Here is a 72089-nt window from a genome sequence, read left to right as displayed (position 1 = left end):
CCCGAGGCCAGCAGGATGTAACCTAAGTAACAGCTCAGACTGATGAAAAACATACTTCTCTGGTTTTGCCAATAACTAGTGTTGGCGCAGTCGATCCAGGACTTCTTTGACGTACTGCTCATCCTGCAAAATTTTAGGATATCGTCCAGGTAGATGATCACTGTATGCAGCAAGAGATCAGCGAACATATGGTCCACGAATCGTTGAAGGCAAACTGGGCTCTAGCCAACTCAAATGGCATTACGCAATACTCATAATGGCCAAAAGGGGTCCAAAAAGCAGTCTTCCACTCATCACCTGCCCTTATACGAATGGGGTGTTACGCCCCCCTCAGCACCAACTTTGTGAAGATCTGAGACCCTTGAACAGCTTCCAGGATGTCCAAAATTGAGTGCAGGGGGCTGCTGCTTCACAGTCACCTTGTTGAGACCACTGTAGTCCAGACAGGGTCTCTGTTCCGCTGTGTCTTTCTTAGGATTGAAAAATAGCAATGCCAGACTCTGCAATCAATCCACTCCTAAGACCATTCGGGAGGTAGTTCTGGAGGGCCACTTTCTCAGGCAAGGAAAGGGATCTGACCGAAAGGGACTTGAGCCCCGGGAAAACAACTTGATGATACAAACCTTGGATCGATGAAGTGGTAACCCTTGATGGAGAACTTCTGAGAAAACTTTGCAGTAATCCTGATACTGAGGAGGCAATAAATGCACAAGATCCACAATTTAGAGGACAAGGCTACCGCATCAGGACTGGGAGAGCTTATAAGTGTGGTCGACCCCCCAAGAAGACAATGGGTTACAAGATATTCGGAGCCCATGAACAAGGATCCACTTGCCCAGTTCACATAGGGGTTGTTCCAGCGCAGCCAAGAAAGGCCAGGGATGAGGTGGAAATGCACGGTCTTGATGAGACTAAAGCTGATCCTGATGACTGGAGTTGTCTACCAGTACCACCTCAATTTGTTCAGAAATCGGGTCTGATACCAAAGTTCTCCCAACAACACCTGCGACGGGTAGGATGAAATCCTTCTTAACACATGGGATGTTTTGGACATAGCCCTAGCGTCATCCAAAATGTTGCCTGCGGCACCGCAATCCACCAAGACAGGGATGTTGGGATTCGACACCCCATCATGGGTCAGATTAACACAGAGGACATCTGCTCATCATTTTGAAGTGGAACCCTGTACTGAAGAATATGAAGGACTGGCTTGATGTAAAACATTCAAAACATTCAAAAAAGCTTCCCAGAGCGTCGTCCCTCTCCTTGCCCATTCTACAGGAGTAAGGTGCCCCCTTGCAGCCCAACTTGCATTGCTTCTGTGTCATCAGACTGTCCTCTGTTCTTCCTCTTTTCCTGAAGACGTTCCAGAAGTCGAAATTCCAGTTGGTAAACAATGCTAATCAGTTCAGAAAAATTGGTTTATCGAGGCATGCGTGACACGTCATCTTTCAATTCCTCATTAAGGGCCCTACTGAATAATGTAATAAGGGCTTCATCTGGCCTTGCTTTAGATCGAGCAGTGTTTCCTGGGCAGAGATCATTAGTTCTGTGCATCCAAACATGGCCTGGAGGCTCTTTATAAACCAAGGGAAATCATCAAGGACCTGAGTAGCAGTAGTACACAGAGGGTTTGCCCATGCCAAGGCACCCCCTGCGAGACTGGATATCATGTATCCTACTCTGGCCCGATCTGTTGTGAAGTAGGAGGCTTTAAAAATGTACTGTATGGTACACACATCAATTAACTCTTTGAGCTTTTTAGGCTTACCGTCAAATTTCCCTGAGGTCAGAGGACCAGGCGGTACATCAGGAGGCATGGGTGTTCTCACAGTCACCATCTGTCGGAGAGCTGTGTTCTCCATTTTCGGGTTTTGTACTTCCATAGTCAAAGACTGAACTGCAGCAACCAATTGTTGCATCCGCTCCATGATGATAGTTACTGGCGTTAAAACTGTCACAATCCGGGGTAATGCTGAGAACATATTATGAAGAGCCTCTCCAGGAGCAAAGCTGCCACAAAATGGAAATAGAGCAGACCGTGGACTGTGGAGCAAACACCAAGGGAAACCCTTCAGAGAATAAAACCCTTGAATGCTGGAGTCAGGAAGGAACTGCTGGAACCAGGATTGCAGGCACAGGGTTCGAAATTAATATCCGATGAGAAGGAGCTAAAACCAGCTCCTGTGTGTCAGGCATCCCACAGCAGGCAGGAGCTACCGCTGGGCAATCAGGAGCGAGTACTCGGAGCATTGCAAATCTAACTTCCACATGAGATGTACACTTTGATTGACTTTTTGTCCATTATGAATGATTCATTACGTTTAAATGTGTACTAGATTTGTCCTAATTCTTTGTTATTCGCATTCTCAAATACTCAAAGTTAATGACATGTATGCATGTTTGTAAGGCATCAGTTGGCCTGGGGAGCCAAAAGTAGATCCTGGCAGATGTTACTTTAAAGCTACCCAGGCTCTCCTAGGCTAGAAGCAGGTGCTAAATAGCTCCCAGCTCCCCTCAATTTTGAACCCTGCGGGCAGGATAAAGGAAGATGCTGGTAAGGATCAGGTCCAGCTGGTAGCAAGAAGTAAGAGTACTGGAGGTGGTTTAGGAGACAGCTAAGCAGGAAGGCAGAGCAACAAGGATTGAAGGTAGGAGTAAGAGCCAGAAGGAGATTAACAAGGAAGAGAACGCACAGGTGAGGAAAAAATAGTAGAATTCTAAGAGCTTCAAAAAGGCAGACTAACCTGAACGTTGTAACACAAAGTGGTGTTCCAGCAGCTCTATAATATAACAGCTCCTGTGCAGGCTCGCTGCATCAATCTCAGATGTTCTGACTTAGCTCGGTGTACCAAACTTGGTGGCCATCTTGAGTGATACAAGTTGTCTAAACGTTGTGGCCATCTTGTATGTGACAAAGCATCCATACATGGTGGCCATCTTGATAGGGGAAACACAGATCAAGTTGTGAAGGTCCTTGCCTGTATTGACGCCTCAGCTGCCAAGGTCCCATTTCAATCCCGACAGCTGGTGCCCTTTGATTGGGCGAGGCGAGGACTGTGCATGAATTACAGCCGCATCGCTGAAGCAGCGTTTCCGCAAGTGCGAAGTGTGCAAAGCGCTTCGCCATCAGACGTACAGGTGGAAGGTGACATGGTGCTCGCTGAGAGGACATACAATGGGAACCCTCTCATCTACAATACTGTCCGATGTCGACCCTCCCGTTGGAGATCTTGCACACAAAGTAAACCCTTCTAAAGTAACTGCCGCCTCTCATACAAACGTGTACTCCGACAGGATTCTGCTATCTGCGTGTTGTCCTAAGAAGGTAAAGGGACCTGACACCACTGACTTTAAGCGCGCACCTAAGATCACAAAATACCTTCGCCCGGAAAAGGACCTAGAACAAGACTTATCTAATTTCTCTGTTATTAGCCACGAGGAGCACCTGGTTACTTCCTTATCCAGTCTGGGCAGCAAAATGGCACAATCTATAGCTACTACCATTGAGAAGCATATTTTTGTTCCCAGCACATAAACTATCGCGGATACTGCTCCCACGAATGGAACTTACTTCCTCCTCCCTCTTTGTTCCCATTGACAATATAATGACAGCTTTTGACACATCTGAAAATGGGCTGTGCCCTGCTGGCGACATGATAGGATGTAATCACACCAGACTGGAGGATTTGACTGCTATCAACAGTGACTTGACCAAAACACCATTGACAACTAAGCCTACTCTAGCTGTCGAGGAGCAACCTTTCCTCGTGTGATTCAACAACCAATTATTAAATGAGGTTGCTGTTCAGCACACTAATGAGGAGATTGCTAATACTTGCTTACTAACCACACTGCAGTCTGCTATATTCAATTCTAGCACCGCTGCTGAGGATGATCTCGTGGAAAGCAACATTAGCGACATTGCTAGTCCTACTGATAATAATTACAGTGTTAAACTACCCCAGCTTTTGGTTCTAGATTATTTTCTTACCTTGCTTGTGAAGTTATGAGAGGACCTGTACAAAACATCTGCTGGCCACACAATATTGCTCAATATCATTATTGATTAACTCAGTCCCCCTAGACCTTTAACTAACGTGGCGTGCATGATAAATAATTCAACTGCATAGTTCAACCTATTGCATCTAGCAAAACTTCTCTGACCATTCTTGATTATTTAGTCGCTGATACAGGGAGTGTAGACGTTACTGTGGAGAATCCGCTAGGGGATAAGGAGAGTAACAACCGTGAATACAACACCAGGGAAGTTTCATCTACAAAAGGAAAGCAATCAATTGTTCATAAAACTAAAAGGCGTACTAAAAAGTCTGAGGCTGATAGGACTATGGGGCCTCGAGATTCGAAAAATAAGACTAGTTAATCATCCATCTATGCTTGTCAACACTAAAAGCTCAACTAAAATGATGTAATGCGTGTGCGAAAATGAGCTAAAACATGGCCCTGGTGCGTGGCCATTTTGGACATTCACTTCCAAACCGCTATTAAAGTCAACATTTCTGTGAGCTCAATTAGAAGGCAGACATGAATTCTGCAAAGATTGCAATATTATATCATGAAACGGAGGAGCTCACTATTAAGGATAGTTGTATTGTTCGCTCAAGGACGGGCTGTGAAGGGAGTCAGAGATGTGCAGGTGCATTGATAAGGGGTGCTGGGAACGAGCGTGCAGGAGACAAGCTGGGTTTTCAGCTACTGTCTTGACTTTTCCGCTCTTTGCCTCCCATGTTTGCTGTCTGTCCTTCGGCCGGGGACAGTTTGCAACCTAAGGGGCGGGGATTTGTCCCCTATAAGAAGAGAGGTATCCCGATGAGGAGACAGAAAATTGGAACCCCTGGTGAAGAAGTCTCGCTGAGAGGGAGGACGCTCCGCTCCAGACCGCGTTAGTACGTGTGATCGCTCTGCCTGCCTGCCCTTGGACTGGGTAGTGTCATTGTGGCTGAGATTAAGTTTTCTCCTACAAATGCACTAACCGTGATGTAGACTCTTTGTAACTGTCCTTGTTTATGTGTTTATGTATAACCAATTGCATTTATTCCAATAGTTATTTGTGTGTTTGTAATTTGTTTGAATGAAGAGCCTGTAAAGAGCCAATTATATTCCAACTGTTGGTTCGGGTGTGAATTATTGCCTTCCCGAGTCCAAGAACTTTTGGTCCGTGTAATAGGGTGAGTAATTCTAAGATTATTAGACGTGCCAGAAAAGCAAAACATAACAGTGCTGTGAGTAGGGTCCTTGTGCTGAAGTTGATGCCAGAGACCAAACAAATCTGAAGCTTGGACACAGAAAGGCAATTTCTTTACATTTGTGACATGTGCACGTGTGTGTAAGGTATTGTTGATAGGGACGTGAAACATCCATCGATACAATGAGTTCCTTATTTAGGAAAAAGGGAAGCTCCACCGGTGGAGGTTTTCCCAAAGCGATGATCCCAGAGTGGACAAAGAGTCTGTATGATAAACTGGCACAGACTTGGGCGTGTGGTGCCGTTTTGAGTGAGACCTGGAACCTCAGTATAGGAGAGGCGAGTTCGACCGAGCTGGCAGCTTGCTTGCAGCAGGTACTTGTAGAAAAGGGAACGAAGTACTCAGCTTTGTGTAGAGAAGGTTGGATTTTGTTGCATGCTTTCAGAAAGGAGTGTCAACAGAATGTGGTATTGCAAGCAAGTGTCATAATCCGAGAGGTGGTTTTGTGGATTTAACAACATTGGAGGATTATTCTCAACAAGAAATTGGGCAGATTAAAATAGAGAACTGGTGACCCTCTGTTAACATGGATGATCAGATTTTTTGACAGGGGCGCAGCGGGTCTTTTGGTAGATTCAACCGATTCTCTAAGGTTGTTGCCATTGTCCCATGAGACCCATATCCAAGAAGTATTGCGTGCAGGGCTGCCTTTGGATGGTCAAGGGCGAGATCCGCAAGTGTCTTTGTTACAGTTGGCTGCTCAAGGATGTAATCTCAAGTACCCAATTACATCGGACTGGCCTAGTGATGAGAAGAAGTGGTACACATTGAGAGAAGCCATCCAAAGGCTCAGGGAGCATGCTATGAAAGAAGCCATAAATATCGGTGATCCTGAACATATGGGGTGGTGACATTGTCGGTCTCAGCACGAAAAGCAATCATTCAGGACACCTTAGTCTGGCCGGTAAAGGTCTTGGCCCCCGGCACCAGAAGAATCAAATGGGTAAAGATCAGGTAGGCCAACCTGCATTTATCTATGATAGCAGAGAACACAGCCCTATTCTCAGGTATCCTGGATGAGTCTCTGCCGCCTGAGGAGATAGTGGAGCAATTTGTGGTACTCCTATGGGCATTCTCCAAGAGTTTCACGGCTCCCAGTAAGAGGAATGGGAAGGTTCCCACTATAGGGTGGTTTGATAAGGCTTATAAAATTGCCAAGAGAGGTCTGTTGAAGGCTCTCAAGGCTCCAGTGTGCTTTAGAAGCGAGATTGCTCTCGCCAGTGCTAAATATCGGGGGGTGCTCAAGAGAAGAAAAGGCGGTTGAAAGTCAAGCCTGGGAGTGTTTCTTGGATGCATCCAAACGCAACGATCAGAAGTCATTTTGGGAATTTGTGAAGGGGGGCAACTCACGGACCATAAGGGAAAGGTCCAGTGTTACCCATGTGGAGCAGGAAACGTGGCTAGATCATTTTTGGAACCTGTTTAGGGGAGGTAATGAAGGGGTTAGTTCAGGTTCATGTCATTCTTCCCTGAGGTTTAGGCTGGAGGATGTGGCCAGAGCAATAAGCCGACAGGCACTTCATCACGTGACAAGCCCTGATGTGATCCCCTCCGACCAATTTCAGAACCCCCTTGATTTGTGCACCACTCCTTACCATAATGTACAACGCCTGTATGGAGACGGGTAGTTACCCTTTGTCTTGTAAAAAAACCATCATTTACCCTGTTTATAAGAAAGGGGATGTAGCATGTCCAACTTCATATAGACCAATCTCCCTTTTGGACACATCTGTTAAGATCTTTGGGAGAGTTTTGTTGGGGCTAATTGAATCTTGGCTCTCTGAGGAGTCAGATCTGTCCGAAGTGCAGCTAGGTTTTCACCCCGGGGTTGGCACTATGGAGTAGTGTGTCAACTTGTACTTGTTGGTGGCAAATTCAGTCTTCTGTAAAGACGAGGGGGTTTAACTTGCGTACATGGACCTGAGCACAGCCTTTGACAAGGTGGATAGATCAAAACTTTGGTCTGTGCTCGGTTCATTGGGCTGTTTGGGTGACATCTGGAAGGTCTTGGTAGAAATCCATAGATATAATGAGGCCTGTGTTCGCAGTGGCCCGGGGGGATTACTGCACAGTCTGCTTTAATGTGGGTTGTGGTGTCCGGCAAGGGTGCGTTCTCGCACCCATCTGTTTCTGTCTGTACATCCATGGCCTCTCCAAGGATCTGATGGTCACAAAGGCGGACTGCCCTGCAGATCCTTATATCTGCATATGAAACCTTCATGGGAAACTTGGGGTTGAAGATAAACACCAAGAAGCTGGCCGTAATGGCCTGTGTAGGTAGCAAGCGCTCAGCAAAAATTAGGCCTATGCTCTACAACGGAGAAATCATCCCAAGGGTGAAGGATTTGATTACCTTGGGATTAGGTTCTCTGAATCTCTTACGGGGAAGGCACAAAACAATCAGCCAAATTTACCCAACAGGTGTGTCTTAGGGAGAATTGTCTCTTTAGCCTAAATTTCCTAACCTAGTGAGTCCCCCAGCAGCTTTGCTGGATTTCTGGAGTTTGTTTTTTTCTCCTGCCAAGAGTGAGACTCTTTTTCTCCCACTCTTGGACATGATTTATGGTGTTCCTTTGACTGTTAATGTGTGTTATGGGCTATGGGGTCCTTTACTCCATAGGGTCTCATGTGTTTTTACTATGTGTGTTACACAGCACCCTCCGTGCAGTAACACAGGGGTGTCATGGTGACACCCCACCGTAGACTCCATACCCTGGGACTGACTACTGTCTCCCAGGGCATGTAAAGTCACCATTGGCTTTACTAGTCCCAAATTATTAACAGAAACCAGTACAAACCATCATATTGTGGACGTACTGGTCGGGGCAATTCGATTGCCCCGGGGTCTGTTAGTCGAGGGGGCACGTCTCCGTCCCCCCTGATCGAGTTTTGGCTGGTGGCAGTGGAAACTACTTTTTATATTCGACTGCAAATATTTACATATGGGATTTTCCCATTGTTCGAGGCTACCAACTTTAATTATTTAATTCTCATAGCCTTGAACATACCGCCGGTTTATTTAATTAATATTAATTCGCCAGTTGGTATTTTTTGCCAAGACTCGATTCTAAAATGGCGTTTGTGGTCTCTTCTGTGACTCCATCCCAAGTCGAGCCCTTTGTTCCACTTTTTGGCGGGCTTCTCCACAGAAGCCTCCAAAAGTGGTGCCACTCTGTCAGGGTACCACAGGGGGTATGGGAGGGGGTTTAGGCACCCTGGACTGAGTTACCTTAGTAACTCAAGTCGCACTCTTGTGTGATTGGCCCAAGTAGTGAGCCGGCCGGCTCACCACTTAGCATGTTTGATTGACAGCTAGGCTGAGCGAATGGGGGTTATGCTGCATAAAAGCAGGGCTTTGGGGACTGGAACTTCAGAAGTCGCCACAGAACCTGAGAATCCGGAGAGGGAGAAGCTGAGCCGACCTACCACGACGACACCACCGGTGGAGCCCTGCAGAACCGACTCACCACTTCCCGACGACAGAGAAGATCTCCCGGCTGGAGAGGCTTCTTCCCCTGACTGGTGGGCACAACCAGTTTTACCTTTTTCTTCTCACCCCAGACCGGTTTGTGGTCGAACTGCCTGTGCCAAGCACCCCGGCGGCCGGATAGCCACTCACCACTGAACCGCGAATCAAAGGACCGCTCCTTGTACCTGAGAAACTCCGCGGCTGGTTTCTTCCCTGGCAGTGCAACGGAATCCTGTCTTCCTCCACAACAAGATCCTCTCTTCCCCCGGACGAAGCACCGACTTGCATCCGCTGACAGGAACAACTGCCCCCGCTGGAGTGTTCTCACCACTTTAAGGTACCGTGTCCGCCAGGCCTCCCTTTCTAAAGGTTGCTACAAGGTAATAATAATCCCTTAACCTTCTGGACTGGGCTGGCCGCCTTGACCATCTAACTGGCCCCTTTCTTTTGTTCCAACTCTTTCTGAACTGATTGCGAGAATTTTTGGCACTGTGAACCGTGTGACCTTGGACACATTTCGACCGGAGCCTCTTAAATTGAGTCCGGCCTTGTTAACTTTGACTTTACGGTTTTAACCTGCCTTCTTCTCCTACTGTGTTCTTCCGAAAGTGTTGGGATCTGTTTCTATCTTTGCTCTGCCTTTCTCTCCCTTTTAAACCGCTTGATTAGAGTGCCATTTTCGTTAAGCGCTCACCGCTGTCTGAAAATAAAATGTTGCTTTACTTAAGACTTTTCTAATTAATCGTTGAAGGGAGTGTATATCTTTTAGTGACCGTGTTTTTGAACTGCTTGATATTAGTGCCTGTGTGTTTTTCTAAGTGTGGTTTCAAATAAATAATTATATCTCTTTTACACCAAGCCCTGGTCAGTGTTTACTTGTTCTATTGTGTTCTCTTGACCTATTGTCAATACTCTGTATACTGCCTAACTCTTCTTGAGGGAAGTCTGACTGCTCAGCCACAGCTACCAAGTGAATCTGTGTGGTACAGACTGCTACCAAGTGGGTTTACTGCCAAACACTGTAGTCTTAAATCTTTTGCAGTGGTCCCAGAAGGAACTGCACAGGTTTCTGCCTAACACTGGTGGCAGCGGTGGGATTTGTATTGAGTATACACTTTAGAGTGTTTGTTGAACACTTTAGGACAACTAACCACAGAGCTTAGCACTAAAAAGCTGATTTTCTAACTATGGGCCTCATTACGACTCAGGCGGTAAGGGTTTTACGGTGGCGTAAACAGCGCCGACCCTTACCGCCTGAGTACGAGGTCCCTTAGCGCCATGGAGGTTTTAACACCTGCTTTTAGCAGGTGTTAAAATCCATGGCGCTAAGGGACCATGGAGTTAATTACGCCACCGTAATTTACGGTGGCGTAATTAACGCCTTCCCCACTCCCATTATGCCCTATGGGGCAAAATGGGAATGGGGAAGGGTAAATGGGAAAATGGGGATTTACCGCCCCGCCAAGGTTGGAATGGGGCGGTAAATCCGCCAACCACCATGGCGTAAACGTAGTTTACGCCATGGTGGTAAAGTCACGGCCCAGGCGGTAACTTACCGCCTGGGTCGTAATGAGGCCCTATGTCTGCTATGGAGAGTTATACCCTAGAATCATTGTCTGCCAAAACTGCTGATTGCTTAAAAGTATTGTGTAGACATAAGAATCTCTCTGAGAAGGGCAAGAAAATGGAACTTATAGAAAGATTGTTAGAAAACCAAAGTCTGGGTGGTACAGAGGAATCTACCCCCCCCCCCTCCCCCAGCAAATGTAGAAAACAGTGATGGTATTGATCTGAATCGAAGTCTTGATACTGAGTCAGAAGAGGAAAGTGAACCTAATGAAGTTAGCCACTCTGAGCCTCTGTCTACCTTACCTACTGTACCTACTGGGCCTACACCAGGTCCTACATATAACCCTGCTTATTTTGAACTTGAAAAAATGAAGCTTGAATTAGAGTACAAACGTTTTATTGCTCAATCTGAAAGAAACCAAGAGCTAGAGTTCAGAAGAATGAATGCCCAGGCTAAGCAGAAGCAAGCTGAGTTAAGACTCAGAGAAATAGAGCTTAATCATGAATTAGAAATAGAAAAGTTGTCAGTGGAAAATGCTTCTCTCTCCTCTGGTTCTTCTAGGAGTTCCAGTCCCAAAAGACCCCGGATGCCTAAGGAATTAGTGGGTATGTATGAACCTAGGTTGGATGTGTTGGATTGGTTGAAAATGTTTGAGTATAATCATGGGCTCCAGGACATCACAGGGAATGAGCTACTTCCCTGGTTGTTCTCTAGGCTTCCCCCTGTTGCAACTGATGTGGTAATGGAGTTGGGGGAGGTGGATAAGAAGGATTATGAATGTGTGAAACTAGCTTTGATAGCTAGATTTGGGAAGACCCCTTCCCAGTACCTTAAGAGTTTAGGACCCTCAAAAAGCATGATGGTACCCCTTGGGCTAACTGGGTGAGTGAAAGTTTGAAAAACTTAGAGGGATGGATTAAGGGTTACAGAGTTAACACTTATGAAGGAATGAAGAATCTTGTGATGTTGGAGTCAATTTATGATGCCTGCTCTCCTGAGCTCAGACAGCACTTGGCTGATTCAAAGGAATTAGATTCCAGGAAGTTTACAAAGGCTGCTGACTTGTGGGTTGCCAACAGGGCCACTCACAAGGATTCTGGGGCTACTCAGAAAAAGGATGATGGAAAACAGCCGAAAAAGGACTCCAAAGAGAATTCTAATAATTCCAATTCCAAAGAGGGCCCCAAACAGAACCAAAAGGGTAAGCCACCAGGGAAACCAAATCAGGCTAGTGTACCTCCTGGTGCCAAACCAGAAGGAGGCCAGAACAAGCCACCATTCTAGAAAGCATTTGGTAAATGCTTTGTTTGTGGCTCTACTGACCATATGAAAGGAGATCCCAGATGTAAGGGTAAACCTTCAGGGGTCCAGCTTGTCTCCTTAGCCTTCGCTCCAGAGGAGGAAGTACAACTGGCAAGAGGAAACTTTCTATTACTGGCTGATGAACCCATGGAAGTCTCAGCCAGTGTTTCTTTAGTGTCTCTGGGTCTGTGGGAACAACAGAACTTAGATGTCTATAATTCTATCCCAGATAATACTAAAGAGTATTATAAGGACAGTGTCCAGGCGAATGGTCAGGAGACTCCTGCCATTAGGGACACTGGGGCCAGCATAACTGTGGTGGACAAATCATTTTTTCAGGCTGGGGATGTTGCTAAGGCACCCAAACGCCTCACCAAATTAGCTGGAGGGCTTGTGCAGATGCTTCCCCAATTACCAGTGCTCATCCAGTGTAATGACATGACTGTGAAGATACCTGTCAGCATACAAAGTGAGGTGCCAGGAAGGGTTCTGCTGGGTAATGACCTGAAATCTCTTGGAGTAGTGTCACACCCCCCCAGACCTCCTAGTAAAAGGTTACAGGAGCTCACCAGACCTGCCAGGGAGAGAACCATGAGAGGTACTCCCAAGGAGATGATGCAGAAAGAGATCACTCCTGCTCCACTGGAGATGTCGGCTACTGTCTCTAAGAAAATAGAAGAAAAAGGGAAACCTAAAACTTCCCAAAAGAACCTCACAGCCAGCACTCCACTGCAGCCCACAAGGACTTCCCCTAGGTTGTCCAAAGTTACACCAGTAACTCCACCTCCAGCTGAGGCTGAGGGGGAGGTACAACTATGTGTGGTTGAACTAGACTCTGAAGAAGAGCTAGTGGAAGGTCAGGAACTCATTGGAGATCTGGATCCTGTTGACCATCCTGAGCTGCAGTCTTTACTGGCAGAAGGTGGACCCAACAGGGCAGACTTCAGTAAGGGACAGAAAGAATGTCCAACTCTGGAAGGTCTTCGCCACCAGGCAGGTGCTCAGGCTGAAGGGCAAGAGCCTGAGAAATATAGGTTACACTGGGAAGATGGTCTCTTCTACAGTGACCAACCGAGTCCGCACCTGGGGACAACAAACGACTTGTAGTACCTCAAGAGAACAGACCACAGTTCTTGCAGTTAGCTAATGAGATTCCTTTGGCTGGTCACTTGAGTTTCAAGAAGACTAAGGAAAGGCTCTCACTCTACTTTTACAGGCCAAAGATGGGGGCTGAAGTAGATAAATACTGCAGGAGCTGCAACACCTGCCAGACCTCTGGTAAGGTTGGCTCCAAGAATGTGGCACCTTTAGTGCCTCTCCCTGTAGTGGGAGTTCCATTTGAGAGAGTAGGGATTGACATTGTTGGTCCCCTTGATCCTCCAACTTCCTCAGGCAACAGGTTTATACTTGTTGTAGTAGACCATGCTACTAGATACCCTGAGGCAATTCCTATGAGGACTGTTACAGCTCCGGCTGTGGCTAAGGCCCTGCTTGGTATTTTTACCAGGGCTGGGTTTCCTAAGGAAGTAATCTCTGACAGGGGGTCAAATTTTATGTCCCACTACATGAAGGCCATGTGGAAAACCTGCAGAGTTACTTACAAGTTCTCAACCGCATACCACCCTCGGACAAATGGGTTGGTTGAAAGGTTCAACAGAACCATGAAGAGCATGATAGGTGCTTTAGAGGACCCCCTTAAAAATAGTGGGACCTTCTACTGCCATGCCTTCTCTTTGCTTATAGAGAAGTCCCTCAGGAGTTAGTAGGTTATTCTCCCTTTGAACTTCTTTATGGTCATCCGCTCAGAGGTCCATTGGCCCTGATCAAGGAGGGGTTGGAGAGTGCTCCTTCCCAGAAGCCAGTCAGAGTGATGTGATAGGTCTCCGGAGGAGGATGTCACAAATGATGGCAGAAGCAAGTGATAACTTGAAAGCTGGACAAGCATTGGTCAAGCACTGGCATGATCAAAAGGCTAACATGGTCGAGTTTACTCAGGACCAGCTAGTTCTCGTTATGATTCCAACAAAGCAGCGGGCCTTGCAATACAAATGGATGGGACCCTTCAAAGTTGTGGGTAAACTTGGAGAGGTCAACTATCTGGTGGACTTGGCCAACCCCAAAGAGGCTCCGACAGTCTTCCACACCAACAGGCTGAACGCGTATGTCTCCAGACCTGGTGTAGGAGCTTTGCTTCTAGCATCATCAGAGGAAGAAGAAGAGAGTGAAGCTCTTCCTGATCTCCTCAGGGGCTTACCTTTAGAGGAAAAGATGGAAGGAGTAAATCTCTCTTCAAATCTGACACCTGAGCAACAGGAAGAGTGCAAATCTATGTTAAATCAGTTTGCCTCTATTCCACTTTCACCAGGCTTGACCCCTTGGGGACAGCATGACATACTCACTGGTGACTGTCTGCCAGTCAAAAGCAGAGGATATAGAATGTCAGAAAATGTAAGAACCTACATCAAAGGTGAGGTCAACAAGATGCTTGATCTCGGGATAATGGAGCCCTCTACTAGTCCATGATCTAGCCCAGTTGTGTTAGTACCAAAGGCAGGATCTAAAGATCTTAGATTCTGTGTGGATTACAGAGCTCTTAATGCAGTCACTAAGACTGATGCCCACCCTTTGCCAAGGACAGATGAGTTGGTGGATAGACTTGGTGCAGCCAAGTTCCTCAGCACATTTGACTTGACGTCAGGCTATTGGCAAATAGCCCTGACAGACCATGCCAAGGAGAAAACTGCATTTTCTACCCCAGTTGGCTTATACCAGTTTAAGGTTATACCTTTTGGGTTGAAAAATGCACCTGCTACGTTTCAAAGGATGGTAAATCAGGTTCTGAATGGGATGGAGGACTTCTGCATGGCATACTTGGGTGACATAGCAGTGTTCAGCAATTCCTGGGAAGAGCATGTGGACCACCTACGATATGTTTTGCAGGCTCTTGGAAAGGCCAATCTGACCATAAAGGCAAGTAAATGCCAGATTGGACAGAGTAAAGTGGTCTACCTTCGACATGAGGTAGGAGGTGGAGAAATAAGGCCTTTGCCCAGTAAGATTGAAGCTGTGCAAAATTGGACAACACCTACTACTCAGACCCAGGTGAGAGCCTTCTTAGGTCTCACTGGGTATTACAGGAATTTCTTTGAGACCAATGGGTCCATAGCTTCTCCACTGAATGTCATCTCCTCTCCTAAATTCCCTAAAAAGGTTAGGTGGAATGAGGAATGCAATCAGGCCTTTGAAACCCTGAAAAAGGCTCTTTGCCAAGCCCCAGTACTCAGAGCTCCTGACTACCACCAAACTTTAATTGTGCAGACAGATGCTTCAAATGTAGGAATAGGTGCAGTCGTCAGTCAACTGGATGGGAAAGGTAGGGAGCACCCCATTTACTTCATCAGTAGAAAACTGAAGGATCCTGAAACAAGGTGGGGAACCATTGAACGAGAGTGTTTTGCCATTGTGTGGGCTCTGAAGAAGTTTAGGCCATACTTGTATGGTTCTACTTTTGTCATTCAGACTAACCACCAACCCTTGAGATAGTTAATAGAAATGAAAAGGGAAAACCCAAAACTATTGAGATGGTCAATCTGCCTGCAGGGGTTTGATTTCACCATTGAGCACAGGTCAGGGTGTAACCACCAAAATGCTGATGGTCTCTCTAGGATGTATGTCATCGACTAGAGGTATGAGATTCATCCAGGAGTGGATTAAATCCTCCTGTCCCTTAGTCTGGGGGAGGGGGGGCGAGTGTTAGGGAGAATTCTCTCTTTAGGCTGAATTTCCTAACCTAGTGAGTCCCCCAGCAGCTTTGCTGGATTTCTGGAGTTTTTTTCTCCTGCCAAGAGTGAGACTCTTTTTCTCCCACTCCTGGACATGATTTATGGTGTTCCTTTGACTGTTAATGTGTTTTATGGGCTATGGGGTCCTTTACTGTTTTTACTATGTGTGTTACACAGCACCCTCCGTGCAGTAACACAGGGGTGTCATGGTGACACCCCACCGTAGACTCCATACCCTGGGACTGACTACTGTCTCCCAGGGCATGTAAAGTCACCATTGGCTTTACTAGTCCCAAATTATTAACAGAAACCAGTACAAACCATCATATTGTAGACGTACTGGTCGGGGCAATCCAATTGCCCCAGGGTCTGTTATGCAAGGGGGCACGTCTCCGTCCCCCCTGATCGAGTTTTGGCTGGTGGCAGTGGAAACTACTTTTTATATTCGACTGCGAATATTTCCCTATGGGATTTTCCCATTGTTCGAGGCTACCATCTTTCATTATTTAATTCTCATAGCCTCGAACATACCGCCGGTTTATTTAATTAATATTAATTCGCCCGTTGGTATTTTTTGCCAAGACTCGATTCTAAAATGGCGTTTGTGTTCTCTTCTGTGACTCCAACCCAAGTCGAGCCCTCTGTTCCACTTTTTGGCGGGCTTCTCCACAGAAGCCTCCAAAAATGGTGCCACTCTGTCTGGGTACCACAGGGGGTGTGGGAGGGGGTTTAGGCACCCTGGACTGAGTTAAATTAGTAACTCAAGTCGCACTCTTGTGTGATTGGCCCAAGTGGTGAGCCGGCCGGCTCACCACTTAGCATGTTTGATTGACAGCTAGGCTGAGTGAATGGGGGGTATGCTGCATAAAAGCAGGACTTTGGGGATTGGAACTTCAGAAGTCGCCACAGGACCTGAGAATCCGATGAGGAAGAAGCTGAGCCGACCTACAACGACGACACCACCGGTGGAGCCCTGCAGAACCGACTCACCACTTCCCGACGACAGAGAAGATCTCCTGGCTGGAGAGGCTTCTTCCCCTGACTGGTGGGCACAACCAGTTTTACCTTCTTTCTTCACACCCCAGACCGGTTTGTGGTCGAACTGCCTGTGCCAAGCACCCCGGCGGCCGGATAGCCACTCACCACTGAACCGCGAACCAACGGACCGCTCCTTGTACCTGAGAAACTCTGCGGCTGGTTTCTTCCCTGGCAGTGCAACGGACTCCTGTCTTCCTCCACGACGAGATCCTCTCTTCCCCCGGACGAAGCACCGACTTGCATCCTCCAGCGGGGGAACAACTGCCCCCGCTGGAGTGTTCTCACCACTTTAAGGTACTGTGTCCGCCAGGCCTCCCTTTTTAAAGATTGCTACAAGGTAATAATAATCCCTTAACCTTCTGGACTGGGCTGGCCGCCTTGACCATCTAACTGGTCCCTTTCTTTTGGTCCAACTCTTTCTGAACTGATTGCGAGACTTTTTGGCACTTTGAACCGTGTGACCTTGGACACATTTCGACCGGAGCCTCTTAAAGTGGGTCCGGCCTTGTTAACTTTGACTTTACGGTTTTAACCTGCCTTCTTCTCCTACTGTGTTCTTCCGAAAGTGTTGGGATCTGTTTCTATCTTTGCTCTGCCTTTCTCTCCCTTTTAAATCGATTGATTAGAGTGCTATCTTCGTTAAGCGCTCACTGCTGTCTGAAAATAAGTGTTGCTTTACTTAAGACTTGTCTAACTAATCGTTGAAGGGAGTGTATATCTTTTAGTGACCGTGTTTTTGAACTGCGTGATAATAGTGCCTGTGTGTTTTTCTAGATGTGCTTTCAAATAAATAATTATATCTCTTTTACACCAAGCTCTGGTCAGTGTTTACTTGTTCTATTGTGTTCTCTTGACCTATTGTCAATACTCTGTATACTGCCTAACTCTTCTTGAGGGAAGTCTGACTGCTCAGCCACAGCTACCAAGTGAATCTGTGTGGTACAGACTGCTACCAAGTGGGTTTACTGCCAAACACCTGTAGTCTTAAATCTTGTGCAGTGGTCCCAGAGGGAACTGCACAGGTTTCTGCCTAACAGTGTGGGGAATCTCACACTTTCTTTTGCGTAGCGAGGGTAAACCGCTTAATGCTGTGATGAAAATCTATCTGGCTCAATTTAAGACTGTCACTCTGTATGGTGCACCGTAATGGGGCTTTCAAAAAGCTCATGACCTCCAAGTAAAGGAGATTATGTTTTTCAGGAGGTTACTGGGGCTTCCGAACTCCTCTGCCTGTATCTCTATTCATAGAGAGCTGGGCATGGAATTTTGGGAGGACCAGTGGGCCATAGCCGTGATTATTTTTTGGGTTAGGATTTGGGCAAATGAACGAACCACACTTTGCCACTTCATAATTAGGTCGGTAATGGCCAGGGTTGGCTGGAAAAGAATTCCGTGGCTTGATTATATCGATAAAGCACTGCTGCAGGGTAACATAAGAACTAATCCTCCCCCCACCCCCCCACAGATGCTTTATTGACCAAAACCCAGCTTAGAAACTATAAATCTCTATTGGGGGAAGTGTTTATAGTGAAGAGATCCCTTCAGGAAATTGTGTTAAATGCTGATGGAGAGCATGTGGTAATTAGCCGGGCTAATGAAATACAACCCTACTTACTCTGGGGTACAACTAGGAAATATCTCTGGCTAATTACCCATGCAACATTTGACTGCCTCCTCTTGTGGAGCAACACAGTCAACTGGAATGGCTATCAGGACTCAGTGGACTGCCCAGTGTGTGGCTACATAAAGGAAGATGTGGCCCACCTGTTATTGTTTTGCCCGGGTTATGATATGATATGGCATTTTTTTAACGCGCCTACACACAAGTGTATCAAGTTGCGACGAGGCAAGGGAGGGGGAACAAAGGGAGGACAGACAATGATCCTACTAGGCCAGGTGTCATTCAGATCACGCAAGTGCATGTAGTGGGATTCACCGAGCAACCTTGCTACCAGTCCTAAGGGAGGCCAATATTCGCCTTTACAGATCTGCCATTTTGTTTCTCCTTAGTGCTGATACTGTTCTAACTGCATGGTCACTGCTTTAGTTTCTGAAGAGAGCAATGCACCTTAGGAAGAGGCTCATAGGCGAATACATTTTATTTGGGTCCCCTATCGGTTATTACCCTATTGATGAATGGGAGCTATGTTCCTAGGACTATGTTATCTTAATGGTGCTCGAAGTGAAGGTCATTTGCAGCCCGTCGCTTGTTATAATATTCGTTTTAAGGATTTTTGTATTGTGCATTTTATTTCTAAAAGTTGTGGGTATGAACTGTGTGGAATCTTAAGAGTTGGGATTTCATTGATTGTAATGAACTGTGATTAATGTTTTTTGTGTTTGATGGATTCTGAATCCGAATAAACATGTTGACTGACTGACAATCATTCAAACTGCTCCACCGGCATATAAAAATGTCATTATGACTTTGCTGGTGGGTATTACTGGTAATTTAACGGATGAGGATGCTATTCAACAGTTAGCGGACTTAGGGGAATGGAACAAAACTGATGAGAGAGAGAGAGAGAGAGAGAGAGAGAGAGAGAGAGAGAGACAGAGAGACAGAGAGACAGAGAGAGAGGGCAAGAGAAAGGGGCGGAGTGATAGAAGAACCCTTGGAAAGCGGTTCGATAGTAGAGAATCATGTGAATACAGAAAATACATGTTTTTGTCGCTGCTCAAAGATGGCGTGCCGCGCAAAGATATTGGTGGAATTGAGACTCGCAAAATTTATCAGTTGTATAAAAAACGAGGGCTTGAAGTGAAAGAGCAGTATAAACAAGTAAAAAGGCAGGATTCAAACAAGCAAAGTCGGGATAAGTCCCCTTCCGCGCCGCCTGAGGAGGAGATGGATGACGGCTCCCTGGGGATGCCTTCACCATATCAGCCAACCTATGCTGATTTACGAAAGGTGTTGAGTGCGATGTCGGAGACAGAATCCAAATACACGTATTTGAAATATGGATAGGATCGTGGACAAACTCCGGTAGCGTCTGCCTGGATTAAAGAAGACAGACGACCTCATGTGAATGTGAATTTATTCTGGCAATCGGGAAACACGCAAGAAGTTCAAGCTTTAATTGATACCGGAGCAAAGGCCTCATTAATTCATGGGAATCCTTCACAATTTAATGGCAGGCATTTTACTATTACTGGACTGGGAGGGAAAGAGACCCACGCAGTCCAAACTAGAGTCGATATGAAAATTGGTAATTTAAAAAGTCATAAATATCAAGTGTTAATTGTTCCTATACCTGAATATATTATTGGGTTTGATATTCTGGAAGGATTGACTTTAGGATTAGAAGTTAAACCGTATCAGTTTGGTGTGGGTGCATTGATGTGTACCCCTGTCATTGTGGGAACGTTGAAAATGTCCCCCGTGCAGGTTCCCTTGGCAACAAAAAGGACATCTATGCAACAATAACATATTCCTGGGAGGCAAAAGGAGATCTCAGATATTATTAAGGGATATGCTGAAGCAGGCGTATTACGTCCTGTAACCACAGCTTGGAACAATCCGGTTTGGCCGGTTAAGAAGCTGGACGGAAAGTATAGGATGACTGTGGATTATCGTGCGTTGAATAAGTACACTCCTCCGTTAAAACCCACAGTAGCAGATGCTGTTACCCTAATTCAGAATGTGCAAACGTCCGAGGGATCTTGGTATGCGGTGATAGATTTGGCAAATGCATTGTACACTGTACAGATTTCAGAAGAGTGTCAGGAGCAGTTTGCATTTTCCTGGAATGGGAGGCAGTATATGTTTCAACGTTTGCCCATGGGGTACATGCATAGTCTGACCATTTGTCACTGGTTGGTGGCAGAACATTTGGACATGATCCCCGGCAAACCTGATGTACAGATTTCACACTATATTGATGACATTTTGATACAGGGAAAGGATGAGCAGAGTGTGCGGACGCACTTAGACACCATGATTGAGGGTTTAAAAAAGAGAAGTATGGGAAATCAATGAAACAAAAACCCAAGGTCTAGCGGACACCATGATTCTTCTGGGAATTCAACAGCATAATGGGCATCGTGAGATGGTGCCAAAGGCTAAATAAAAGATCCTTGATTTCATTACACCTGTGAATAGGAAACAAGCCCAGCAATGCATAGTGTTGTTTGGGTTTTGGAGACAGCATATACCCCACCTGGGGCAGATTTTAGCACCTCTCTACAAAGTCACATGGAAAAAAGCCAACTTCGAGTGGGGCGAGGAGCAAGAGAATGCATTTTAGCTGGCAAAAGATAACATTGAGAGAGTACTTGATTTATGGCCGTTAAGGGCAGGTGAAGTGGAATTAAAGGTGTCTGTACATGAAAATTATGCCAATTGGAGTGTGGGGCAGAAACAGGACAGGAAGTGTGTTCCCTTGGGTTTTTGGTGTTGTATGTTATCTGAGGCTGGTGACAGATACACTGCCTTTGAGAAGCAGTTGTTGGCCTGTTATTGGGCTCTTGTGGAGAAAGAGCAAATGACAATGGGTCACAATGTATTGATCCGACCAGAAATTCCAATCATGCAGTGGGTACTGAGCTCTCCCAAAACACATCGAATAGGACAGGCTCAGGAGGCTAGCATCATGAAGTGGAAATGGTACATACTAGATTGTGCCAAAACAGGGAAGGGTGGAATTTGCGAAATTACATGAGCAAGTGGCTGGTGTTCCATTGGTTGATTTGAAACCCTCAGAGGAGACCTAAATTGGTGAGTCTGCTGTAAAATGGGGAGTCCCCTATGGGGATTTGACGAGTGAACAAACTGAATATGCTTGGTTCACAGATGGTTCCGCTAAATATGTAGGGACTGAACGACACTGGAAGGTGGTGACATATAATCCAAAAATGAAGAAAATCTTGACATTAGGGAAAGGGAAGAGTAGTCAATCTGCAGAATTGTGTGCAGTTTATCAGGCATTAAAACAAGAAGGGCTTGGCTGTTATTATATTTACACTGCGTCATGGACTGTCGCGAATGGACTAGCTGTATGGCTGCCAACATGGCAGAAGAATGGATGGAAGATTTATGCAAAAGAATTATGGGGAAAAGAACTGTGGCAAGATATCGCGAAAATGTTGATGCATAACGAGGTGACCGTGTATCTTGTAGATGCACACTGCACCACAGCATCATTAGAAAGTTGGTTTAATTCTGTTGCAGACAAACATGCCAAGATTCCGGCTATGGACGCGAGTTCTGAGGAAAGTTATCTGGAAGGGATTGCTAACTGGGCACACCAGAAAAGTGGGCATCTTGGAGAAAAGGCTACTATCAGGTGGGTACAAGATCGAGGAATTAGCATTCCTTTAGAGATTGTGAAAACTGTGATTTTACAATGTCTGGTGTGCCAACAGCAAAAACAGAGATCTATTACACATATAATTCAAGGAACCTTAAACAGGGTAAATTACCTGGATAAATCTGACAAATCGATTACATCGGTCCAATGCCAGTGAGCCGAGGATGTCAATATGCGTGTACAATTGTGGACACGTATTCAGGATACTTGATGGTGTTACCGTGCAAAAGAGCCACGCAATTCAATACTATCAAATTGCTAAACCAAGTGGCAGTATATTATGGAATACCTTTACAGATTCAGAGTGACAAATGGTCGCATTTTACAGGAAGATTGGTTCAAGACTATTGTCAGGAAAAGGGTGTTGAATGGATTTTCCACATTCCTTATCACCCAAGGTTTTTGGGATTGATTGAGAGAATGAATGGTTTGTTGAAAGAGCAGTTGCGGAAGACTGGTGATGGTAACCTGAAAGGGTGGTGTGAACGCATCCTAGTTGCGGTGCAAGTGTTAAATAATCAACCAATTGCTAATGGTGAAACCCCATTGATGTGTATGTTAATGCCAGCTTTACAAACAAAACCAAATAGGGCATTTGAAACATTGATGTATTGGGAAATAGCACCTGGAACTGCAGGGGTGGATCTACATGCTAGGGAGGTGAAGACTTGAACCTAGAGGAATCAGTGTTATTGATACAGGGATTGGAGTGCAAATTCCATCAGAACATATGGGATTAATTGCCCCTAGATATGGGTTGCCGTTAAAAGGAATCCAGGTACTGGGAGGAATTGTTGATGCTGACTATCAGGGAGGGATACAAGTGATTCTAATCAACAGTGGTGAGAACATGCTACAGATCCATAAAGGCGATACGGTGGCACAGTTAATGATCGTACCTGTGAAATTGTCTTTGTTAAAGAAGGGAGAGCCACCCACTGTGATTACTGCACGTGGGAATAAAGGTTTTGGCTCATCAGACAAAATGGTTCCAAGAGCAAAAGTTTGGGTTGAGAAACCTAGTGGTCTGCCGGTTCCGGCAGATGTATTTGCAGCAGGGGAGGATCAAGTTGTCCTTGTAATGGAACCAGGGAAGAGAAAATGGAGTCATTGTCCCACTGACAAATGTCATTTACGTGAGTGATGTACTTCACTGATATCCTGTTTTTTCTGAAATTGTTTTTTCAGACCCTTTGTGTGATGTTTGCACTTGTGGATTTGTGTGGAGTCCATTCGGGAGGGTCCGGGACATGCAAGGAGATGTGGCGAATTTCTCCATCCTGCAACTGCATCCGATGATCTGGATGATGACAAACGACTTTGATGTTCCTGCATTGCCTGATGCCGAATCGACATAGTTGTATCATGGCTTCTTAAGGAAGCGGCGTGGACCTGGGCATGATATTTTGCCCTCTTCTGCAACTTCCATGTCTTTTGGGCGGCATGGCTATGCAGCAATTGACGAGCAGCCTGAGAATATATGGGTCTTCCTGGCCCGTCTTTCTGGCCCATCGTATGTTGAACATCTCGCACTTCTACTTGACTGATGTTCATGATGCTGCGAACATAATTTTGATGTGCTTTGTGGCCGTACCAACGCCGGCCCCTGTATTGCGGCACATTTTCAGAGTACTGCAAAATGATTCTCTCATGCAGGATTCTGATGTCTGAGGTTCTATTTCTTTTTATGAGTACTGCAAGTTTTTTGTGGACTCTGATCGCAAATGGAGAAATATGACACGTATTGTGTCTTATGACATTGCTCCTGCTGATGTTTGCTATTTCATGACTTGTGATCCTCAGCGCATTGGCAAGTGTCAGCAGGTGGACTTGACTAAATATCGAGCTGTGACTGATTTTGAGAGGCCTTTATTTACACGATCTATGGCTGTATATGTTAATGTATCTAATGCTATGTTCCCGTAAATTTACTAATTTGACCACCAGCCATCTTCGACATGTTAAGCTTCCAACAGGTTGATCATTTTCTTGTGGTAACCTTACCTACACCTACGTCCCTGTTTATATTTCTGGTGGCCTTGTGCTGTGACACAGTTTAGTTTGATGATGTTTCCCTTGCAGCCTGCTATTCATTGTTCTACGCGTTCTGTTCATCATGTTGGTCTGTCTCATGATTGTGACTCTAATGTGCATTTGTTGTCTGAACCTGAAGTTTTGGGTCTTGCATCTTCCTTGGTGGGTTTTAGGGGTTTAGCTGCTGGGTGCTATAAATCCTTGATTATATTGGCCTGTGTGGTGGTTAAGGGTCTTAATGAAACTTCTCAAGCTTTGACGGAACTGTTTCTTGATAGCAGAAATTTTAGAAAGGCTATTTTACAGAACAGAGCTGCTATAGATTATTTGTTTTTGAAGCACAATTTGGGTTGCCATGCCGTTGAAGGAATGTGTTGTTTTAATCTGGATGATCATTCCCGTTCTATTGAAAAGCACATTGGCAGTTTAAAGGACCTGATTTTCCAAGTCACTGAGGTCCAGTGCGGGAACAGGTGAGATCTACTGTTTTCTTGGATTCCTGAGGCATTGCGCTACGTTTTGTTTGTGGTTTTGCAGTTATTTTTGTTTTCATTGTTTGCTGTTGTATTTCTTGTTATCCCAATTTGGTGAGGATGTTTTGTCAATTTCAGAAACCATCTTTTGTTTCATTGGGATATGTCAGTTGATTGTCCAAAGGGTGGAGTGTAATGCGTGTGCAAAAATGAGCTAAAACATGGCGCTACCATTTTGGACATTCACTTCCAAACCGCAATGAAAGTCTATGTTTCTGTGAGCTCATTAGAAGGCAGACACGAATTCTGAAATTATTGCAATGTTATATTATGAAACAGAGGAGCTCACTATGAAGGATAGTTGTTTATTGTTCGCTCAAGGACAAGCTGAGAAGGGAGTCGGAGATGTGCAGGTGCGTTGATAAGGGGTGCTGGGAAAGAGCGTGCGGGAGACAAGCTGGGTTTTTCCACTACTGTCTGGACTTTTCTGCTCTTTGCCTCCCATGCTTGCTGTCTGTCCTTCGGCCGGGGACAGTTTGCAACCTATGGGGGGCAGGGATATGTCCCCCATAAGAAAGGTGGTATCCTGATGAGATCAGACCCTGCTAGTATGCGTGATCCCTCTGCCTACCTGCCTTGGACTGAGTAGTGTCGTCGTGACTGAGATGAAGTTTTCTCCTACAACTGCACTAACGGTGATGTCAACCCTTTGTAACTGTCCTTGTTTGTGTGTTTGTGTATAACCAATTTAATTTGTTCTTATAGTTATTTGTGTGTTTTTAATTTGTGTGAATAAAGGGCTGTACAGAGCCAATTATATTCCAACTGTTGGTTTGGGTATGAATTATTGCCTTCCTGAGTCCAAGAACTTTGGTCCGTGTAATAGGGTGAGTAGTTCTAACATTATTACACGTGTCAAAAAAGCAAAACAGATGATCACGAGAAAGTTTCCTCCTTCTTCTACTAATACAACACCTGACACAGGACCCTCAGGTGAACCTGGCTCCATTGTCGCAGCTGAGTCGCTTACGCTACATAACATATGTGTGATAAATAATGAAGGGAAAATGTAAAAAAAAGAACAATGATAAGCATAGCACAAATTACAAACGGCAATATTTGTCTCATACTAGCTCTCATGTTGCTGATGCATATCCCCAGAAGCTACGGAACACAAAGCTTGCACCTACCTCAAGAGATTCAGATAAGGAGACATCTGTGCTTGACGCTTTTGAAACCTTGACAACATTAGGGAAAGGGAAGAGTAGTCAATTTGCAGGATTCTATGCAGTTTATCAGGCATTAAAACAAGAAGCGCCTGGCCGTTGTTATATATACATTGACTCATGGTCTGTCGCAAATGTACTAGCTGTATGGCTGCCACATGGTAAAAGAATGGATGGAAGATTCATTCAAAAGAATTATGGGGAAAAGAACTGTGCCAAGATATTACAATAATGTTAATGCATAGCGAGGTGACTGTGTATCATGTAGATGCACACTGCCCAACAGACTCATTAGAACGTTGGTTTAATTCTGTTTCAGACGAACATGCCAAGATTTTGGCTATGGATGCAAGGTCTGAGGAAAGTGATCTGGAAGGGATTGCTAATTGGGCACACCAGAAAAGTGGCCATCTTGGAGAAAAGGCTACTATCAGGTGGGCACAAGATCGAGGAATTAGCATTCCTTTAGAGATTGTGAAAACTGTGATTTTACTATGTCTGGTGTGCCAACATCAAAAGCAGAGATCTATTACACATGTAATTCAAGGAAACTTAAAACAAGCTAAATTACCTGGATAAATCTGACAAATCGATTACATCGGTCCAATGCCAGTCAGCCGAAGATGTCAATATGCGTGTACAATTGTGGACACATATTCAGGATACTTGATGGTGTTACCGTGCAAAAGAGCCACGCAATTTAGTACTATGAAATTGCTAGACCAAGTGGCAGTATATTATGGAATACCTTTACAGATTCAGAGTGACAAATGGTCTCATTTTACAGGAGGATTGGTTCAAGACTATTGTCAGGAAAAGGGTGATGAATGGATTTTCCACGTTCCTTATCACCCCAAGGCTTTGGGATTGATTGAGAGAATGAATGGTCTGTTGAAAGAGCAGTTTGCGAAAGACTGGTGATGGTAACCTGAAAGGGTGGCGTGAACGCATCCTAGATGCGGTGCAAGTGTTAAATAAACGACCAGTTGCTAATGGTGAAACCCCATTAATGCGTATGTTAAAATGCCAGCTTTATAAAGGAAACCAAATAGGGCATTTGAAACATTCATGTATTGGGAAATATCACCTGGAGCTTTAGCTCCTTATCAAGCAACACCAGAGTCTGCAGGGATGGATCTACATGCTAGGGAGGTGATAGACTTAAACCTAGAGGAATCAGTGTTATTGATAAAGGGATTGGAGTGCAAATTCCATCAGAACATATGAGATTAATTGCCCCCTAGATCTGGGTTGGCGTTAAAAGGAATCAAGGTACTTGGAGGAATTGTTGATGCTGACACATCAGGGAGAGATAAAAGTGATTCTAATCAATAGTGGTGAGAACATGCTACCGATCCATAAAGGCGATAGGGCGGCCCAGTTAATGATCGTACCTGTGAAATTATCTATGGTAAAGAAGGGAGAGCCACCCACTGTGATTACTACATGTGGCAATAAAGGTTTTGGCTCATCAGACAAAATGGTTCCTCGAAGAGCAAACATTTGGGTTGAGAAACCTAGTGATCTGCCGGTTATGGCCGATGTAATTGCAGCAAATGTTATTTACATGAGTGATGTACTTCACTGATATCTTGTTTTTTCTGAAATTGTTTTTTCAGACCCTGTGTGTGATGTTTGCACTTGTGGATTTGTGTGGAGTCCATTCGGGAGGGTCCGGGATCATGCAAGGAGATGTGGCACATTTCTCCATCATGCAACTGCATCCGATGATCTGGATGACGACAAATGACTTTGATGTTCCTGCATTGCCTGATGCCGGATCGACATAGTTGTATTGTGGCTTCTTAAGGAAGCAGCGTGGACCTGGGCACGATATTTTGCCCCCTTCTGTGACTTCCATGTCTTTTGTGCGGCATGGCTATGATGCAATTGTAGAGCAGCCTGAGAATATTTGTGTCTTCCTGGTCCGTCGTGTTGTTGAACATCTCGCACTTCTACTTGGCTGGCGTTCATGACGCTGCAAACATAATTTTGATGTGCCTTGTGGCCGTACAAACTGCGGCCCCTGTATTGCGGCACATTTTCGGAGTACTACATAATTATTCACTCATGCAGGATTCTGATGTCTGAGGTTCTTTTTCTGTCTATGAGTACTCCAAGTTTTTTGTAGACTCTGATGGAGGAATATGACACGTATTGTCAATTATGACATTGCTCCTGCTGATGTTTGCTATTTATGACTTGTGGTCCCCAGCGCAATGGCAAGTGTCAGCAGATGGACTTGACAGAGTAACCGAGGAGAACGTCCTCAACCCAGTGGCCACAGGAGGACCACTGAATACTGGATAAGGGTTGGGAACCCAAAGCAAAGTGCAATACAGCATAAGGAACATTTTCCACAATTCACTGACCAGAGGGATGTCACTGAAACTCGTAGAAAAAGTTGGGACACTGTAAGAGCCAGGGAACAGAAGCATACAGAATTGCTGAGCTGGCAGGAGTTATGAACATTACAAGTTATATGTTGAACCAGGGGAAAGGGGCCACTTATTTTAGGCCTCTATGGTAAAATATTAGATATTAGGATACCGTGGGTGGAGGCATCTTAAGGGAAATGGGAGACAATCCTGGGCAACACCATTACGTTATTGTTGCGCACAGGCTAGGAAAATAGCTAGTAATAGCAGGCTTAAGCTAATACCTTTCAAATATCTCCACCAGTTTTACTATGCACCAACGTTACATATATCTTTTCTGCACACGCTAGATGAATGTGTTCGATGTGCAGCTTCCTCTGTGGACTTTTTGCATGTGGCATGGAGCTGTCCTCCTGTGTTGCAAATTTCGGAGGACGTTTTTGCCATGATAAGTGTCATTATTGGAGAGCGGGTAGATCCCGCGCCGACGGTGGGCTTGTTGAGATATACCAAACAAATTGCTGGTCGTGTAAGGAGGTTGACAGGGCTGTTACTACTGTTGGCCAAGAGGAGGGTAGCAATGGTATGGGGTAGGAAAAATGACCTACAATAGAACAATATAAGGGGGACGTCCTTTATTGCAGCAAAATGGAGATGGAATATACAAACAGTATATTATTTCACTGGCGCAGGAGGCTGTGTCCGGATCAGTGGATGGAATGATCTGAGATCAAGCCTGACGGGGGAGCTGCTGAAGTCACAGGGAGGGTGCGTTTAGTGATACTTCTGTTAGATATACAATTGTTGGAGTTATGACTATTTTTTAAGGGGAATCTTGATACAAATGCAGAATATGATGGAAATTCATTTGTGGGTACAAGAGAAGAGATTACATGCTATATTGTGTTTGGGGGGGGAGGTGGACCGCTGAACTATTGTCTTGTTGGTTGTTTGGAAAACAATAACAAGAATTCATTCTTTGAACCAGGAGAAGTGTGTGGACACTGTGATACATCCATAGACACCAGGAGAAGGGAGGCATTCTCCGGGTAAATAATCTCGAAGCTGAACTAATATAGAAGGCAACAGAACACCAGGGAAAGAGAGTCATTCCCCCTGGCTTTCGCCTTTTTGTAAAAATAACTTTTCTGAGTGTACCAGGAGAAGGGAGGGAGGCATTTGCCTGGTTGAACATCTTTTGTGTTTAAAATATGCCAGGAAAAGGGAGACAGTCTCTTGGACTTTTAACTACGTCAAATACCTGGAGAAGGGAGTCCTTCTCATGGTGGAAGACTTTACTTTATTTAGCATTCTTGGGTTTAAGTGTAAGGGATAGAAGAAAGGTTTTGGACAAGGACGGTGAATATTATTTGACGGACATTCTGACACTTTAGGTTGAGGCAGGGAAACCCCTCATAGAATTAGGGATAGATAGGTTTCTTTGTGGTATATAAAAACAAATGTTTATAACCAAAACCATGCCACCTCTTAGTCTATGTCATACATGTACACCCTTACAATACTTATATTTTGAGTTTTCCCTTATCAGCATTATAGGTCAGCTAAAATTGTGCTGCATGTGACTCTATTGGAAAATACTGAACAGCCCTGAGAATTTCCTACTAAAAATGTTACACAATGTAATGAACATGAACACTTATGGTTTAAGTAATGTTAGTCTAAGGGACTCATCTCAAGTTTGGCCTGAGCCCTTAATTGCGGCGGTAATGGTATTACCGCTGCATTTAAGGGCTGGCCAAATCACAAGTTGCACGGAAAATGGCTTTTTTACCTCCAGGTTTTTTTTACCTCCAGGTCAACTGTGGTGTGCAGTCATAATGTTGAAAATAAAAAGTCGAATGACAAAAATATCGAAAAAAAAGGTCAAATCTATTATTTTTTTATTTATATGTATTTTTTGGGTTTGGTAAGTATAAAAAATGGGTAAAATAAAATAAAAAAAGGGGGGTTGGGGGAGGAAACCCCCCATTTAAAAAAAAAATGTAGTGAAAAAAAAATTCGACGTATTTTTTTCGACATTTTTTTCCGACATTATGACGTTCGACATTTTTGTTTTCGACCAAATGACTATAAACTGGTAGAAATTACAGTTTTTCAGCCGTTTTCAGCCATTTTCAGTGATATTACTGCCGGCACAATTACTGCCAGCGGTATTAGCCCCCCAACCCCATTAGGTCCTCTGGACCCAATGAGAAATGGGGATTTACCGCCCCCGCTACTTGAAATTGATGCTGCAATCCACTGGAGAAACACAAAACATAGGGAACCGCTGGCCCAGATATTCAAAATTCAATCCAAACTCACTAAGGAGATCAGCTCACTAGAAATAAGGAAATTGGTGATGGGCTGAAGTGTTTTACAAGGATTGGGCAGGATTCACCCGTGGTACTCGATGAAACAGAGGGTATACCGCGATCCTCTGAGGTAACAATGGGTCTAGAAAGCCCTAGCCTGCCTAATTTAATCGGACCTTACCACATATGATCAAGAGTCAATGAACTGTGAGGACAACTTTGAGGCCGAGCCGAAAAGCAAATCACAGGTGGGAAAAATACCTTTGCTAAAATGGACTCAGGAGGCAAACGAGGAAATAACAAGAATGGATCCTAGCACCTCTAATGTAAAGACTCTGCTGCCAAAATTGAAGAATTCAGCTAACTCTGTGCTGGCAGAGAAATTGATTCAGGACATCTCGGCCCTGACAGGAAAAACTGTCCGTGAGAAAAACAGCAGTCTGTTGTTTATAAAAGAGAAGATCGCGGCTTTAGATAATAAAGTTCCGCCTACATTGCAAAAGGCGCCGGATAAAATGGAGGATAGACGAGGCCCAGAGGTCTCATTCACCAACTTAACATTAGATCAGAACCAGGTCTCTTTGGATATGTTTGGGAACGCCGATCCCCAGTGGGCTACTGTACCCTCGGATATGAGTTCTACTCCCCAAATAAAAGTGCTGGCGGGGGTCTTGGAAAGAAGATGGCGAGAAGAGGAAAATAAAGATAGATTGGATGACCTCGTACATATTCAAAACACGGTGATGTCCGCTCTATCAATCGCCGTTGCACCCTTTTAAAATCTTTATGAGAATATCAACTCCTCCTTACAAGACCTATATACAGCGTCTGAGAGAAATAAGGCTCAGATGCAAGGGTTAGAGCCTTTGCTGAACAAAATTGAGCAGTGATTGGATAAAGAAGCGGAAACATCCAAGCTATGGCAAAACCGACTAAGCTATCTAGCTAGAAGAGAGACAAATGATAAATCGCTTCTGATGGACGCGATTATAGAAGACTGTAAATGGATGAGATCATTATACAAAAAGGAAGTAAGCCCCAACAGACTGGAAAAGAGGAAAGATCCTTTGACAGTCTTACCGGATGAAGTCAATATGAGTCCAAACTCTGTGCCTAACGATAATGTAACTAACAGCCCTAGGAATCAAGTCGATTAATCTAAAGAATATCTCCCAACAAACAATGGAGAAGGTAAATAAGAAGTTACAGACGATCAACATGTCAAAGCAAAAGTCAAAAGAATCAGAAGGACAGAAAATTCAACAGCAGGAAAATATAAAAGAACTGGAAAACACTTACTTCTCAATATTCCAGGGTTCTGGGCCTCTAGATAAAACAAAAGAAGTGTGAAGAGCTCTCTACCGCAACAGATGGGGAAAAAAGATGTGAAAAAATAAAAAAATATGAGACAATTGCCAAAAAGGAAAGTAAATGGATCTAGATCTTTCTTAAGAAATATAAGAACTCCACCATGACTTGACATGATGCAATGTGTAAAGAAGGCCAGATGAGAAATGATAATTTTGGAAGAATCACCTAAAATACAAGTATTGGATGACTCCTGTTCCTCAAGGGAAAGCATATTTATTTAGGTTGAAGATTCAGTAGCAGGACTCAGTGATTTGATAGAATGTATTGAAGAGGACTAAGAGAAAGATGAATGGGAGAATTTAAGTTCCTCAGAGTGTGAAGAAATAGAAAAACAGGTGCGGAACCTCTCACCAAAATTAAATAATGACCCCTTCGAACAAGAAAAAGGAGGTGAATACAAAAAATGTTAGAGGTAAGGATATGATTAACAAAAATCGTCATGTCTTATCAGGGAAAGAAAAAAATTCAGATCACTTTAAAACCCTGGAAGAAAGAAGAATAGAATCCTTAAAGTATTATGGAACTAAAGGGCAGGGGCAAGAAAAACAATCTGAGCATCAGAAAACCCTCGAAGGAAGAAGGAAAGAGTCTACAAAGAACTATGGAATGAAAAGGAAAGCTCAAGAACCAACTTTTATAAATGAAAGAGGGATTAAAAAGATGAAGATCAACTCACAGCCAATGAGAAAGGGCATTTATGGGGAGAAAAAATATCAGAGAGAAGAACATGCCCACAAGGTAAAACTGGAGAGAACAGGCAAAGCCTTCAAATGGTCCATCCTAAAACAGTGTGAAAGTGGTGAAGCTTCTCCAGTAGATCCCTGCGACTTGATTCATATCCTCTGATGATATTCTAATAGTAGAATTCATCAATGAAGAAAGGATGGATCGGGTGATCCTCCATTTGAAATCGCTGGTGGTTAAACAGTCATTGATGGAAGCGGTGGATAAATTTGTCCTGTTGGGTAATGAAATGAGTGATGTCAAGGATCAGGTTAGAAACTCCCGAAATCTCACCAATGTAGAGAAGGAAAGAGATCAGTTGGAAAAAGTGAAAGACATCTCAAAATCTGGGAAATTGGACAATAAACCCTCCGACAAAGAAAAGGGGTTCAAACCGAGGTTTGAGCCAAAGAGTAAAGGAAAAGAACAGTAGAAGCCCTGCATCAAACAAAGGGAAAGTATAAAAATAACGAGGAACAAAGAGGTGGACAACGCCGCCCAACCACCCATTGAAGTTACTGGGGAAATCCCTAAAATTCATTATTGACAATTCTAGAAAGCAATTGAAAGTGTTAAAACCTATCCAACATAGGGATGAGAAGAAACGAGATTGGTCATGGATGGCAGGAGCGCTTGCTGGAAACATGAAACATTAGAATGAAAGGAAGGGGGATAAAGAGAGCCTCAAGTGTGCCTCTTGGAACACCCGAGGATTTAAACATCCGTACACAAATTATGATAACTCTCTGGGGGAATATGAAGTGTTATGCCTACAAGAAACATGGCTAAGGCAAAAACCAATATGTGAAGGTTATGAAGTTTATGTTAACCCAGCTAGAAAAGGAGTTAAGGGCAGGCCCTATGTTGGCCTGGAAACCTTGATCAAAACCAACAGTGACCTGAACGTTATCGAACATCATATTACCAGCCCGTTTGTGCAGATTATAAAAATTAACAAACAATTGGAAGAGCGGGACTTAAAAATATGAATAATTAACTCATATTGGAGTCTTAACAAGTGCCCAATGGAGAAATACATCAAAGATATAATGGATGAAGTGGATAGGTCGATATTAGAGAAACAGAACCAACTAAGATTGATCTGTGGAGACCTAAACATCAAACTGCTAAATGAAGATGGTACTCCTAAATCTGAATCACAATTGGAAGGAAGAGCTCTAAGATGGACAAATGAAATGGAAATTAGAGCAATGAGGATGTTAAATGGTCTGACTAAGGATTTACAAAGGGCTGATACTTGGGCAAGGGCTATTAGCTGTGTGTGTTTGGACTATTGTTTTGTATCCAGGAATACTCTACAATTGATTAAGTAATTTGAAATTAAAAAATAAGCAGCAAGTGACCATGACCTATTAAGGATTGAAATGAAACTGTTGGGAACAAAAGAAGTCGGGCCTAAAATGGACCAGGTGGAAGTAACCTGGGGGAGAAATAAATTAAGAATAAGTCAGAAAGAGACACAGAATTTGACTGTGAGATATGAAAGACAAATGTGTCATAATCCAGATGTAGTGGAATATAGATGGCTACTAAAAGAGTTTGAAATTTAAAATGTCTCTAGTGGAAAAATAACAGTGATAAGGAAGCACGCCTACAACAAGGAAGTGGTGGCTAGAAGGAAAACATATAGATCTAAGAACATTAAGAACAATAGATTGCCCCAATATAAGAACTGGCTCTGGGCTAACAAGGCTAAAAGAGTCCAATGTGATGCTGAAAAAATGCTGGCGGCAGCCCGCGCATTTAATCCGTGGTATCTATGGGACATTATTAATGGTGGAGAGGATTTCCAAGCAGCAGTTGCAGTGGCGCAAGTACTCGAAGAGCTTTTGCTAGATCATTACACAAAACTCTTATTTAAGAGTAAACACGCTACTAAGCAATATGTACAATGAAAAAGATGGGAGATAAAATTTGACCGTAATGAAATTATAGGGATGATCAACAAGTTAAGCTCCTCAAGGGCGGCAGGCCCGGACAGCATATCAAACTACATGATGAAGTTAAATAAGGAAAGTTGGGGAGATTTCATCACCCTATTATTTACTCAGATATTAAAAACGCAGTCGGTGCCATTGTCCTGGAAAGACGCATTAATAGTACTGATCTATAAGAAAGGAGACTGTGGAGATCCGAATAACTACAGGCCAATAGCCCTATTAGACTCGATAGGTGAATTATTTACATCACTGCTACTGAGGGACCTAAAATCTTGAGCAATGAACGCAGGAATACTTGATCCCCGGCAAACAGATTCATAAGTGGAGTGGGAACATCACTAAATGTATTTATTCTGAACCTGCTAAAAGAGCGAGCATTGGAATCAAAGTCTAAAATGTACTTAGGGTTCATTGACCTCGAACATGCGTTCAATGGAGTAAGCCGCGACCGACTGTGGCTCAAATTGAAGTCGTGGAATTGCCCAGAGGACCTGCTTACAGCTAACCAAGCCCTATATATGGATACAACAATACAGGTGCAACTGCCTAGAGAGGGATCCCTTACAAGAAGAATTAAGACCTACGCTGGCATAAAACAAAGGTGTGCGCTGGCCCCCTTCTTATTCGCGCTGTACATGGCTGACATGGACGAGTCACAAAGGAACATAAAGGCATTTCCCCCGAAACTAGAAGAAGGTGTGATCCCATGGATCCTTTATGCAGATGACATAGGGTCTCATTACGAAGTGGGCGGTAAGGGATTACCGGCACCGGTAAGGGCACCGGTGCCGGTAATCCCTTACTGCCGTACTACGATTTCCCTTTGCGGGTCCTTCCTTAACGCCTGTTTTTTCAGGCGTTAAGGACGGGACCCGCAAAGGGACTCTAGAGCTAATAACCGTACCACAATTTGTGATACCGTTATTAGCGCCTTCTCCATTCCCATTGAGCCCTATGGGGGCTCAAATGGGAATGGGGAATGGCCCTGGTGAATGGGGAATTACCGGTCCCGCCAACCTTGGAATGGACCAGTAATTGCTCCATTCACCAGGGCGGAGTCAGAACGAGTTTGGAGGCAGCCATGGCGCTAATAGAGCCATGGCTACCTCCAACCTCGTAATGAGGCCCATAGTCTTTATTGACCAAACATCAATAGGACTACAGCAGCGATTTACAGCATTTAAGGGCTATCTGGACGAAAACGAGATGAAGGTGAATGTGGGAAAATCTAAGATCTTGATGATGAAATCAGCCCGGGGCAACCTAAAGAAAGAAAAAACATTTAGCTGGACTATCAATAATCAGAAGTTGGAAGTGGTAAACTCCATAAATATTAATGAACAAGGGCAATATGTGTTAATTAAAGAAAAACTAATGAAGCTAACAAATCAGGGGAGAGCCCTTCACATACGATATGGAACATTCTCTCTGATCCCGACCATCACCTTTTATAAACAAAAGGTGGTGGCTGTTTTGACATATGTGTCGGAGGCCTTACTAAATCTATCTTGGAAAGTTTGGGCAGTGTGTGAGGCTTTCTTTTGGAGAAAGGTCTTAAGGCTACCAAACTCATTAGCTGTGAATACAATAAGGCATGAGCTAAGGCTTCAATCGCTATGTTCAATGGTCATGTGGAAAACCATCTACCTATATTGTAAATGTTTGATAGACCCCCATCAACGGAGCCATTTAAGATCCTGAATAACTCAAGAGAAAAGAAAGACAAAAATTTGAAAAATTGGAAAAACAAATGTAATTAATATTTTCAGATTAATAACATTGAGGCAGACATGCTGAGAACAAACCCTAACAAGGTCAAAAAAACTCTTCAGGAAAGAGATTGGATGGAAACTCTGGAACTAATGAGAATGAATCCATGGCTCACTAACCTCACTTGCGAATTGAAGAAGTTAAACCCTCCACTGAAAATATCTTGAAAAATTCCCATCGGCTTATTATAGAGACCTACTTATGCAATGTAGATTGAACATTTTAGCCTCCCGAGAAGGAAACAGATAAAGCCAGAGGATGCGACATGCCGATTCTGCAATGTACGAGAGCAGATTGAAACAACCCGCCATCTGATGTTGAGTTGTTTGTACCTCTCTTACTGAATTAAGAACTAAATCCTTGGGGCCTTATGTTCAATCGTGTACTCAAAGGTCGAATGATGACTGGTGGGAAATGATAATGATGTCGGAAAAAAAGAGGACTAACAATTGATGCACTTAAATTTGTGTAGATAGTTCTGAAGACGAATAATCTCTAAAGACGATATATGTAATTTGGGATTGCCCTTTTATTAACTGAGAGTTCTGGGATAACTGGACTCGATTGTACTTATAAATGCTAAAAGATGTAATGTTAAAGGTTTAAACAGTGTATTTAACCAATAAAACATTTAAATAATTTAAAAAAAGATAGTGGAGGGACAATATCTGGATCAAGGACCTAAAAGAAGGGGTAGAAGGCTTGGACTTGGAGGGCTGCATCTGGGAGAAGTTTGCAGACATTACGGGGGGAGAGCAATGCTGCATGGAGATTGAAAGAGCACACAGAGTGGGCAGCTGAAAAGCAGAACCAGGGACACAGCCACAGGACATCCTGGTGAAGATGCACAGTTTTAAGGTCAAAACGCAGCTAATGAGTGCGGCCAGAGAGAAGGGGAAAATTCATTTTGGGGAGGGGGTGACATCCAGCTGTATGATGATTTGTCACAAATAATGCTAGTGAGAAGAAGGTCATTCAAACGACTCGGAGAAGCTCAACAGGAGAAAGATGAGATACTGGTGGCTCTTTCCAACAAGGCTTCAGTTCCGCATAGGGAATGAAGAAAAAATTGTATCTCAGGTAGTGGACGGCTTGAGAGTTCTGGGCATGTGTACCCATGACTCGCAGGAGCAGGGGGCTGAGTGACGGCAGAGTGGAGCCTCAAAGGCAGAGCAAAACAGCCTTCAATGGTGGAACTCCAAAAAAGGGAAGAAGTTGTGACCTGGGCAAACGGATCCGGGCAGGGTCCGCGGCAGGTATAACTGAAAGCTTCACTACTGGGGATAGAAAAGGTTGGCACAGAGCATGGGGGAGAGACAAGGGTGAGCGTGCGGTGAGTACTGCACAGTGTTCATGGATGGGGGTCACATCGAGAACCTGGACAGTGGATCCAGGGACTTCTTTGGGGATGGTATGTGATGCTAGTCAACGGCAACAACAGGTGAAGTATGGGAAAAGGGGCTTGGTCTGGGAAGAGAGGGTATCTGGGGGAATGGGTGCACATACAACTCATAAGCAATGTATAGTCTAGAATCATGGAACGTAAGGGCACTGAACAGCCCGAGCAAGAGAGTAACGGTGATGTGGGATATTAGGAAAAGGCGACAAGGGATAGTTTGCCTTCAGGAAACTCATCTGATGGGAGGAGATGTGAGGCGTCTCCATAGTACGGAATAGCCATTCTAGTACCATGCTGTTGCAGGGTGCAAGAAGGCGATAGTGGCCATCCCTTTCCATAAATCACTCATACTAGAAGGGGCCATGGTGAAACGTGACCCTGAGGAATGGTATGTGATGGTGAAGGGGAAACTGGGAGGCCAAATGTACACTTGCCTAATCAGGTGCAGGAAAGGTTCTTGGAGGGGTGCCTGGGCGAACTGGAAAATTTGAGGAAGGAGAATTGGTGATGGCAGGGGACTACAACTTAGCTATGGATCCGGATATGGACCGGTCGAGCAGGGTGCGGGGGCACACAATAGGAACAATGTTAAAATAATTCCTCAGGGAATAAATAATAAAACTCAGGGAGAAGATGGAGGAAACAGGTATTAAGGATACATGGTGAATACATCACCCATGGGAAAGGGAGTATTCGTTCTACTCGCATGTTAATAAGGCATATTACCAGACTAATTATATTCTGACAACACAGAGGGTAGTACAGGCCACCACAAGAGTGCACTTAGGGAGTATGACGGTATCGGATCATGCGTCGGTTACCCTGGAGTGGGGAGAGGGAGGCCTGAGAGGGAGGTACGGGGGGTGAATACTTGAAGATTACCTCCTCATAGACAAGGGGATATGTGCACAGGTGGAAGATGAAATGAACAGGTTCATAGAGGAGGGTAAGGGAAAGTAAGAAGCTATAGGGGATCAGTGGGATGCCTTCAAGATCAGGATCAAGAACCACCTAATAGAAACTGCAAAGAAATTGAGGGAAGCTAAGAGAGAGGCAGAGCTGGACTTGGAAAGAGAAATACAGAGGCTTAAAGCAGCTCACAAACTGAAGGGATCCAACAATGTTGCTAGGCAGCTGGCCCATGTGAGGAGACAACTCAAGCAACATGTTGGCAGGGCGGTGGAGAGCTCTCTTCTGAAGAGTAGGCAGACATTCTACGAACATGGGAACAAGTTTGGGACGGTGCTAGCGAGGCAGTTTAGGGCAAAAGAACAGAATGGGTGCATGACAAATTGATAAAGGGGAAGACTGGTGGGGGCAGAGGGAGGCAAGCGAAAGATAATTCAGGAATTATTCGCTGATCTCTATAGGGAGGAACCATGTGACACAGAGGGGCAGCGCGCACACCTGGTGGGGTGGCCAGGACTGCGGCTGACAGCCACACAAACAGAGTAACTGGAGGAACCAATATCTTGGGAGAAGGTACAGCGGGCAACAGCACTATTGAGACGCTCAAGAGTCTGGGGGAAGATGGACTAACAGCGGCATGAGTTCTGAGAGAGGGGGAAACATATCCTCCTCTATGGAGATGGCACACATTACTCTCATCCCGAAACCGGGGAAGACCTGATATGATATGATAGTCGATATGATAGTTTATAAAGCGCCTATACACAATGGCCTCATTACAATGAGTGCAGACCTGTAATGAACGGTGCCGGTAAGGGACCGGCACCGTTCATTACGGGCCGCACTATTACGAGGTCTGCATCGGGTCCAGCGCTGGAACGCTTGGTCAGACCAGGCGACCTTAGCGGGACCCGCTGCAGACCAGGATGCTAACAACGTGCCCGTCATTAACAGGCCAGTTGTTAGCATCCTCCCCATTCCCATTTAGCCCTATGGGGGCTCAAATGGGAATGGTGATGTACCAGGTCCTGGTCCCAGGAAAGGGAATTACCGGGCCCTCCAAGGTCAGAATGGCCCAGTGATTCCTCATTCCTGGAACCCGGACCAGGTACCTGGTATGGGGGTAGCCATGCCGCTAAAAGCGGCATGGCTACCTTCATACTCGTAATGAGACCCAATGTGTTTCAAAGCGCTTCAAGGCAAGGGAGGAAACAAGGGAAAATACAATGACATTCTTACAGGTCATGAACAGTAAGGATGTGAAATTAATTATCGTACTCGGCCTGAGGCCATTTCAGATAGTGCAAGAGCCAAGACATAGATAAGGAAGGGAGGGGGAGAGTGGGGAGGAATGGAAACAGGCAACTACCATACTAGGCCTGACAACATTTCTGGTAGAGCTGGAGAAAAACAAAAGGTGAGGAAGAGGGGTGCAGAAAGGGAGGGGAGGAACAAAACAAGTGACTATCGTACTAGGCCTGATGACATTTCAGATAGTGCTGGACGGGTGGGGGGGACAATCAAAGGGAGCGGGAGGAGACAGACGAGGTTGCTATCATGCTAAATCCAGGGACAATTCTGATACAGTAAGTGCATAGAAGAAAGTAAGGGGAGGAGATAGGAAAAGGGAGAAAGAGGGAGGAGGAGAGAACAGAGAGTAAGCAGTCAAAGAGAGTGGAGAAGCAAGAGGGGAGAGCGAATACAATTGCAGAAGTCGGTAGTAACACATAATGTTGCAAGCCAGGATACAAGATGAAGATGGAAACAGCATGATTCAGGACCACCATGAGTACAAGATGCAAAGGAAGTCCAGCATGAGACTTGAGAAAGGGCGACACACCTTGAATCGATGAAGTCCATAAAAGTAAAATCCAGCATTGGCCACAAGACGGTGAAGGTGAAAACAGAATGTATCAGGACAGACTCCTGCAGAAGTAGGCTGGGGGGGGAGGAGGAGCAGGGTAAACGAATCAAGCAAAACAGGCAACACCTGTTTGCAAGAAGGGAGGGGGGCACAAGGGAACATCACAGGGGGACCAGAAGGGGTGGGGATGGCCTGTGGGGACAGAGGGAGTAAACACATGTTGGTGCATGCTTACCTGCTGTCTGAGCAGGGGGTCGGGCCCTGGGTCCTCCTGGTTCAAACAGGAATTGCCCGCCCTTTGCTTCGGTCGCCCAGGTGAGAAACGCTCTTGATCTAAGAGTTAAGACCAGGAAAGAAGAGGCAGGGCTAAGAAGGTGGGTGGTGCTTAGGCCAGGTGACCTAGATCCACTTGCACTTGCTCCCCATCTGCAAATGAAAAGAGGCTTGAGGGCTCCTTAAGTAGGGAAAAAGAGTAGCAACCAGGAAGGCGCCAGGTGGGCAGGGCTTGATAAGTAGAGAGCAGCAACCTGGAAGGCGCCAGGTGGGCGGGGCTTAGGCCAGGTGACCTAGATCCACTTGCACCTGCTCCCCATTTGCAAAGGAAAAGAGGCTGGAGGGCTCCTTAAGTATGGAAAAAGATGGCAACCAGGAATGCACCAGGTGGGCAGGGCTTGCTAAGTGGGGAAAGCAGCTGCAGCTGAGCTCTTCGCACAGGCCAATAACGCTCATCAATATAGACGCCAAATTGTATACAAGGATGCTAGCGGTGAGGCTGAAGGGAGTGTTACCATCCTTAATAGCGCAGGACGAGTCTGGGTTCATCCAGGGATGGAACGCGTTCAATAACATAAGGAGGGTCCTGCACATAATTGGCAAGGCCACAAAGGGGGCCGGGGGGTCTAAACCTACCTGTGTGTTAATGCTTGATGCCGAAAAGGCGTTTGATCGCGTCAATTGGGGCTTCATGAGCCAGACGCTGATCAAGGTACGTGGTGGGACCTAATTTTCAGAGGATAATACACATGAGCTACCAGAATCCCCAAGTTGGGGTCGAAGTGAATAGGTGTTTGACAGGACCATTTCAAATTAGTCAGGGAACCAAACAAGGCGGCCCGCTTTCTTCTTTACTCTTGGCGCTAGTGATGCCGCCATTCACGCATCGGATAAGGGAGAACAGGGATGTCCAGGGGGTTAGGTGGGCGAACTTGCATCACAAATTGGCTTATTCATCAACGATGTGGTACTCATGGTAACCGTGCCGGAAACTTTGCTGCCGGAAATAATGGGTGAAATATGGTCCTTCTCAGAGGTATCTGGATTTAAGGTGAACTACTCAAGTCCGAGATATTAAATGTATTGGTGGGGAAGGAAGAAAGGGGGTGACTGGCGGTCAATACACCACTTAGATGGGCGGTGGGTCCGGTTCAGTACCTTGGAGTGAATTTGACGGCAACCACAAACAAGATAGTCGGTTCAAACTACCCACCACTGGCATGACAAATTAAATCGGATCTTACACGATGGAGGGGACTATATGTGTCATGGTTAGGAAGGATAGCCATTGTGAAGATTAAAATCCTTCCCCGGCTACCATACCTTGCCACTACCGGGAAGATGATGAAGGTGATCCAGGAGGACATTATGGGCTTCATATGGAATGGGAAGAAACCCTGGATAGGGAGGAAAATCGTATTCATATGTAAGGCCCGGGGGGAGGGAGGGTACGCTGCCATAACGTGGAAAAGTACTTTCAGGCAGTTGAGAGCCTTAGTGAAGTGGGGGAGGGAGGACAACAAGAAACACTGGGTGATCATGGAGCAGGCAGTGGCGGGAGAATATATCTGAACGAGAATGGAGGGCAGACGAGGGGCTTATAGAGAATCCAGTCAGGAAAAACACACGAGATCTGGGACTGGCTGAACAAGAGGCTTCAGTTAGTGCCGTGGCCATCACCATGGACCCCCATCTTTAGGAACCCGGCATTTCCGCCAGGAATGTATTACAATACGTTTCAAAGGTTGAATGTGGGAGGGGTCAGGGAGATCGGGGTTCTTTATGAAACGACTCATCTCAAGTCCTTCGAAGAGTGCTGTAGGGAGTATGACCTTGGAAAGGAAGACTTCTACTCTTACCAGCAGGTGAAGCACTGGGTGGGAACTTCATCGATGAGGAAAGGGGCTACAAGGGGTCTAACAGAGTGGGAAAAGTTGCTATCTTTTAGAAAGAATATTAGGGGACTAATCTCGGCCATCTATAGGATCCTCTCGGGCAAGGAGGGGCAAGGGCCCTTGGAAGTGAGGAATAAATGGGAGGCAGGCCTGGGGAGGGCAATTACGGATGGGGAATGGAAGCAGGCTCTAAGAGGATGGTACGGCCCCTACACCTCAGGGCAACATCTTGAGCTGCAATACAAGTTGCTACATAGGTGGCATCACAACCGGCGAAGCTCCATAAGATGTACACTTCACACTCTTCAATGTGCTGGCAGGGCTGTGGGGGGAGGAAATGACAGAACACATTTGGTGGGGATGGCTGCAGCTCAAGCACTTTTGGCAAGAGGTGAAGTTGAAGGTGGGTGGGGTGCTGGGATTCGATCTGAAGGAGCATGGGGATCTGGCGCTCTTCAACATTTCAATAGGAGGGCACAGGCGGCTGGGAGGATGTGCATGAATATTGTGTGTGGACCTATTAATGAGTGCTAGACGCTGCATAGTGAAACAATGATGGGAAAAAGATCTGCCATCTATTATACAATGGTATTATGCAATCTGGGACACTATCGGTGTGGAAACAATGACGGCAATAGTACAGGGCACAATGGGGAGGTTTGGTAAAGTTTGGCCACCTTTTCTTAACTATGCGTTTATACATCCCGAAGAGACTGCAGATACTTGGTATGTGGCTGGAAGAAGAAGACTAAGCCTTGGGAAACAAGAGCCCCTAGACTTGAGGGCCAGGAGGGAGGGGTCGATTTGAGGGGGAGTTGATGCAGATGTTGTTGAAACTATTTATTGTTGATAAGTCTTTGTGATATGCTATGCGAACCCTATGTTGGTAAAACAAATTATGCACCGGTGCTAATAAAGATTTGGTTGAACAAAAAAAAAAGAGATCTCATCAATTTAGGGTACATTAGGTCAAGGTAGTCTTTATATCTCTGGTATGACATCTGCAGTCTCCTTCCAATTTCTGCTTCTCTTTCAGCCACAAGGGCATGTCGTACACTACCCTTTGAATTGGCAATGATAGTAGCTGGATCAGCCCAGAAATCAGATAGGGCAAATACTTGGAATTCCTTCTTTAAAAATTATATCCATGGCAAGCTCATTGCACCTTCCTGTGCCATTACATTCTCTAATGCCCCCCGATCTTGCTTCCTCTGAACCAGTTCCATGTATCCAGTATTGAATGGTTTTACAGTTACATTTTTCTTCTTTGGCCATTTTGGCGTTGTTTAATAACCTAGTGTTTTCACCAGAGATTCTACCCATCAAGGCATTCCCTGAGCCTCTGAATTGAATAGCCAGATTTTTAAAACAGATCACAAAGGCGTTTGGTGCACTTATTTGTTTGGAGTCCAGAATAGGTTAATGTTTTCCCTGAATGTGTTTGTTTATTGCTCTAAAATTCCTTCCATAGCATCTAATCCCATTGCCAGAATTGGGAGCTTTCTAGATGACCAGTCATTTTATTTCTGTGTTTGGTAGTAGCATAGTCGCATATCCAGACAAGCATTGCATGGTCGCTTAAGGCTGTATCAATAACTATACTTTTCCTCGCCATCCAAAAAAGGTTAACACTAACAAAAACATTGTCCATTGTGCTGCATCCCCCTCCCTCCATAGGCGATGTAGTATTCTCTGGTATAGTGCCTTTGGTATGTACATTCAACATTATTAGGTTCAGAGATGTCAGACAATTGAGCCATTTCATCCCTTGCTCATTACCAGATGGACACCTAAAATATGTTGGAGGAATACCTGTGTCAGTCCATGTGCTCACTACTAGTTCATTATATTTGCCACAATGGGCATTAAAATCTCCTCCCACAACTATAATGGAAGACTTTGTTTTGTGAAGCTAGCTACTAATAAGGTCCATTAAGATTGCCATGATCTGATTAGAGTGTGCGCCCCTAGGGAATCATAAATATTAATGATAAGCCCCCATTTCCATAATTTACCAACTTTAAGCATTCATTTCCCTGCCAGGAGGTAGGGGCATTGTGTTTGGTTACCCCATTCTGTTACTGCCATACTATTGCCCGGACTTCTTGTAACAAAAATTGTCATGATCACGTAGTATCGCAAGACCACCTTTGCTACACATATATTTCCTATGACCACAGGTATTGCAACTCAACAACTTAAGTTCTCGAAAAGGGCTGTCAGAATCTGCATATTGTACAGCGTTACAAAGTATCAGGGAGCCAGTCCCAATCATCCTTGTAGTTTACAGCCTTAACGATAGCTTTATTGCCATACATAACCTGCCATCAAAGGTTGTCAAACTGTGTTAGGTGTTTGGTCTCTGATGTAAGAGGGACATTATTAGAGCGTATTATATCATATCCCATTCTTAGTGTAGTTGCGGAATGTGACATTACTTGAGAAACGATTTGACTAGATACACATTGGACACAAGAAGCATTGGTGTATGTCCCTGCAAGTTGCTCGACATAGTCTATGGGGGTCATTACGACTTTGGCGGTAAGGTATACTGGGCACCGGTAAGGAGACCCGTAATCCCTTACCGCCCTATTCCAAGGTCCCTTGGCGGGAACCGTAAGGAACGTGTCGTCTGACCACACGACCCTTACGGGTACCGTTAAGGGACCAGGGCGCTAATAACGGGCTTACAAGTCGCAAGCCCGTTATTAGCGCCCTCCCCATTCCACCTATTGGGGCTCAATGGGGGATGGTTTGTTCAATCGGGACTTACCTGTCCCGCCAGGGCCAGACTGCACCAGTAAGTCCCCATTGAACAAGACCGGTGCCGGTCCTGGTATTGGAGGCAGCCATGGCGCAAATAGCGCCATGGCTACCTCCAATCTCGGAATGAGGCCCAATGTCTTTGGACTCAAGCACACGCAATGTTGGTATCATATACAATAATGATAAAACAAAGGAACAGTTCAGTGGTTGACTATCCTTAGATCGAAATCATTATGTGACAATGACTGACTGTCACACACCGCCGTGACTGGCGTGCATGGAGCCGATGGCGTTGGAGCGGCCATTAGCCTAGTCTAGTCTTTTCTGCCGGTCGCCGTGGAGGACTGTTTTAGCCGCTCCAACCCGGAAGTCTGCGCGTTGCAACCTACTCGCATCAGGCTTTCGGGTTGGAGCGCTCGTAAGTTTTCTTTCTCGGCGTGCTGCCCTGCACCTTCTCTCGGCACCGGTTTGCTTTTCCCTGCTGTTGGCGCCCTTCCTCCTGTCTTTCTTTTGCTCTCTCTCTCTTCTGGGACTCAAGGACTCCCCCCGGGTTTCGCAGAGATCTTTTCCCCTTTCCTCCTGTTCTCCCTCTCAGTCTTAGCTACAGTGCTTCTGCAGTCTGTCTTTGGGCTCGCCCCCGGTTACCTGTCCTGGCTTCTCCACTCCAATCCTTAACTGTATGCCATATTCCTGCCGGCATCTCATCCCGGTTAAATACGGAACTTACCTTCTGCATAATAAGGGTGAAGACCACCGGAGACCATCACAAAGGGGTTTTTTGTGCCAATGGCTTTTTCCCCTCTGGTCTGAACCGGAGGAGGGGCCCCCCGGACCTTCTATTTTGGGGTCAGGGTGGCTTCCCTTTGGGGCAGATCCCTTCCACAAAAAAAAGGAAAGAAGAAAGAAGAGCTGTGGAAGAAGCGGTTCGGAGGAACTTTGAATTCAGAACTTACAGGTGAGGAGGAAGGGGATTGGAGTGACTCGTAAGGGGTGAAGGGAACACCTGAACCTGACACTGACATAGGTTATCATCAGAATTAGCCTTAACATTATCATGGGCTATCCCTGAGGAATTAGATGCATGCTCCAAGGAACCCAAAACAGAGGAAACTTCTTGATTGCATATATAAGTCTATTAGGGAACTAGAAGCACATTCAACATGGGAGTCCCCATCTATATCTCCATCTTGGGCATCCACTGACTCGTTTACTATGGCCTCAGGTCTAAGTAGATCACTGTAGGGTCGGCACTCAGAGGCTGAGCCTGCTGTCTCCTGAACTTGGGAAAGCGAGTGTTCCATCCGAATGAAATGCTGAAAAAACGACTGTTGAAGGAGGACACCACGGTTGGTGCCAGCAGGCGCTGCCATCTACATTCTCCTGTAATTTACAATTAATTTGTATATATTTATATGAAAGTAACTATACGTACATTTACCCACTCCGTATCGAGCCAATCATTACAATCACTTGCATCTCCATCTTCATTATGGTTTAAAACCTCTGAGGATCTATACTCAGGCCAAGCCTTGTTGCTTGGTTTACAGAGCTAGTTATCTAAGCAAGAAATCTCTGCATTTTCTGTCAGATTATAATTCCCTTCATTCTCTGGAAAGTTCTGTTTCCCCTTCCTTTGTCTAGTTTGTTTTTTCCCTTTTTTCCACACTTTTACTAGTAGTGTCAGCACCTCTGCATCCACCAAGCCATCGATGTGCATTATTTCTAATTTGATATTAGGAGCGTCCTGTGCAGTTTTTATGGACACGTTTGTAAAGCAAACTTCAATCAGTCTCTCTGTTGGAGAATCATCATGGATTAAGACTACCTAGGTACATATGCTTACAGCTGTGTTGCCACTATTAGGGGTATTCGTGGCATTTTTAAAATGCAAAACAATTCATTCCAACATGTCCCAGTGTTTTTTTTTGTTTGCATAACATTTCCTTAATAAGCTGTCTAGCCTGGGTTCAATAACTGTGCAGGGCAGAATCGATTCAGTGTCATTCAAATGTGTAGAACTTAAAAACGAATTGCTTGTGCTAGCATATTGTTCTATTGAGGGTGAGGCCGATAGCCTATTACTCCGATTGATATTTGCTGATTGGACTACCATTATTATTGTGTCCACCCCCTACCCCCCAGGTGACTGTGAGAACCTGATGAAGACATGAGGTTGAACTCTTGTTGTGTCTTCACTTGAAGACACAAGAGACTTGAACTCTCCTCCAATACCCTCCACCGGACAGTAGAACAGAATGCCAGTAAGTGTGCAGGCTCAGCTCCCGGAAAGTATTTCCCGGTCAACCAAAGGTGGTTACTTGGCCATTCTGTGATGAAGCTAGGCTTCATTCCAGTTACCTGCACCAACAAACTGCAGTGATACCTGTGCGTCTCCCAATGCCCCCCATCTCCCAATTTTATTGTCTTGCTTGTGCAGCAGTGGTCTCTGGTGTAGTGCTTTGCTGGGAGGGACACTCTTAAAGCAGGCGCTACATGCAGCTTGTTTTCTCCTTGGCAGGAGTACACTCAGGATCTCAGGGTTGCTTTTGTTCCAGTCAGCAGGCATCACTGGCCAATCTCGAGGCTTGCCAGCGTTTTAGGCTCATGTACAACCCACTTAACACCAGGACAGGAATGCCCCACACTATCTATGCACCTTGGCTGCTGCTCCAAGGCTGCACCCTGATAAGTGGACATACATAGATTAAGGACAACCAACATTGGACATTTTTAAGTGCAGGTAGGCAGTACGGCCAGCTGCGCTTAGGATGTGACCATGATGGGTGATGTGCAAGAATGGAGGCAGAGGAAGTGAGGGACAGAGGCAGGTTAAAGGCAAGGGAAAACTGTTAACTCTGTTAGCTAGGATAGATGGCTGGGTTGAGCGAATGCTGCTGACTGAGCACAGAATGCAATCTATAGCTCACATGTTTGAATCCCAATGAGAAGGAATCAGGATATTATCAATCTGTGATTGACCAGAATTAGGACTATTACGTTTCTGGATATTTTTTTTCTTTTTAGTAGTGCAGAGTGGAAACCCATGGAGCCCAGAACTGATTACTTGAAGTTGCGGGTGTTTCTGTTTTGGTGCATTTTGTTGCATCTATTGGATTGTGTGAGTACTGTATGTTGGAGACGACCCAAAGCTTGTAGGTATTTGGTTATTTGCCCACCCATTGATTGACCTTGTGTATAAAGTAATAGGCATTTGGCAGGCACTGCTATTAGATCCCCACAAAAGCTCAAACTTTTGGCATTGCCAATGTTTTTTCTGATTGTGTCTCCATTCAAGCCTTTATAATCATGCCTCTTGACTTGATGCTTTTGCCTTTCAAGATTGTATATCTGCTGGCACTTGCATTGGTCAGAATGGTCTCTGAGCTGCAAGCACTTTCAGCTTATTAGCCATTTGTTCACTTCGAAGGAAAACATTACACCACGTTTTAGGAAAGATTTCCTATTATGGATAATTCTCTCTCCTGTTTTGAACCCCCCAACATGTTGCTGTTGTCTGACCATCCTAGCCTGACTTTTACCAGTGGAGCCCAGCCTTCTGCTGTACTCTGCTGGGCTTTTGCTCATTTTGTTATGGGGAAACTAACATGCCCTTAAGACTGTCAGTACTGGGAGACTTTGTTTCCCTTAGTCGTTCACGTTGTTGCTATTTCTTAGTAACACTCTATAAATGCACAACCTTACAGTACAGTGCGCTGAGGTCCCTTTTTCATTTTTAAGGCCCTAGACACCCTTGAAGGATTGTTTGTGAATCTACAACTTTTCCCAGGACAGAGCTAGTGCAAGCAGTTACTTTGAACGCATTTTTGACTCTTTTCTATGGTCCAAACCACGTTTACTGTGTTTGACCCAGGACAATGGCCAGTGCCCAAAATGGCCATGCCATGAGGTCCATTGTTCTGTCCTTTGGCCATCTTGTCCCTTTGCCTTCCCCAGGTTGAGCCGACCTCGACATTTCTTATTTGGTCATGCAGACCCCTACGCAAACCGAAGCTTTCGCAGGCCTCTTCATGTATTGTGTGTCTGCGCCCAGGATGTGGGCTGGAGCTGTCTAGTTCCAATACACATCCTGGGTACCAGGATGTCTGGTGTGCTGGGATGACTGGGACCACCGCGGTCCATGATTGGTCCACGTCTGGGATGGCTGAATGTGAGCAGATCTCATATTGGTTTCTCTTCATTTTGGCGCAAAGGAGATTCTTGATAAGAAAAGGCAACTTACACCCATTCCAGGTCAATCTTCTGAGTTCACACCGAACTTAGTAAAGGAGCCTGAAATGCTGAAGCAGATCCGTGGAACCGCTGGTGACCCGCTGGAAGGTTTGGCACCCTGGCCCCGCTGTTGTCCCGTCAGAGCCCCTGTTTTGCATCGATCATAGAAGATCTGCAAGAGCGCTTTGACCCATTGGAATAGTGGGACCAACTGTTCTGTGCACCTCCTGCTAAGCCTGCAAATGAGCCTGCTTGGAAGTGTTCCTGGACTGCCCAGTGAACTGACAAGCTCTTACGGGACCTTTGCCCTGAAACTGCTACCGTCTCGAGTTTCGACTTGAGCCTTTGGAAACTGTATGATATGGGTATAAGGTACTCTCCCGCCGTGTTTTGTACACCTAGCATTCCAATGTCTGGAATTAGGATAGTACACCACTGTCCTGCCATGGAGTAATTCCTGGAACGTAGCCCCTGAAAGCCACAGAGCGCACAACTGCAGGATTTTAGCCTGCAAACGATCATGACAGGACTGGCGAAGTTTGGTCTGGAGTGCGCTGAGGGTCGTAGTACTTGCATCCCTTACCGGTGGCCCCTTGCGCATCCATAGACTTTAACGCACAAGTGTCCCCTGAGGGCCACTCTTCTTTATCGAGGTATCCTGTGCTTCCGAGCTACTCCTAATTCTTGTAACCTGTTTTGCCCTCTTGGGGAGACTCTCCTTGAATAGTGGGAAGTTATTCTTCATCACCTCACCCACCTTCCTGATACGCTACAGCCCCTTGAAGAGACCCCATTTTTTAACTTAACCGCACGATCGCATGCTGTGGCACGGAAAGTACTTTTGAGCTCAAGGGTACACTCATCGTAGGGACTGGACTGCCTTTTAGCTAGGGTTTGAATTGTTGAAGTACTGCCTAAGATATATTCGCACTGTGTGACCCCCTTTATTTGCAGGTTTTGGATCTGTTCAGTGTAATATTCCTTTAGGCCATTAGTTATTGTATATATGTTTCATAGTGTTGTGTTGGTTTTGTTAATACTGCTGAGATTTACTTTGTGTTTGATTTAAAAGGCCTTTAATACATGTATATGTATGTTTGATATATACACCTGACTGAGAGTAATTTGCGTTGTTGTTTACTGTGTGTGCTCATGGTGGGCTTTCGATCACCCTCACCGATCCTGACACCAAGTCTTGACTGCCGCCAATGCTGTCTTGATTGGTCTGGCTTGTCCAGAAGGTTACCCTGTTCCAAGAAACTAGGCTGGACCCTGTGAAGGGCGTTGTTATGTTACATTTCCAAGACAAACAAATATCAGATTGTGGATGATCTATTTATTAGGTTCACTGGCCTTGAGAAAGGGAAACCATTTAGAGAACGTTACCATTTGGACTCACTGGATAATGAGAATGCAAGAATAGAGAGGTCAGCCTTGCTAAATTTCCTAGTCTGAAATTTACATTCTTGCCCTTCTCCCACCTATTGATTGTCTTCTGGCATTGCTTTGGCAGTCTTTCATAGGGGAGCAATCTATGGGAGGAATGTATTAATTAAAAGAACAAATTACTTACCTTCTGTAAGGTTCTTTCCGATGGATAAAATGATTCCTCCAGCTGAGTTCACATTGCCCCTAACGTCTACTCCACAAAATAAAATACTGGAATAGCTGTGTTGGGATTTATTTATTTCATTTATTTTTTCTTGGTTTACACAAAACCTTTACACACAGATTTGTAGGTTCTTCATAAAAATACATAGTTATACATTAAAATACATATATAAAGTGTACATATAAAAGTACTTTCTTCATGAAAATGAGAGGAAAAGTGCAGCGTACAGTCAGTGCAAGATCTCCGCTGTTCATATAATCAATGCATTCCAATGCGAAGAGAGGAAACGTGGAGAGTGCTAACAATACAGTGTCTCCGCTATTAATATAGTCAATGCATTCCATTTCAAAGCAAATTGTACATTACAGCATTTGAGAACTCTAAAGAACACAGAAAGTATATCAACAGTGTGAAGTTTCAACTAAGGAGCAACATGATTTTGATAAGCATTGCATCATCGACGGTACCTACTGCAATGAGTTTATCAATGGGTAGTCAACAATTTGCAAAACAAAAAGTCCTACCCCCAATTGCAGTTGACCTTTACAGCGCAAGATAAATCACAATACGCATCTGCCAGGCTTATAGAAGAGTAGTCACCTCATATTTGCTCATAAAGGCTTGTGAATTCGACATTGATTGCACTCAACATGCAAACCAAAGAAAGAACAAGAGATTTGTTGGTTCCCCACATGCATCTTGACCATAGCAATTCCCCGGTGAAAGTAGTCTTTCCTATATTACGTTCACCCAGGGTGAAAATTCTCGCTTGTTCATAGAATGGACAATAGATCACAAGATGCTTTAAGGTTTCCATTTGTTGTGTGTGTTTGCAAAATCGACAGGTCCCCGACTTCGGGATATGACCTAGGTTCCAATGCTTCATATGCTAGTTGGTATGAAACTGATTGAATTGAAACCTCATGTACAACGCACAAGATTTGTCGCAAGGAAAGCATACTAGAAACATCAATCTCTGCAACCTCTTTCTCGTAAAGCGGGAATATTCCTGATACGTGCTGTAGCCTCCCATTGCATCAACAGTGAGAGACCAATCTTTTTTTGAATTTTCTTTTTAATTGTGATGTAACCACATTTTATTTTTTTTTACACATAGTATCAAACACGCTAATAAAATAATCAGATTCAATTTCTTTTGTACAAACATGAAACAAACTTAAACTTAAAACTAACTTACAACAGATTATATAATACATTTCTAAACAATTCATGCATTCATTTCCAAAAGAAAAGGAAAAAAGGAGAGAGGAAAAAACAAAACAATTCTTCTCCTCAAGAGGGAAATTACCAGATGTCATGTACAATAAACCCAGTCTCCCGTAGAACTCTCACCACATTCAATGTTAATTTCATCTTGTGGTCTGCCTGAGATCATTCTTTCCCAAAACATATTCGATGAAAGGCGATCACTGGCGCTAACAAAGGTGGTTAGATGTTTTACCTTGCTTTCCCACGTCCCGCGACAAAACCTCAGTATGTGTTCAATAGTCTGATCTTTAGGATGAGTACATTCGGGGCATAACATTTGTGACACCTCTCCTTGTCCCCGCCTATTCAGGACAGAACCTGTCCTTACAGGAAAGCATACTAGATACATCAATCTCTGCAACCTCTTTCTCATAAAGCGGGAGTATTCCTGACACGTGCTGTAGCCTCCCAGCGCATCAACAGTGAGAGACCAATCTTTTTTTTTAAAAAATGTTTTCATTGTGATGTAACCAAATTTTGTTTTTTTACACATAGTATCACACATGCTAATAAAATAATCAAATTCAATATCTTTCGTACAAACATGAAACAAACTTAAACTTAAAACTAACTTAAAACAGATTATATAATACATTTCTAAACAATTCATGCATTCATTTCCAAAAGAAAAGGAAAAAAGAAGAGAGGAAAAAAAAACAATTAACCTCCTCGAGAGGGAAATTACCAGATGTCATGTACAATAAATCTAGTCTCCCATAGAACTCTCACCACATTCAATGTTAATTTCATCTTGTGTTCTGAGATCATTCTTTCCCAAAACATATTCGATGAAAGACGATCACTGGAGCTAACAAAGGTGGTTAGATGTTTTACCTTGCTTTCCCAAGTCCCACGACAAAACCTCAGTGTGTGTTCAATAGTCTGATCTTTAGGATGAGTACATTCAGGGCATAACATTTTTGACGTCTCTCCTTGTCCCCACCTATTCAGGACAGAACCTGTCCTTACAGGAAAGCATACTAGATACATCAATCTCTGCAACCTCTTTCTCGTAAAGCAGGAATATTCCTGATACGTGATGTAGCCTCCCAGCGCATCAACAGTGAGAGGCCAATCTTTTTTTAAACATTTTTTTTTAATTGTGATGTAACCAAATTTTGTTTTTTTACACATAGTATCAAACATGCTAATAAAATAATCGGATTCAATTTCTTTAATACAAACATGAAACAAACTTAAACTTAAAACTAACTTACAACAGATTATATAATACATTTCTAAACAATTCATGCATTCATTTCCAAAACAAAAGGAAAAAAGGAGAGATGAAAAAGAAACCAGTTCTCCTCCTCAAGAGGGAAATTACCAGATGTCATGTACGATAAACCCAGTCTCCCGTAGAACTCTCACCACATTCAATGTTCATTTCATCTCATGGCCTGAGATAATTTTTTCCCAAAACATATTCGATGAAAGGCGATCACTGGTGCTAACAAAGGTGGTTAGATGTTTTACACTGCTTTCCCAAGTCCCGCGACAAAACCTCAGTATGTGTTCAATAGTCTGATCTTTAGGATGAGTACATTCGGGGCATAACATTTGTGACGCCTCTCCTTGTCCCCACTTATTCAGGACAGATTCTGTCCTTACCAGGTTAAGGCATATTCTGAGGAAACTCGCCAACATTTTTGCGTTGGGGGACTTTATTAGATATCTAGGAAGGTAGCCCTGTTTTTTGCCGTATTTGAAAAATGAGGCTGGAATTGATGAAGCCTGTCATGATCCAATCCATTAATATTAAGGCTTTATGGGGTTGATGATCAATATATGTTCGTCACGATCACAATAGAGAAGAATCTCATAAATGTTTTTTTCAAGGTCACTTAGAGTTTGAGAGGAGTCAAGGGGCAAGTGGACCTGAAGATCTTCGTAAAGGGTGTATCTCATTGGATCCATAATTGACCTAAACAGGGAAAGTAGCTTCCAGTCCATTTGGGTTTGAAGAGATCTTAAGCCCAGTTCGTATCTCAGTATAGCCATCGGCAGGTTTTCAGGCAAACCCAAGACCTGCCTCCAAATTACTGCTTCTATTTTCTGCCAGTCCATGGACCAAAGTAAGGGTTTGGCCTCTATACCATAAAGTAGGACTGGTACCACCTTTGCCATATACAATCTTATTAATGGCAAGATAGAAAATTTGCAGTAAAGGCCTGATATCTTTTTCATCTGTGATGTCAACTGTGAACTTTTGACTAGTATCTCAGTTTGCCTTTGCCCAACTGTCGGAGCCGCATATAAAGTATATCCAAGATATACTTTTTCCCTTACCAGGGGAATTAGCTGAGCATCAATTGACCATGGGAATCTAACTCCCTGTGTTCCCTTGTCTTCAAAGATAACAACCCTTGATTTCTCAGGATTGACAACTAGGTTGTTTTCTTTCATATAGAGATCTAGTGCTCTCAGGAGTCTCTGCAGACCGACAGGGGTCTTGTCTAACAAGACAATGTCGTCCGCGTATATGAGCCATTTAATGGACGTCGAACCCAGCTTAACACTAGCCAATGCTGAGGAATCGATCTCCTGCCCAAAGTCTGCCAGGTAAAACTTAAAAAGGAAAGGCGCAACCATACACCCTTGTCTGACCCCTCTATTCACTTTGATGTACTCTGATAAATGGCCTTCTAAGTTGAGTCTGACCCTTACTGCATTGTCTTCATGGAGACTTGCAAAAATATCTACAAGTGGCTTTGGGGCTCCCCGCTTGACCAGCTTATGCCAAAGCCAGTCTCGATTGACAAGGTCAAATGTGATGGAAAGGTCAATAAAAGCCCCGTAAAGCCTGCCTGTATTGGTTTTATCTTTCTTGTTTATTCGAGACGCCATTATTATAACATTTAGATATGTAGAATAGCCTTTTCTGAAGCCTGTCTGTTGCTTTGGCAGTATATTCCCTTCCTTGTCCCAGGTTTCAAGTTCCCTCAGCATCAGACCAGTGAAAAGCTCACTCTCAACGCCCAGTAATGTGATTGACGGATAACTGGCTGGATTTTTCCGATCCACCTTCTTTTTAAATAGGCACTATAATGGCCTACTTCCATGATGGTGGAAACAGTCTTTTTTCTATGACTCCTCTGAAAAGCGTAAAGAGAAATTGAGCCCATAGGTCACCATTATTTTTAAAGACTTGGTATGTAAGACCATTGGGTCCAGCCGATCTAGATACTGAAGATTTTTTAATCAAGTCTAAGATATCCTCTTTGCTAAATCTTAATTCCCATTTGCCATTTCCAACTTCAAAAGTGGACTCTTCTTGTCGTTTTAGGTATTTGGCTGCAAAGTGGCTTATCCAGCCTGACTCTATCACACTGTTAGTTTGAGCGCCCTTCTGATCAATATTGACATTGTTAATTAATGTCCAAAAAATTGCGGGTAGAGTTGTTACCCAATGTCCGCAGCATTGATTCCCCATCATTCTGCAACCAGGACGCTCCATGGTGTCTGGACCAACTTCTATAATTGTTTTTGATTGTTTTTATCTGTTCAGCCAATTTGAGTTTATTCAAACCCTCCTTTCGTACCATTCTCAATAATCTGCTTGTTTCGTTCTTTCTGGACCATGTGGCCACATCGAACGTGTGTTTGTTGAATGCTGCTGCGCCTACTGCATAATCTGTGGTCGATCGATAGACCATAAAAATTCATGGAAAGACAGGGGTTTCAATTCATTCCCCAAGTCATTCAGCGACAACACATACAGAGACGGTCCAGTCCATCATTCAAGCGATTCCCCTCTCTATGATATTTTATTAATTGATTTTTCTGGGTATTGACAACAACAGTGTTTTGCCATTGGTCTATTTTCTTACTTATGTTCCAGGATATTATGACTTCAAGTCGCTTGTGGTCACTTGTGCCCCCTTCTTTTACTGAGAAGTGTACACATCTTTCAAATAAATTCCTAGATAGAAAGATGTAATCCAATGTTGATTCCGTAGTTCCCCGCCACCATTTCACTCTCCATTGAACCATTCAAAATCTTAAAATCCCATTCATCCAAAATATTCAACCAGCTTCTACCATTCATAGTGATTTCTTTTGTTATCTCTTTGGGGCCACATGGTTTGATTTGGACACATTGGGAATTCAAATCACCTGCTACCAAGACAAAAGCGTCAGAATGGGATAACTTAATATCAGTAAGAATAATTGAAAGTGAATCTAAGAATTCTGACAGTTTATCCCGAATCGGGTTCCAGTATAAATTTATGATTACAACCTTTTTTAGGCCACTGTATGAGGGTGTGACTAATTTCACCACAAGAATACTTGAGAGACCAATCAAGTTTGTATAATTTTATTTTAGCATATGCAGGACTTTCAATGAGATTGTGTGAGGTGATATTAATGTTGCCCAAGAGCACTTTCATTCTTGTATTAAATTGTACCATGGAAGGTGGATTAGAATCAAGAAGCATCTTCGATAGATCTTCATACAGTGAGTTTCTTGGTGGGTTAAGCATTCTTGCATAGGTATTCAATTGTCTCCAATTGAAACGAGAAGACAGGGAATAAAGGCCCAATTCAAGCCATAGAATGATATTCAGCAGCGAATTAGCCATTCCCAGAGTACGTTTCCACATTAGCCCTTGTAATGAGACCAGCATGCTATCAATATCAGGTAGGCACATATCTAGGCCATATAAAAGGATTGATTCTACCTTAAGACTGTAGAATACGATGGCAGGGATGAGTGAAAACGTGCAGTTCCTTCTGTAGATAATTTTTAATTGCGAGGCCAGAGGTCTTGATTTCTGCTTTAGAGAGTGGTGCCACATTGCTAATGATGACACATCTGACAGGTCATAACCCAGATAATGTAGTTCAGATGTCCACTGGATAGGTGAGCCATCTAGAGTCCATCTGAAAGAGATAATCTTTTTTCCACCGGCAAACATTATAATTTTCAATTTCGCTGTGTTTGCATGTAAGTTGTGTTGTCGGGCGTAGGTAGAAAAAGAGTTACATTTATTTTATAAACCATACAGAGCCTAGTCGAAAACTTAAAGATCGTCTGCAATGGCTAGCCAATGCAGACGCAATTGATCAAGCTTAATAGGAAACGTGATTTGCTGTTCCCAGATTGCATCCATGTCACAAAGGTACAGATTGAAAAGAGTCGATGCAAGGTTGCATCCTTGCTTGACCCCTGTGTGTGTAGGAATCACATCAGTAAGGGTACCTTCCTGATTAATGCGGACTCTGTAACAGGTATCCCGATGGAGCATAGCAATCATGTTCGTAATAAAAGCAGGAATACCCAACTGTGCCATTTTTTACGACAGCAAGTTACGTATTACACAATCGAAAGTGGAACTCATATCTAACGCGGCCATGTACACTGGTCCAGCGGTCATTTTCTTGGATGCTTCTAGCACATGGGAAAGCACCGTAGCATTGAGGGCAGCTCCCATGTGTTCATTGAGTAACACAATCAAAAACACCTTATGGATGCATCCATAAGAGCAATGGGGCGATAGCTGGAAGGTTTTGACAGATTACCTTTTTTGTATATTGGAATTATTATGGACGTGAGACAGGAATGCTGTTGGAACTAAAGATGTTCTCAGACTTTACTTTCAGGATACCTGACCAAAAAGCTGCATCGGTTTTGATTACTCAAGCCGGGCCGGCTGCTTTTGAAAAATTAAGTTTCTTAATTGCCCATTGGATGTCCTCCACGGACCACTGGGTTCGTACCATAGAGGTAACTTTCGCAATGTGGTAAGAAACCTTGGTATGTGATGTGGGAACCTGAAATGAGTGATCCACATGCTGTGTCGATGTCTCCGCTGAAATGGATGAGTTCATTGGGAATGAGTGGTAACTCCTTTTAGCATTGACCATATGGACTTTGTATTATGCTTGCAGAGATGGTAAATCATTGACTGATTGTCAGCAATATACAATTTGTGCTTGAGCCTTAATTGCATATTAATATGTCTGCATAATGTGTTTTTTAATTTTTGAGTAGCTTTCAAAAGAGTGCAACTCTGTTGTAATCTCCCTTAGACTCTTGTTTTTGCTGCGTTTTAAGGTTGCAACCTCCAGGAGAAAGTTATGTTTGTGCGATTGAGAGCACACATTTTTATGATTAGGAATTTGAATGAGCTGGGATAGAATGATTGAGTAATTGTTCTCCTCTATGCGTTTGATGTAATAGTCTGAACAGAATAAACATTCATCAAACACAAGTGTGTCCTTCAGCAATAAGTCGTCTGCACAGTTTGATGTTCCAATGAATGGACCCAAGAGGATGCTCAACCTCTATGAAATTAAATTCTGGAGCAGTATCAAAACATTTACATTCAACAGCTGACAGAATAGAAATAACCAGATGATCACTAAGGCCAACCTCAGTTGTAAAGATGGGTTGGCAAATGTTGAGCAGATTTGCCGAGACAAAGAAGTAATCTATCACAGATTGAGAAAAACCTCTATGCCAGATAAATGAGAAGTTGTTACTATGCTTTGCAACTATGTGAAGATCCCAGGCCACAAGGTAGTGGGTCCAACTTCGACCTCTATTAGAGGAACGAGGATCATGATGCACTGAAGTATGCAGTAATAAGTCATTGGATGGTTCAGAACAATTTGAATTAAAGTCTCCACCAAAATGATTTCATACTTGGGATTAAGCAAAAACGCATTCTACAATAGGGTATCAAAGTGGTCATGGATCTTGACATGGATATTTTAGTTTGGTTCCAATAAAGACATATTAATAAATACGTAGTGGAGGAATGAGTGTGTGGAAGGAATTCAATAGCTAACAAAGCTTCGGACGAATATATCAATTTAGCAAAAGCTTTGAGATTGTTGTTTACAAGAATGGCCAACCCACCACACAGACGCCCTGCTATTCCTTTATTATCCAAGGCAGGAAAGGAGGTGTAACCATCTATACAGAAATGTTGAAGACACATGGTAGCCTGAATAAAGATTATAGAAGAAATATTGAAGATTTTGTGTATTTTAAAACATGTGAAGAGGTTTTTGAACCCACATGAGTTCCAAGAATGGAGGCCAGTGTGGCTACAAATTGGAGTTGTTCATAGTTAACATTGTTTTAAGTAATGTTTCGACCCATGACCAATCCTTAAGATTGGAGGCCATGGTCACAACAGGTGAAATAAGCTCTGAGTTTGTCGCTATAGGTTTGTCATTGGAGGTAGATAAGCTAATGCCTTGCTCGATGACTGGAGGTTGAAATTCCATGAAGGAACATGCATCTTCTTCTGACTGAAACAGTGAAAGATGGAGACCAAGAAGAGTAATATCTACTTGGTGGTCCCATATCAGTTTTACGATGATCAATTAATGAAATTGGCATATCATTCTATTGTGTTGTATAATGCCAGAGTAACCCAGTCTGTATCATCTGAGTTGAGAATCCTCAAAGTAGGAATCTGATTAAATAATTTCATAATAAATGAACGATTTAGACAAGAGATCCATTGATTTTAGGGTCACTAGACCACCCCATAATTGTAGAGGTTTTAGATGTGAGCTCAGGGTAACAGGATCGTTTGGATCCAAGTTTGTATCTCTGTTAACAGCATCTGAAGTCGGCACCATTGGAGTGAGACTGGTATTTTCATCACCTGTAGGAAGCACTTCATGCTCGAAATGGGCTTGATAATTTGAGACAGAAGTGGCCTCAGCAACGCCAAAATTATCAATGTGTGGATTGGTATTTTTAGCAGCTGATGCAAGTTGACATTTTTTTTTTGTTTGCCTATCACTGACAAAAAGCTAGAAAGCTGTGTTTGTTTGGTACCACTGTTTTTTTTTTAAACTTTATTTTTGAATTTTAAATACAAACGCACCAACATGGTGCTCTGTCGAAACCATTGGGAAGGGCAAAAGGGAAGAGGGGAAAAGAGGGGGGCATGAGAGGAAAAGAAGGGAAGGTAGAAGGAAGAAAAATAACACAACATTACCCAATCCCGAGTTCCCCTTCAAGGCCGCCTCCCCTCCCACCCCCACAAAACAAAAAAAGTCCGAAACAGTCTTTCATCATAGTCTTATAATTTAAAAATTCAGTGGAGTGTTGAGGATCTTAGTTCCATAATCTCCTTTCAGGTACTAGTTGACTCGGAGTCAGAAGTTTCAATTACAATTTAGCAGGTATGCAATATATGGTCCCCAGATGTCTGGGGGGCATGCAAGCAATGGTAGGGTTCTTATAAATTTGTTGTCCACGTCCTGGGAGTATGTTATATCTTTTTTCCAGTCTTCAATTTTGGGTAGTGTGCCTCGGCTCCATGACATGGTGATCCTCCTTCGGGCCAGCACCAGAAGAATGGATGCTAATTTACGTGCTGTGGGTTGAAGGTATTTAGTGAGACCCAGTAGGGGGCCCAGTGGTAGTGGGGACACCTGTTCGCCTATGATATCGGCAATTGTTTGCAAAACCGAGTTCCAGAAACGCCTTATTCCAGGACAGTCCCATGCTAGGTGGAGGAAGTCCGCATGGGCCGCCGCGCATCTTTCGCATTGGGGCAACGTTTCCGAGTGAAGCTTGTGTTTTTTAACTGGGGTACAATATGTTTGGTGTACAAAATTGAAGTGTATTAGTTTATAGCGAGTGTTTAGTGCGACCTTTTGAGTTTGACATAGGATATAGGACCAGTCCTCCAGGGGTGTTGTCTCCTGAATGGCAGTTTCCCATTTTAGCTGTGTTTTAGGGTTGGGTTTCCCAATATCGACCACCAGGGATTTATATAACAACGAGACTAACCTCCCTTTCCCCTGCGCCTGAATCGTGTTATGCAATAACTCCCATGTAGGGGGTTGTTTGGGAAATGATGGGAATATTTTGTGTAAGGTGTGGCGTAGTCTGAAGTAAAGGAATACAACCAGGGAAGTGTCACTGCCCCTATCTTTGGCCATTTGTGGGGTAAAAAAGGTGCCCTCTGGGAACAGGTCTCCGAAGGAGTGGACATCAACCTTGTCAGCCCATATCAGGAATACTTTTTCATTCGTGAGGGGGATGCCAGGAATAAATCTGATAGGCAATAGTGGGGAGAATCTTACGTCTACACCTTATTTGGCCACCATCTTTTTCCAGATTGCGTATGTAGACAAGACTGAGTTAAGCGTGTTGTATGGAACTGGGATCTGACTTATGATGATGGCACTTAGCAAGTCGGGCGAGGCCAGGGCTCGTTCCACCTGCATGTATGGGTGAACAATGTGAGTCATATACCAGAAGCTCATGAAGTGAGCCTGGGCCACCCAATAGTATTTTTCTATGTCTGGGAGCGCTAGACCTCCTTTCGACGTCGGTAGAACTAGTGTGTTGTACGCGACACAAGCTGGTTTACCCGCCCATATTAGCTCTAGGACTGCCGACTTGACTTTCTGGAGAAAGGATTTTGGTAGGAGTAGTGGGATGTTTATGAATAGATACAGAAGCTTAGGAAGAACGACCATTTTAGTCAAGGACGTTCTACCCCAAAGCGTTAGTGGTAGCGATTTCCACCTGTGTATGCGTTCCTGCAGGGAGTTTAATGTGGCAACATAACTATTTTTATAGATCTCATGATGGTTACGTGACATGTAAATACCCAAATAGGCACCTTTGAGTGCTCCGATTTAAAACCATGATCATCAATAAATTCAGTTGTATTGGGAGTCAAGGGGAATACTACCGATTTGGAATGATTAATTTTGAGACCTGACATTCAGCCAAATCTTATCACTTTGCGCATTACAGGGTTAAGATTCTCTTGGGGGTCACTGACGAACAATACAACGTCATCAGCATAGAGGGAGACAATCAACCTGTGGGGGCCCAGTTTAATACTTTGGTGCAGGTGGTTTTCTCGTAATCTCGATGCCAGGGGTTCCATGATAAGGGCGAATATCAGGGCCGAAAGCGGGCAACCTTGTCGTGTTCCCCGCTCTAATGATATGCTCGTGGATCTAGTGTTTCCTATGGTGACATATGACCGTGGGTCGTAGTATAGCAGAGATACTAACTTGATAAAGAAACTGCCGCAGCCCATTCGCCTAAGCGCCGCCATCATGAATGGCCATTCTACAGAGTCAAACGCCTTCTCGGCGTCGAGCATTACCACAATTGCTTGTAGCGTTGGATCTGCGGCCTCGATGACCCCGAACAGTCTCCTGATGCCATTGTGGTGCTGCGACCTGGGATGAATCCGGCTTGGTCTCCAACCACCAGAGCCGGCATGAGAGGGAGGAGGCTTGATGCGAGTATTTTGGCTAGGATTCTATTGTCCAGGTTGATTAAGGAGATCGGCCTGTAGGATGCGCAGTCATCTGCGGGTTTGCCAGCTTTGTGCAGCACCATAACGTTGGCTTCGCGCAGTGTTGGGGGAAGGCTTCCACGTTCGATTGCTTCTTCATAAACGTGAAGCAGGAGTGGGGCGAGGATGGGCGCATGGGCTTTGTAGAACTCTCTAATGAGCCCATCTGGGCCTGGTGCTTTCGAGTTTGGGAGGGATTTTATTGCTTCCAGAATTTCCTCCTCAGTCAGCGGTGCATTCAGAGATTCTCGCAGGTCTGCCTCCACCCAGTACAACTGGATGTCGTCGAGATACTCTTGTATGGCTTTGGGATCTGAGGTACCTGTGGAGCTGTACAGTTTCTGATAGAAGTTCCGAAACGTGAGAGCAATGTCCTCCTCCGTGTACACTCGCTACCCTTGATCGTCTTTAACGCATTCAACTCGAGTCGGGGTTCTGTCCATCGACATCAGCCGGGCTAACAAAGCGCCAGGTTTCTGTCCTTCCCCATATTGTCGGACCTGGCGGCCGCAACCCAAGAATTTTTTCTCTCGTTCGACCGTTTCCTTGAACTTCAGAAGTTCTTCCTTTAGTTTGGCTTGGGTGTGCGGGTTTGGGGTCATGAGGATCTGGCGCTCTAGTGTCTTTAGACGTTGTTCACTGTCCGATAACTCTTTGCGGATCCGTTTTAGTAAGCCATTTTCTTTAGCTAGGCATATGCCACGGACGAAGCACTTTAGAGCTTCCCACATGGTACTTGGCGAGTCAACAGAGCCTTTGTTTGTCTCGATGAAGGCCGTTATTTCTTTGCGCAGTTCATCTGCGAAAACTGCACCGGCAAGTGTGCCTGGTTTGAATCTCCAGTTAAGGCTGGGAACTGCTGGGTTCGCTAGGGAGACCTCGAGAGTGACCATTGAGTGGTCAGACAAGGTGCGTGGCAAAATTTGACTCGTCCCCCTTTCGAATGGGCTGTGGGTGGACGCCAAAATGTAATCAATCTGGGAGCTAGTGTTATGGACGGCGGAGTAAAATGTGTAGTCTCTCGCGTCTCGGTTGTGCTGCCTCCAGGTGTCGGATAGGCCAAAAGTCTGGCAGATCTCCGGAACTTGAGCGCTGGCTTTGGACGGATTCCCCGCTGTGTTGTGGGATTTATCAAGTCTGGGATCAATTTGTGTGTTAAGGTCGTCCGCTCCCCATATAATGGTTGCTGCGTTGGTCTTTCCTAGTTGGGACATCACCCAGTTAAAGTTGTTTGGGCTGTCAGTATTTGGTGCGTAGGAGTTCACAATTATTACTTCCTTTCTTGCGATTATCTCCCTCACCAGCAGAGCTCTCCCCTCAGAGTCTTTCTGCGAGTCAATTACACTAAAGTTCGTTCTCCTGTCTATTAAGATTGTGACTCCCCTGGCATAGGAAGAGTATGATGAGAAATACCTGTGACAGCCCCAGGATTTGGCCCAGTGCAGTTCCGAGAGGTGGGTTTCCTGCAGTATGGCAATTTTGATTTTATGTCTGCGGAGGTACTGGAAGATTCTCCTTGCTTTCGCTGGCTGGTTGCCCCCACGGATGTTCCAGGTGGCGACTTTAAGTGTTGGCACTGTCATCAGAGAGATCAGTTAAGTTCATGTTTGGCAGGTCCGGATATTGCGACTTGAAGGCTTGGTCCGTATGAATGACTGGAGGACTAGGCTTCTGATCGGACTGCTTTGTGTAGCGTGATTTTTGTGGAATGGGAGTGCGGGGTATAAGGCGGCCGCACTGAACTCGTATCCCTCCCTTGAGTGAGCAACCCCCAACTTGCCCACGACGAACAGTCCAAATACAACAAACTGTCAACATTGCTGTGCAAGGGGCGCTGGTAGCCCTCCAAGAGGAGGTTTGCTCCCTCCCACTGTTAGGCTTTTATTTCATGATGGTGAATTTATTGTGTCGATGGAAAAATGGAAGCCTTTGATTCGTTTTTGCATCCGGAGGTATCGTTATGGCGGTTCTCTTCTTGGTCGGTGTCCCCTTTGTGGGAGACCTGTCAGGTTGCTTGATTGTTGTGAAGAGTATGATACCTCCGTCCCCAAGTACCACAGAGAGAGAATACAAGATTACTCCCTATGCGATCATTGAGGCCAAAGGTGGGTAGTTCTTGAAGCCTGGAACCACGGAATGTCGAAACCCAAGGCAGCTGCAAAGGAAAACCTTTATTAGCAATCAAATGAGTACAGTACAATAAAACAAGCAGGATAAAGAGCAGTGCTTATCTAAGCTGATGGGTGATGGAGCCCTGAATCCTATGATGGGTGATAATTCCGTGGAGGGGCAAGTCAGCTGGTTTCCCCGATGACAATAGGGAGAGCAACAGTAGACTGGGTATAGACCCAACCTGCCCTCCTGTAACTGATGAAACGAGTAAAAGGACCAGAATCCAAAGTACTTGGTAACGTAATGCAATGAAGAGGAAAAAATGCCAAGTCCATTCAGGGTAATCCAAGGCAGTCCAAAAGACGTTTCTGAGTTCAATTGATCCAGCAAAACCGAGCCAAAGAACGTGATCAAAGCAAATCAGTGTAGCAGTCCAAGAGTCGAGAGCCGTGAAACACAAAGTATTCGAACGCCGTACAGAGTCCTCCAAAGAACAGCTGTGAAGCGCGGAACTGCGGAAGTTCAGCGCTTAAGTAGTGGGTGCTTCCGCGTCACATGATCCGTGAGTGAGACGGATGATCGCGTCACGTGATCCTCAAGCGCGACACGTGAGCACTGTTTAGATCTCAATGATCGCGGAAATGACTTTCTGCGCGCAGCGTCCTGCAGCCAGCGTCTGCGAGCTCCCTCCTGCAGACGCCATGGCAGACGCCAGTGAAGGAACGGGAACCCCTGAGTCTGCGTATGTGGCCCTTGGGGTAAACCCGCTCACGTGACACCCGTCCACTGTGAGTGACAGGAAATGGGAAAATGGCTGGGATAACTGAGGCATTGTGAGTGTTGCCTGTCCTAGATGCAGTGTGAGTGTTGCCTGTCCTAGATGCAGTGTGATTGTTGCCTGTCCTAGATACAGTGTGAGTGTTGCCTGTCCTAGATGCTTGTGAAATAGGGACGGAATGAGAGGATAGCGTGACAGAGCCCCCCCCCTAAGGCCCACGACCCCGCGGGCACAATGGATTGTCCCTATGAAAACGTGAAACTAACCGAGGGGCATGTACATCACCCGCGGGAATCCACGAGCGCTCCTCCGGGCCATAGCCCTTCCAATCCACTAGGTACTGCAAACACCCCCTGAAGACACGAGAACCCAGAATAGCAGACACCTCAAACACATCCGGGGAATAAGGGGAAACCGGGGCCCCAGGGGAACGAAGACGGTAGGACCAGGGTAAGGTTTGAGAAGAGAGACATGAAAGACAGGGTGAAGCCGCCACGAAACCGGCACTCGAAGGCGATAGGCCACAGGGTTGATCACCCGGGAGACCACAAAAGGACCAATGAAACGGGGCAACAACTTGCGGCAATCCTGCAGATGTAGATGGCAGGAAGAAAGCCAAACTCTATCCCCCACAGCAAACGAAGGGGCAACAGAACGCTTCCGGTCCGCGGCAGCCTTCATCGAGTCCTGGGCTTCTTTGAGATGCAGCAAGGTCTGCGCGTGGACAGCCGAGACATCTCTGATGCAGGAAGAGGCAGCCGGATTACCAGAAAGCAAAACATCAGGGATGGGCAGGATCTTAGGGTGCTGACCATACAGGATATAGAAGGGAGAGAAACCAGTGGAGGAGTGCACCGCGTTGTTGTAGGCGAATTCAGCCAGATGCAAGATGCAAAACCAGGACTGTTGATGCTGGAGTGTCAAACAACGCAGGTACTGCTCCATGGTTTGATTAACCCTCTCGGTCTGTCCATCTGTCTCAGGATGGTAGGCCGAAGAGTAACGTGAATCGATCCCCACTAATTTAGTCAAGGCACGCCAGAAACGAGAAGTGAATTGAGGACCCCTGTCGGACACCAACACTGACGGCAAACCGAAAAGGCAGATGATGAACTTGAAAAATAATCCCGCCAGGACAGGGGCAGAGGGAATGCCCGAGCATGGGATAAACCGTGCCATTTTTGTGAACGAGTCTACCACAACCCAGATGGAATCAAAACCCTGAACTCTGGGGAGGACCGTCACGAAATCCATCGTCAAGGTATGCCAAGGCCTCGGGGGTATCGGTAGGGGCAGCAGGAGTACCAACAGGCGCCCTTTCCGATGTTTGGATTGGGCACAAACAGAGCAGGTGTTAACATAGCATTCTACATCCCTTCTCATGGAAGGCCACCAACACCAGCGTTGTAGAAGCAAGAGTGTTCTTCGCTGACCAGAATGTGCATGAACAGGGAGATCATGGGACCATTCAAGAGCCAGATTGCGGACATCAGTGGTAGGTAAAAACAACTTGTTCTGGAAGAAGGGCAGACCATCTTGTAATACCAAATCCCAATCTGGAAGTAAGGACGGGTGAGTGGAAACTGTCACCGGGTTCGGTGATATCTTCGTCCGAAAGTGTAGTTTCTGAAATCTCCCCCTCCCCCGACTCCTCACCTTCTTCTTCCTTCCAAGAACCCTTCTTTTCTTTTCTTCGGGCTGACACCTTTTTTTTATGAAGATAGGGACGACCCCAGAAGGAAGCCACCGTGCCCACCCAAGAGGGGAGACCAGGGGGCCCCACCCCCGGGATCGACCAAGAGGGGAAAAAGCCCTTAGGCACAAAAAACCCTTGTATTATAGTTTGGTGTCTTGTAGGCGTGGAACCAGGAATACTTGAAAGGTAAGAGCTGGTGGAAAGTGTCTGGAGGCAACACGAGAAGTGAATACACCAGAACTCAGGCAGTCCAGTAAGCGGTCCGAGGATCTGGTACATAGGCTAGGAGTGGAAGTGACTAATACAGCAAGCAAAGGCAGTCCAGGGGAACAGGCCGGAGTCTGGTACACGGGAGGTCACAGCAAGCAATACTGAAGGTAGGCGAGGAAGAGCAGAAGGAGCTGAACAGACAAGAGGAGAAAAAGACGGTAAGTGAAGATGGGAAGGAGGGAGGGTAAGCAAGTTGGAAGGAGGGCAAGGGAGACGGGTGAAAGAAAGTAAAACCAAGGGAGAGAGAGAAAGGATGATAGGACTAGCGGAAGGAGGAACGAAGAACAGAAGGGATCGGACAGGGTACGAGGACCCGACCAGCAGACAAGAGAGAGACTCGGAAGAAAGTCACAGGCAGCAAGCAACTCAGCCAACGGACGAAACCGGAAGCGTTGCGACGCATCCGTGAACCGGAAGTGGCCGGTTAAAACACCGGGGCGCGGAGCGCCCAACCAATTAGAATCAGGGGAAGGGAAACCAGGAAACAGGGGGCGTGGCCGAAGCGAACGGAGCTAAGTTCCGCGTCGCCAGCGGCTCCATAGACGCCAGGAGCTTGGCGGTATGACAGTATTCCCCCTCCTATAAGCTCCTCCCCCTGGTTTCCCTGGATGAAAGAAATGGTACTTGTGAAGTAGGACAGGTGCATTAATGTGTGTGATGGGTTCCCAAGAGTTCTCTGAGGAAGGGTAGCCCTTCCACTTAACCAAATATTCCAGCCTGCCCTTATGATACCTGGAGTCACAGAGTTGGGCGACCTCATATTCAGCTCGAGTGGAATCCCGAGGAATCGAGGCCTGTCTAACCTGTCGTGCCCATGTGTCAGCATGAAATGACTTGAGTTGGGAAGCATGGAAACAGGGTGGACCCTCTTTAGGTTGTTGGGTAGCTTTAAGCGAAAAGCCACAGGATTGATTTTCTGTATGATCTCATATGGCCCTAGATACTTGGGAGATAACTTGGAGGGATGTACCCAACGAGGTAAATATCTAGTGGAGAGCATGACTTGGGTACCCACATCCCATCCTGGTACAGGTCTACGATGTTTGTTGGCTTGAATGCAATACCGGGCTTGGGCTGACTTAAGGCCTTCCTCTACCTTCTTGTGTGTCTCTCTAAGGAGGGAGAGGGAAGAATCTACTGATGGTACGTTAGTAGAGAGGCCAGAGACAGGAAGAATGGAGCGAGGGTGAAAACCATATGTACCAAAAAAAGGACTGAACCCCAGAGCGGCATGGGTGGAGTTATTGTAAGAGAATTCAGCTAGAGGGAGTAGTGTGCACCAGTTGTCTTGTTGGGAGTTGATAAAGCACTTTAAGTACTGTTCCAGGGTTCCGTTCAAGCGTTCAGTTTGCCCATTGGATTGTGGATGGAATCCAGAGGTGAGAGCTCTTTCGATACCTAGTCTGATACACAGGGATTTCCAGAACCGGGAGGTGTACTGACTACCCCGGTCCAAAATTATCTTGTTAGGTAGACCGTGTAACCGGAATATGTCTTGGAGAAACACTTCCGCCATCTTAGCTGCAGTAGGAACGCCAGGCAATGGGGAGAAGTGAGCTAATTTGGTAAATGAATCCACTACCACCATGACACAGGTGCATCCTTCAGACGGGGATAAATCTACTATGAAATCAGTAGAAATCGTGCTCCAGGGACCCTTGGGTACAGCATTTGGTTCCAGTAGACCAATTGGTCGTTTACGGGATGACTTACTCCTCAGACAGATGATACATGACTGAACGTACTGCTCTACATCCCTTCTCATTGTAGGCCAGTAGAAATGTCTTTGAAGATAGTTGTGAGTTCCAGCCACTCCCCTGTGTCCTCCTAGTTTGGAATCATGACACCAGACAAGTGCGGTCTTACGAAAAGCCGGAGTGGGTAGATAAAGTTTTCCTCCTACAAGGTAAAGGCCGTTCCTGATTTCATAGGTCAGATCTTTAGAGTGTCTTTCAACTTCAAAACGACCTCCTGAATCCTCCTGTACCTGCTGAAGGAATTTAGAAACAATTCCAATAGTCCTGGACTGAGGAAACATCCGTTCAAGATGCGTCTCCGACTCTGGCAGGTAATCACTCCGGCGGGAAAGAGAGTCGGCTACAACATTCGTTTTGCCAGGGATGTAGGTTATGTGGAATTCGAATTGGGCAAAGAAGTGAGCCCATCGGGCCTGTCGAGTATTGTAGCACTCGAACTGTTTGAGAACCTGTAAATTCTTATGATCAGTCCTTATGGTGAACGGAAACCTTCCTCCTTGAAGCAGATGGCGCCATTCTACACAGGGCGCTTTCATGGCTAGAAGCTCTCGCTCAATGACCGAGTAGTTCCTTTGACTGGAGTTTAGGGTCTTCGAGAAATAAGCCACCGGATGTTCTGTACCCTGGATCTCTTGAAGAAGCACCGCCCCTATTGCGGCTGAAGAAGCGTCCGTCTCTAGAACGAATGGTAGATGTTGGTTTGGTTGTTGTAAAATGAGTGCTGAACAGAAGGCTTCCTTAAGATTTCCAAAGCTGTCTTCCGCCTCCGCTGACCATTTGAATGGAGTTGCAGACTTCTTTAAGAGCGAGGTGATGGGTAATATCTTTTGAGAGAAATTAGGGATGAATCTCCGGTAGAAGTTTGCTAACCCCAGGAACTTCTGTATCTCTTTGACTGAGGTGGGTGAGGGCCATTCAATGATGGAAGACACCTTGTTAGGATCCATGGAGATACCGTGGTCTGACAGAATGTATCCTAAATAAGGAATGGAGGAGGCTGAAAACACACATTTGGCGAGCTTAACAGACAACTGATTTCTCTGTAGCCTTCCGAATACTTCCCTGACATGTTCCACATGGTCTTCAGGTGTGCGAGAGTATATCAGAATGTCATCTAAATAAACCAATGTGGTTTGGCACAGGAGATCGGAGAATAGTCTGTCCATAAATCGTTGGAATACCGACGGGCGTTTACCAACCCGAATGGCATTACCTGGTATTCAAAAAGTCCGAAAGGAGTCCAGAATGCTGTCTTCCATTCGTCTCCTTTCTGCACCCGGACTAGGTGATAAGCATTCCTCAGGTCGAGTTTGGTAAAGATGGTAGCACCCTGTACAGCTTGTAGGATATCGGTTATCAATGGCATAGGATACTGGTCTTTTATGGTAACCTTGTTTAGACCACGATAATCTATACACAGCCTCAACTCCTTTGAGTCCTTTTTTGAGATGAAGAACAGGGATGCCCCTGCAGGGGACTTGGAAGGCCTTATGAGCCCGTTCTCCATGTTGCTCTCCAGGTACGTTCAGAGGTATTGTTTTTCTTCTAATGACAGTGGAAACATCCTACCGAAGGGTACCAATGCACCTGGGGTGAGATCAATGCAACAGTCTTCAGGCCGGTGTGGAGGGAGCTCGACGGGTATCTTTTCAGTTGCCACTTCATTCAGGTAGTGTGGGAGACAGTGCACCGTTCTGACTTCACAGCTATTTGTGGTCTTGACGGTCTTGAATCTTGGTTCTGGCAAGCATTCCGATTTGCATAGTGAGGACTGAAAACTAAGTACGTTTTTAGACCAGTCAATACTAGGGTTGTGTCTGCGTAGCCAACAGATACCCAGGATAAGAGGGAAGTGAGCAGCCCTGATGATATCGAATGTGATACTTTCGGTGTGTTGTTGGATGGACAAAGTAAGTGCTTCAGTGGTGTGAGTGATCAAACCCGAGCTCAAAGGTTCGCCATCAACACCTTCCACTTTTTGATCTTCTCGTTTGGCTATCCTCTTGACTCCATGTCGTTCAGCCCAATGGGTATCCATGAAGTTCAATGCTGCTCCACAGTCGAGTAGGGCTAAAGTGGTTACTTCCTTGGGGCCTACTCTGAGAGAAACAGTGAGCACCATCAACCGGGAGTCCTCAGTTGTTTCTGTAGAGGATACAGAAAGAGGCGCGTAGGGACTAAGAGCAGCCCCTCGGTAATGCGTCCCAATGTTTACCGAGGGCGAGCTTTTCCCGACCTTCTGGGTGGTACTTCCGGACAATCTCTTAATAAATGTAATGAAGATCCGCAGTACATACACAAGGAACCATCCCTGCGCCGCTTCCTTTCTTCTGGTGTGAGCGGGGCTCTGGTGGTTCCAATCTGCATGGGTTCTTCTTTAGTTGTCCGTTGGAAGGGTACAGATGCAGGTGAGTGAGTCTCCACGAGAGGGGGTACACTTAGCCTGGTCTTCTTCCTTTCTTGATGTCTTTCCGTCATTCTGAAGTCAATTCGGAGGGTAGCTGTCAGGAGTTCGGCGAAAGACACCGGTCTTTCTATTCGGGCTAATTCGTCCTTCAATTCCTCCCTTAAACCTCGCCGGAATATGGCATACTGAACCTGCCTCAGCTGCCACCTGTTTGAAAGTGGTGATGTATGTCAGTAGATCAGAATTCCCCTGACGGATGTCAAGGAAGTCCTCCGAGGCCAAGTATGTACTCTCTGTTCGCAAAAAGGTTTGTTGAATCAGGGCCTTAAAGGCATTGTAGTCCTGTAAAACCGGGTGTGGCTGGTTTACTAGAGGGGTAGCCCAAGCCAGGGCATTCCCGGTCATGTGGGTGATCATAAACCCCACCTTGGCGTGGTCTGAGGCAAAGGTCTGAGGGCGAAAGGAAAAATGAAGATTGCAAGCGTCCAGAAACTCCTTAACCTTCTTTGGGGATCCATCAAACTTCCCCGATACTAGGGGAAGTGGAGGTAAATCAGTTAAAGGTC

This window comes from Ambystoma mexicanum, chromosome 10, assembly GCF_040938575.1.
Source record: "Ambystoma mexicanum isolate Mex_15411 chromosome 10, UKY_AmexF1_1, whole genome shotgun sequence".
In the NCBI taxonomy this organism is placed as follows: Eukaryota; Metazoa; Chordata; class Amphibia; order Caudata; family Ambystomatidae; genus Ambystoma; species Ambystoma mexicanum.
Note: the sequence above shows the minus strand (reverse complement) of the source record.